The sequence below is a fragment of the Cupressus sempervirens genome, chromosome 3, assembly GCF_028749045.1.
Source record: "Cupressus sempervirens isolate cs-2001-9-10 chromosome 3, ASM2874904v1, whole genome shotgun sequence".
Taxonomy (NCBI): domain Eukaryota; kingdom Viridiplantae; phylum Streptophyta; class Pinopsida; order Cupressales; family Cupressaceae; genus Cupressus; species Cupressus sempervirens.
The window spans coordinates 543,861-615,949 of NC_143120.1; the positions used below are offsets into that span (position 1 = coordinate 543,861).

At 35.7% G+C, this 72,089-nt stretch overlaps 1 pseudogene; it reads right to left on the minus strand.

Annotated features, from left to right (window-relative positions):
* Window positions 1-13,496: 13,496 nt before the first annotated feature.
* LOC149564409 (PI-PLC X domain-containing protein At5g67130-like) lies at window positions 13,497-40,250 on the minus strand (annotated as a pseudogene).
* Window positions 40,251-72,089: the final 31,839 nt, after the last annotated feature.

Genomic DNA, 72,089 nt, shown 5'->3' on the forward strand with positions numbered 1-72,089 from the left:
GTTATGCTTTAAGTTTCACCTCATGAAAAATCCATTTGATTAGTTTTCAAACGCGATTCCAAATGCAATTTTTGAAGTTCTACTGGTGTCAGCATTTGTAGATTGATTAGTACCCCTGTTCGTGATGTCATAATTCAAAATATATGATTGGCTAGACTGAATGGATTATACCACTGTGTTGTCCTCTAAAAATACTTTAGGTGTACTAGTTTTCAAGTCATGAAGAATCCATTTGCACACTTTTCCAGGTCAATTTTATTTGCAAAAAATCACTTTCTGCCATTTGTTTCAATCTGCAAAATCCAAGTAGCCCACTTTGACTGATCGCCATTTTCTCCCTATTATTCATCATGAGCCCAAATTCCAGATTTACATTCTCCTCATAATTGAGAACCAACGCCTCGAGTTTCGTTCTCCCAAGTGTCCATTTGCCCAGTTTTCAAGGCCAAATTTGAACCCAGTTTATTGCTTTTTAACGTGTTTGCTTGCAGGTAGTTCTGAGAGGTCAACTTTGATAGTGAATATCTTTTGACCTCGAATTCTTCATGAGATGAGATTCAACATGGTACAAGTATGCAGAGCAGAGAATTAGTGTGCTAGATTTCAGAGCTCGGTCAAGTGTTTGGATCAGTTTTTAAGGCTAGTCAAAGGACCTCCTGGCACCAAATTCACAGTTTGCAAAAAGTGGGTAAATGAATTATTAATGATCAAATTAATGCTCGAAATCATTTTCAATTAGTTCGAGATGATTGATGGGACAGTTTGAGGATTTATTTGTCTAGGAATGAAATTTTTTTTAGCCAAACCCATTTTGGGGTCCAACTGATTCCATTAGGCAGAGTGATTCAAACCAGCTAAAGTGAATGCCTTTGTGTTTAAGGGTGATATTTTTCAATAAAGAAATTACATGGGATGGATGCGAAAAGCCTCATCTTTTGATAGTAACTATGATGGAAGTGATTCCTAGCTACAATGATCCTAAAAACTTTAAGCCGACAGAGAAGCCTAATGGATATGAAGCTTGAGGAGTTTATTTCTATTTTCAAGGATAGGCATGAACATCTTAGAGTAAAACCATCCTCATCATCTTACAACAAGTTTATTGAGCATTATTGTGTGACTTTCAAGGTTCACATGGCTTTTGATTTAATTGGTGAAATGTGTGAAGCAGGCCTAAATATTTGTGCATAAACTTTCTATGTAATCATGCAAGCATGTGAAAGGATAAATAAACTTGAACTGGTGCCCCTTTAATATAAATTGATGTGCAACTACACCAACTAGGGAGCACGGTATTGCTAAGAAAGCTGTGTGTGCAAAATGGCAAGTTGTGGCATAAAGGAAAGCATTTTTCTGTTTGAATAAAGCTTTTTGTCAAACAGATCTGCATAAAACTTAAAATGAGGAGACGTTTTGTAGATAACAGCCAATAACAAATCCATAGACAAATGAAAGGTCTCTCACACTAGGGCACTCATAGAAAGATCCATGCAGTAACATAAGAACCCCACGTGCAGAGGAATGCATTAGCAAATAAAAAAGGTTGTGAGCAGCAAAGGAAAGTGGCAGAGGCAATATATAATAATGAATTTACTTGTGCTATTTTTTTATCATTATATCCATGTCATTAACATTCTCTACATCATACAAGCACTCCAGATGCACATGAGGCCACCATTGTAAGTCAACACCATAAAGAAGCTGCCAACTTTTGAATTTGCTCCATGCAAGGAAAGGAAAACCTCATATTAGAGGGAGAAATCAAAATGTGAATGAGAGCGTGGGTACTATGCATTTGAAGAAATTAAAAAACAAACAATAATCCACCATTCATTCAGTCAAGACGTGAGTAGGGAAGGCGGCGACAGATTGGAGACATTCCAGTGTAGTGAAACTGGCTCCAAGAACAACAAGAGAACTTTATAAGCTGCTAAGTACCAAACATATGATTGCAATTCAAGAATTGGCAATCTAGAAATGCAACAGAGTGATGAGATTTTGCAGACAGTACTATCTAATCATAATCATGATATTCTCGACGTCAATAGGGTTGTGACTATTTTTACCGTTAAGAAATAGGGAGCAGCTATCAATGCATGAACAAAGAATTTGTTTGCAGGGGAGATCATTATGACTTATTAATGCATTCGTTCTATGAAGAAACATTAAAAGAGCTAGCGATAGATATGGAAAAGTCACCAGTAGGCAAATCTTTAAATGTGGAGGAGTAACAAGGAGATTTTCACATTAGAGGCAGACCTTGCAAGAAGGAATAAGATGTGGCAGGCTGTGTAAAGAGGAAGGATGCCACGTAGTTAATCAAACATGTTCTAGCGGCTAAGATGGAGGCAAAAATAGTAAAAATTACAGCAAAGTAGTGGGAAATAAAAAATTAGGGAGATGACTATATTGTGAAGTGAGTCTTTTAAGCCGCATGAGCAAAAGATCATTGTAGTAGTGAAAGCGTAGAATAGAGCAAAAGGCCACAAAACCATATTTATCCCACATTCGCTAGGAGTAGGCTTACTTAAGGGTTTAAATACTACTTTTCTCACCAAACATAATGTCCTAGGACTTGTACCTTCTGTAAAGGCAAAGTTGTGTTGTGTAGAGTCCATAGCCAGGTCGGCCGACCAGTTGGAGGTGACGACTACAATAAATTTTGAATTAACATGCAACAATAAATTTTGAATTAACATGAAACAAAAAGGAGGATGATGTCAATGCAATCAAACTCGCCGAAAAAGTTGAAAGTTTGGTGATTCACTATCTTGCCATCAAAAAATGGGGAGGTTTTTTGATAGCAACATAGCAAGTTGCCGAGAAACCTCAAAAATCTGGTGAGAGTCAAAATGCTACATGGGTCCCGCCTACAGTGTGAGAAATGAATTAGGTAATGCCAAGTGGTAGCGAGCAGGATGATGTGGCGAGGTCATAGACAAAGGAAGGAGATCATGCCACATGGCACATTCGGTGGTCCTCGCTATCTGGCTAAGGAGAAGTTGTTCACACGATAACATGGCGACATAGCGAGCGTTAAGGTGGTGATGATACATGGTGCTGATGTGGATGGCTAGTCAAAATGTGACACATGGCACTTACCTGGGTCTGAGCCACTCAGAAGATGACACATGGCAATGGTGGTCAAACCCTATTTAACCCAGAATGAAACCTATGGGGAAAATTTCAAAGGGTTTTAAAAAGTTATTTTTTAAAGATTTTTCTAATAATCACATGTAGTCATGACATTTTAAATAAATGTCTGAACTTTAATATAGTTTGAAACTATAGAAAGATGAATTAATTTTTGCAATTTTAAATGGAAGCCATGAATGGAGACCTGATCTTCAAAGGGCTATATCTGGGGCGATTTTTGTCGAAAATGGGCACTTCAATATACCACCAGAATAAGAACGAGATGAAATTTCCAAATTTTAGGTCAATTTTTGCACAGGTCTTCACCAATTCGTGTTATAAGCCATTTTTTGATTCTGAGGGCCTTCTTAGTGGAATGAGCAGATTTGATCATTGATAATAAGAATTGGTTAGAGGGCAATTTTAAAGGCTTTCTGGGATCTGAATGTTTAGAAAATCATCCTTAAGACATTTTCTTGCATTTTTTAAGTCACTTTGTAACTGGTTTTTCACTTTTACTATGGTTTCATTTTAACACCAAAATCAGTTATATTCTTTCATCATGAAATTTCTCAGATATTTTTGTCTGGTAGAGGCCAAATGATGGGATTTGATATGCAGTCGAAGAGAGAGGGTAGAAAGAGGTTTTTTCATCTTCTTGGGAAGGAATTCTGAGTGGACAATTGTCATCTCCTGATCAGATTTGGGATTTTCTTCTTCCTATATCTATCTCTTTCTTTCTCATTGTTTTGGTTCCAATTTTTTGGAAAAAAAACCACTCACTACTATGATACCAAGTTTTGGTTCCAGTTTTTGATGTGTTCCCATGACTGTGAAACCATTCTTTTAGCACTTTCTCTCTCATGTGAATAGCAGTAGGAAGGAATATACAGATAGTTCAAATCTATTAGGTTGTTTCATGTTTTTCATTTCATGCATATGACTATATAATTTCAAGGAAATAATACAAAGAGCAGCAGCAGTTTGAGTTTCATCTTGAATCTTGTCTCCTATCTCAGTGAGCTTCAATATTTTATGATCTTTGAACAAAGAGCCTGGATTGTAGTTGTAGTCCCTTAAGGATGTATGTTGTCTTATTGTTGCTTGTAACTCAAGGGGTTATGTAAATGCTTCAGTGAATCAATAGGGTTGTAGGTTTATTGAGAAGGATATAATGTAAGAATGAGGTTTAGATTGAGCATAGGTGTCTATTTACAAGTTAAATAGATAGATCAGATATCTGAAGATGCAAATATGTCTTAGATATTCATATGTTTGTAATTAATTCATGGAATTTCCCAATAGATAAGGCACTGATCAGTTATAGGATCATTAGGTCTTATTGCTGCATATTAGGGGTTTGCTGAAATCAACATTATTAATCAAACATGTTATACCCTTTCATGTTGAAAGACCTAAATGTAATGCCCTCACTCAGCTTCTAAGATTCATAGATCTGCATTTAGCTATTGTAGATCAATGTCATTTCATAAGTCATTAGGAGTTATAAGGGTTTTCATCTACTTAACAGATTCGGGGATATGTTTTTGCATTGGTATAGTATCAATTGAATCTGAGGTCTACCCGCCTATGTTTAGCAGAGCCTAAAGTAGAAGAAGGAGTTATGCCTTAAAGTTGGCCTAAGACTGCAGTCAGGTGCATTCATCATAGGAATTTGCTAGCCTTAGATGCATTTGTCTAGTTTCTTGGTTGTTTGTAAAACTGTTAAATCAGGAGCCAACAAGGCCCAAGGTTAATAATTGTTAAAATTGTTTTCAAAGACTTTGCTTGTCTAGATAATGTATTAAAGACTCAACACCTATGGGTTGAAGCTTGTATCACTCAAGACCATAATGCATTTTATCTTCTTTTATACATTTTCATGAGATAATTGAAAGACTTTAAGGAGTGAAGCACTAAATGTGAATGGTGCATTTGGGAGCAGTCAAAGTCAAAAGCTCGAGGCATTTGAGATGAGAAAGAGGTCATCAAGATCCTTGCATGAGTTAGAGGCAACAGATATTGTACTAGAAAATCTCAATAGTCTTCTCAACTCCCACTCTAAGTCTATATCATACATCTCTCCCTCCACCTTGGTTATCAATGAATTAGAGACCATAAGCCTATGATAAAGGAGAGAAACAACAAGGTTATGCTTGAATAGAGAAGTGGAGTTAGCTAGCATACAAGTGCCCAATCCCAAGTGGTGGTAGGGTAGATATGTTTATCAGTTCCAAGGTGTTTCCACTTCACCAGACATGTTGACCAACACATAAGTTAACTTTCTTTGAAAATAGAGCACCCACGATAGATGCAAAATTAGAGAAAACTTGACATGGGGAGTAGTCAAAGTCATAGTTTCAAGGAGTAGATCATGGAATCAAGAAAATTAGATCACCCATGCATTAGATTTGAGGAGAACAAGGGGGTGATGTTTTGATGTAGTGCAAGTTAGGAGAGTCCCCAAAGAGGATATGTCCTAACCCCCAACAAATAATTACACAATAGAAACACAATAGCAAGAAGCAAAATGCAAGATCTAATACCAAATCACAACTCTTCATTTGTTCATAAGATATAAGTGATTACATGTAATATTCCTGACTGTAAGGCCTTCTAGGTTAGGGCCAAATACAAACAACAATTACAAAACAATTAGTTCTGCAAGATCCACCAAGATCCAACTTACAACCCAATCCCAACTAGTCCAAATACACAACTGGATAAGAACACCAAGAAGAATCCACACTTGTACCCTTAGATCCACCAAGCTATTCTCTAGTTCTCCATTCATAGCCCTAGCTTTGCTCACAACTCATTCTACAAGATTCCTCAAGATCCAACTCAATCCCAGCTAGCCCAAATCTGTAACACAACAACAATCTAGTAGAAACCTCTAAGATCTCAACTTGTGCTTGCTAGCCACCAAGCAACCTCCTTGTTTCTAAACCACATCCACTAGCTCTTCTCCAAAATCAAAATTCCACCACAATCCTACTATAAATTGCCTCACATTTGGCACTCTATTCATATCCTAAGGAAAATTTACCTTTCAGCTACTCCCAAATTTGTTGCTCCAATATCCTCCTTCCAAAAGATTTCTTAACTCTAAGACAAAATGCCCTATTTATACTTTCAAAAATGGATTAAATAACCTTCTAGAACATTACAAAATAAGAAGGTCTACCCAAAAATAGTTAGGACACATCCCAAGGGAAGATCTTATCATAAATAATGTGATTAAAATAAATCCTACAAGTCAGCTCACACCAAAAATGTAGAAATCACATCCAAAATGCTGACACTTGGCATAAATAGGAAAACTCAGCACATGAAGAGTCACTCAACACATGAAGAGTCACTCAACACATGAAGAAAAACTCAGCACACACTATGGAACTTAGCACACACTGCAGTGGTGAGATGGGATAACACACAAACTCAAGTGTTAACATGACATGGGATAACCTGAACTCTGCTTAAGCTACAAAATTATTGGCACTCAACAATTTTTGTAACTTGACAACAACCAACATAATTAGGGGGATAACGTGACGACCAAGATGCTCCTGCATTAGGCTCCCCAAGTAAGTAGAAAAGTGTGTCCCACACTTTGATGCCCAAAGAAAGAACAAAAACCATCTTCATCTTCACAAAAGGCTTCGACTCCAATAGGGACAAGAAAACCAATACATCATCCAGATCTACATCACTTTGTCAAACACCAGAATCTCAACCATCCAATTAGCATGCTCACTCCCAAGAAAAAACTAAACATAATACTTCATCAGCAAACCCTCATCCACATCAGCAACTAGTGAATCCACACTAGTAGCAACAAACTCCATATCATTAGTAATATGAAGATCACCATCAACACATGCCAAACTCACAACACCAGCAACCTCATTGCTCACAACAAGATGCTCCTCAATACACAACTCATCACCAACAACAATCAAATCATCCATGTTAGATCTAATAGACTGATCATGAAAACTAACCTCTATCCCAACATTAACAAGGTCAGCAATAACCTCCAGTTGTTTTGCAAGTTCTATATCAAACTTCACAAAAGGATCAACAAAACCAACCTCTTCCACCTTTATCTTGTCATGCCATCTTCTTTTACTAAAAAGTCTCTTAAATGGTCAAACAATTCTCTTCTAGATCAGTAGACTCCAACTCCACAAACATCTACAAAATTCCTTCCTCATCCTGTCCTTATCTCAATCATTTGAACTAGTTTCAAACTAAGCAACCACCTTCTTAGCTCGATCAACCAAACTAGCTTCAAACTGAGTAGATATCTTAGAAAACCTCCTCTCCACCACATCATGGAGTTTCACAATCATCTTAGGGTCTAATCCTCTTAGATCCATCTCCCAAGATCTTTGTAAACCCTCTACAACAAATCCTTCCTATGCTCCTTGTGATGAAACCAAATTGTTTGAAAGTCAAATCACAACCTACCACCTCACATGAATAATCAAGAACCATATCACAAGTCTAGGACCATGGATTTGTAGTCCACAAACTCTCTACAATCATGACTCAACAAGATCAAACTTCCATCTTTGCATCCATCGATCCATCTAAAAGCCCTCTGCAATTTCCAGTTAGAACCACAATCTACCACCTCACAATCAAGATATCTAGGACTCTAGAAAGAAAATCCCCACCAGATCAATATCAACTCATATCTACTTCTCCAACCCAAGTCTTGGTGCAAATTACCAAAACATTGGCAATGTATCTACACACTTAGGAACAACCTTCACTTTGATACCACCTAACACAATGCAAGGCAAGTGAATCCTCAAAGAGGAGATGTCCTAGCCCCCAGCAAATAACCACACAGTGGAAACACAACAACAAGAAGCAAAATGCAAGATCTAATACCAAATCATAACTCTTTATTTGGTCATAAGAAATAATTGATTACATGAAATATGCCCAACTATAAGGCCTTTGAGGTTAGTGTCAAATACAAACAATCAATAAAAAATAATTAGTTATGCAAGATCCAGCAAGATCCAACTTACAAACCCAATCCCAACTAGTCTAGATACACAACTAGATAAGAACACCAAGAAGAATCTACACTTGTACCCTTAGGTCCACCAAGCTATTATATGGTTCTCAAGCCATAGCCCTATCTCTACTTACAACTCATTCTACAATATCCCTCAAGATCCAACTCAATCCTAGCTAGCCTAGATTTGTAACACAACAACAATCTGGTAGAAACCTCCAAAATCTCAACTTATACTCACAAGCCACCAAGAAACCTCCTTGTTTATAAAGCATAACTAGTAGCTCTTCTCCAAACTCACAATTCCACAACAATCCTATTGTAAACTACCTCACATTTGATGCTCTATTCAAAGCCTCAAGAAAATTTGCCCTTCAGTTACTCCCAAATTTGCTTCTCCAAAATCCTCCTCCGAAAAGCTTGCTTAACTCTAAGCCCAAACACCCTATTTGTACTTTTCAAAATGGATTAAAGAACCTTCTAGAGCATTAAAAAATAGGAAGGTCGATCCAACAATGGTCAGGACACATCCCAAGGCAAGATCTTATCATAAGTACCATGATTGAAATAAATCCCACAACTTGGATTGCACCAAAAACACATAAATCATGTCCAAAATGTTGACACTCGACATAAATAGGAAAAATTGGCACATGAAGAGTCACTTGGCATAAACAGGAAAACTCAGCACATGAAGAGTTACTGGGCACATGAAGAGTCACTCAACACATGAAGAACAACTCAACACACGCTATGGAACTTGACACACATTGCAATGGTGAGATGGGATAACACACGAGCTTGATTATTAACATGATGTGGTATAACCTAAACTTAGCTTAAGCTACAAAATTATTGCTACTTGATAATTGTTGTAACTCGATAGCAACCAATAGAATTAGGGGGATAATGCGATGGCTAGGATGCTCCTACATCATGTTTAGTTTTCACAAAAGAGGAAGAGAAGCTCCATGGCTAAGAAGGAAGCAAGAGCATTGTGTGAAGATAGGTTGAACTCTTTTATAACTAGAGAATGAGGGATGTGACTGGTAAAGTGATGTCTATGGTAGAGAAAGAAAAGACACATAAGCAGTAGGGTTTTGTCTTAGTGACAGTCAAAGGGAGGCATAAGCAGGGTTTTATTTTATTTTATAGAAGAATAAATTGTAGCCATCAACATACAGAATTTGGATTATGCCATGTTTTCTCTCCACTTGTGAAAACAAGAGGCTTCATCAATGGATGGAAACAAAGAAAGTTAATCCCACATTCGCAAGGTGAAAGAACTTTTTGTTTTTTAAATATCCTAAGGCAATATCAGTAAGTGTCTTAAAGTTAAGAGCTTTTTGACAAGCTAGCTCAAATGCATGTGGGACCCATGACCAAATGGAAATAGTTACAAGCATAATTTTGAATGACATGCACCACTGATGTGGGCATCCAGACCAACCAAAAATTGAGAAGTTGCACTCAAGAGTGAATCAAAACATGACACGTGGAAAATAAAATGAGGAGCAATGATGTGGTGGGTCCAAATTTGAAGGCTTCAGATTATGACACATGTCAAATTTGATAGTCATCACTTCCATACTTTTCAAAGATGAAAGCTCATTAAAGAATGTTGGGGAGTGACATGTCACCATGTGGCGGTCAACAGTGATGTGGTTGATTATGGGAGCAATGCAAAAGTTGCTCCCATGTGTTAGATCTAATGGACATCTGTGGAAATTGAAGTTGCTCGATCATTAGAGAATGTGGGGAAGCAACATGCCGCCACATATAAGTGGGCTTGGGTGTCAATGATAGAGCACATCAATCATAGCAATGACATGGCAGGGTGCTCAACAAGCAGGTGATGTGGCAGTGACTGTAGAAGAGGGGGTCCAATGGGAAGCTACCACATGGTAGCATGTCAAGCAACAAGTGGAAGATTGTTGTATGAATCAAAGGGTTCCACATGGCATCCAAGTGGTGGTGATGATGCAAAAAATTGACAAATCACATCATGCCACATGTTAGGTCAATCAACCTAAGTTTGACCCAAATGGAAATCTAGAGGGAAAATTTCAAAGTGAATAAAGTTTAATTTTTTAATATTTACCTCTAAAAATACGTACAGAAGGCCATTTTAAATCAAATAGGTTATATTCTAAAATTTTAACTTTAGAAAAGGTTTTAATTTTTTGCAAACTATAATGCAGACCTGAGAGCCATATCTAAGCCTAAACTTCAACTGGACATTTTAGGCATCTTTGATAAGCAAATATATGACTATCATATATCATCAAAAAGGTCATTTCTAGATTTGGATTTTGTTTTCATGTTGGAGTTATTTAGGGTTTTATCCTAGGTACTCATTTTTCAACCACATTCAGTTAAGGCAGTTCAAATTTGATTTTTGGTAGGTGGTGAACTAGGTGTGCACCTAAGGTAGTAAGGATGCATTTAGTGATAGTTTTTTCAGTCTCACATCAATTTAATAGAATATTTTATCAGCATTTCAGATGCATATCTGATATTTTATTAGAGAAAGGGTTTTTCATCATTAGGAAGAGATATTTCAAGTTTGTTATACTCAATGATGAGATTCCTTTTAGATGTCGATTGTAGAGAGAAGAGAGATACTTTGCAGTAGATGGGATGGAGATTCAAGTGGAAATGTGTTACTTCTAGATTAGATCTAGGATTTCATTCCTCTCCTATATCCTTCTCTTTTCTTTCTTTTGTAAGGGTTGGTTCTAGTTAGTCTATGATACCACAAGGTTGGATCCAAAGCTGTGATTCCACCATTCTTCAGCTTTCTCTCTTGTATGAACAATAGTAATGAAGCTAATATAGATTGTTTTGATCTATTTAGTGGTTCTATGAGTTATTTACATGCATCTTGAATTTATACTTTCAAAGAAATGAATACAATGAACATCAAACTCCTTATTTTCATTCTAATTCTCATCTCCTATCTCTATAATTTGCAATTTTTTGTGGTTTAGAGACAAAGAACTTAAACTCTTTTGAATCCCCTTAAGGTCATAGGTCTTGTATATTTTGTTGTTGGAACAAAGAGCCAAGTAAATGCTTGATGTATTTGATATGGTTGTTAGTTATTTGAGAAGGATATTGCATGAGTATGAGGTCTTTATGAACATTGATGTTTGATTCACAAAGTGATAGGATAGATATGATATCTTGATGTATGGAATATGTCACTAGTATCATATATGTATGTGTGTGATTTATAGAACTACCCAATAGATAAGGCACTAATCAGCTACAAGATCAACATGTTTCTTATTATTACATATTTGGGATCTGGTGAAATCAAATTTATAATCATCCATTTCCCTTTCTGTTTAAGAGCTAAAAGGATGCCTACACTTAGGTTATGGATTTCATAAGATTTTCAATTTGCTACTGCACATCTTTGTTATTTTATAAGTATAGGAGAAATAAGGGTTTTATTTGCTTTGTCTAGATTCAATTGTATGCTTTTGACACCTGTACCATATGAAGAATCTATAGTTTCACCCATCTTAGTTTTGCAGAGCCTAAAGAAGAAGAAGAAGTATAGACTTATAGTTTTCCCTAGTGTCTAAATAGGTATGTTGTAGATGGGAATTAGCTACCCCTAGATGTATTTTTTCCTGTCACTAGGTTATTCAAAAGCTATTAATTTAGGAGCCAACACACACAACCTCCTTTTCATTAGTAATCCTACTAGCAACATAAACTTTCAATAGATAGAGAATAACATAATAATAAATCAGATCTTGTAAGGGATATGTTACCTCCTATCTCATGGGCAACATTGGCTAAGAAGACAATGATTTCCCTCTTGTTAACATCAAAAGACCTAGATGTGCCAAAGGTGTTGAAAGCATTAGCAACATTAATGAAGGAATAATAGGTATAAAACCTATTTCCTATACACCCACTTGTAGCTTCTCCAACTATGGAGTTGAAGACATCAGATGAAATGATGGAAGACACTCGTAAGAACAATAGCCTTCTTTATAGCCAGCCCCATAGAAGGCATCTCCACTTCCATAGTATCTATATTGACTATAGCAGAGTTCATTACTACATCTACAATTTTCACCCTTCATTGAACTAACTTACTCTTTATGGTTCATTGGAGGAAACACCTTTTGGTGATTGTAGATGAGCATTCTAATAATATGATCTTTTACAAAATATTTTCAAATATTTGAGTTTTTCAATATCTTCTTGGATAAGATTAAGGAAGTGTGGCATGCATGGACTATAGACTAGAGATATACTTGTGCATTAGGAGTTCCCTTATAGAAATACAAGTAACAATAGTGTTTGTAATAAATTGAATGATGCAATGTCTGACATCCATATTATGGTGTAGTAGTGGCATACATAACAAATGCATATGTTTGGTAGGTAATAATATGAATGAAAATAAAAATGAGAGATGGAGATAAGATAAAAGTGAGAAAGAGAGTGGTAAGGGTTACATTTAGATGTGTTACAAAGAGAAGGATCAAGATAGAGATAGGAAGTGATATATAAAGATATAGAGAGGGGGATTTTCTCCAAGAAGCTTACCCACAATTTGTCAATAATCCAGTAGTGCACATGCTATAAAATTCCCCACTGGAGTTTTGAGATTTCTTACCTTTCTTTGGAGAGTGAGGAAATTATTGAAACTCTAGGGAATGGTGCAAGAATCAACATGAATTTTGTGTATTGATGTTTAGATTGAGCCCTTCTCTCATTTACTAAAGTGACATTCCAAAAATTATAAATGATTTCACACATTATATTTTTCAAAATAAAAATGATTATTGATATACTAGGGTCTTTTTGTTTCAAGCATAATAGTTTTTACCTTGATTTTAAATAATACCCAAATTCATGGTCAGATATTTTGCACAAAAACTCATAATACCCATGCTCATGCACCCATATTTGTGCTTTTTATATAGAGACATAGAATAAGATATTGATTTTTTTTCTTAAACTACAAATCAATAAATTATATATTACTATTCAAAGAATGGCTACCATACAAGAAACATACCAAGCATGTGATCATAAAAAATAACTTGGCAATCAATTTCTAAAGTGAAAAACTTCCCAACTTAGTTTATTGATTCACAATACTGACAAGGTCTATAGGATAATTGCAATAGTATCTAGGGTTGAATGATATATGTCCTATTTTGTAAATGAAACTAAAAATTGGCAATTTCCTTGTATACAATACTTAATTAAAAAATTGGTCTTAAGGTCACAAAATCCATTATATGTGAGCATTGGATTCACATATACATTATGAAAAAACCCATCTTCTTTATGCCTAGAGAGTATAGGGAAGATGCATTAGGTGAAGCAAGAAGAGAAACATAGTAAGAGGAATGAAGTATTCAACATAAGTAGCCATAGAGGCATCAATTTTCTAGATTGACCAAAGGTAAATCTATTTGGACTCCCATGTGTGTTTGATTTTTTATTATTTGATGCCATACATACACCAAACATTCCATTCACCTAGAATTCTATAACATCACTATAGCCATAGATCAGTTGTCCATTCAACTTATCGATAGCTTGAAATGCATCTCGCTCATTGCTTCTCTTGTAGAAATCTACTACTAGGAAGTTAGTTGATATTTTTCTACATTCTCATTACACACAATGTATATGTTTTTAAGCTAGTCAGAGTTAATAGTGTAGGCTTATGTGACACTAGATTGTTAGGGAAAAATCTCCAAGAAGAGGGATTGGCTTGTTGAAGTCAAACTTTTTGATTTAACCCAGTTTGTGCAGCTTTCATTTGATAAACCAGCATTACCATATTGATTCTCAACTACATAATTTTATTGGTAATAAATTCCTTCAAAGGCCTCTTTTGATTATTGAGAAGCGAAAACAATAAAGCACTAATTTTTGGCAACCATGTCATTCATGGTAGGACAATCTCCACCATTTTTTGGCATTCTTGAGATTGGAAACAAGTATTTCATGAACCCAATTGTAGTGAAGACTTTGGTTAGCCCTTTGGATGATTTGACATAGTTTTCAATGAATACTGTAATGATTTCAGATGGGTTGGCTACTAGAAATGATGCAATCTCTTTTAATGTATTGATAGTGGGCATAAAAGTTGTGATGCTGAGGCAGGTGCCTTTAAAGGAATGGTAAAGCCAAATATCATTCTTGAAATCATACATGTCCAACACAAGATCCATCACACAATTATTCAGATGAATAGTCACACTATCCTCTTGGTTGGAGAATGTTATACGAGGGGTACCTGTGTAGGACTTCTCTCCCTAGGGAATGTGTTGGCAATATTATATATCTTCTCTTTCTTTCTTTTTTAGCCTCATCAAACTTACTTTCATAGTAACCAAGTTTCTTCCATTTACCTTTTCAATGTGAACTTTCTACTTTATGTTGATTTGTCCATGAACCTACAAGATATGGTTCATTATATCACTAAATCAAGAGATAGTACTTTTAGATCACATATTCACTAGAGCCTCGACTCAATTCAATTATAAGCATCATGCAAAAATAATGAAAAATACAACTAAAAAATTCAAGAGTAACTTTCCAAGTTTGATCATTTAGTATCTCTATAGCATTAACAAAAATAAAGAACAAGGAGTTAACAAAGAGAGTGATGAAATTAATTCACAATTGTTCATATTGTGAGATCTTTGTTCTACCCTCTTAGATAATGGATTGATAACCAAAATATCTATTTTGAGGATATGTTTATTAATTTTTTGCACAAAGTCAAAATAAGCACGAGTCTTAACTTTGAGTTCATATAGACAACATTTTGATTAGTTTGCATTTTCAAGATTTTAATATTTTATAACTTGATACCATAGAAGATCTACAAAAAATAAAGAAAAGACCCAATGCCTTCACAATTTTTTTTTTAACTTCAAACTATCTTGAATACATGTGAGATGTAAAAGAAAATGTTAACCTTCAACTAAAAATAACAAATATACAAAACAAAAAGATAATTTACATTGACATTTTTCTTAATGTTGAAATAAAACAACTTAGTGATAGGAAAGAACATTACAATTTTTTTTAGCTCTCCTAATCATCCAAAAATCTGTTGGAGTATGTATATGAGGAATTTTAGATCTCACTTCTATGGGCATGAAAAAATTAAGAAAATGTGTTTTCTAACTTGCTGATAGAAATTTAAAGCCTCTAAACTTGTAGTACTCAACTTTTGGAGCACAAGAAATCATGGCCTGATATCCTCTATTTTTTTGGTGGGAATCATGCTATCCAATAGAGATCCAAAATTAATTAATACAAGGTCAACCTCTAATTAATACAAGGTTGAACATTGCCCAAAATATACATCTTTTTGAAGGGTAGGTTACTTAACTTGGAGATATTAATGTTCACAGTTTTAGATTTGAATTTTTTTCTAAAAATCTCGACAAGGAGGTTCTGTAAAATCTTCTATGTTAAGAACATGTTTCCACAAGAGTCTCTCTACTTGAGAACCAAATATATTGTCTAATTAATGTTGCAAAGTAGCAAAGAAAAATAAAAAACATTTATGACAAATAGTTGCAAAATTTGTAGTTGTTAAAGAAAAAGAAAGTTAACAAATTTATCACTCTGCTAAATAAGAGACTACCTTTCAGCTCTATGTCCTTTCTTTTAGAGTGAATGCCTTGAAATTATAACTATTTTATAGGTGGTTATATATTGTTTAAGTTGATCTATCAAAATTTAACAAGTAGTCATTCTTATTTTTTCTAAAGTCAAATGATTCCTAGTTTTTAAAGAATATTTTCATCTCTAGTATCCTCTTTCTGGTGTTTATCAAATATCAACATGTTGATGTCATATAATGTTGTACTACTCATTAAGATGCCCCTTCCAATTATTTAGCTTGTTAACAGTAAGGTAAAAAGATAATTAGGTAATTTCTAGTTTGACCTTAGCTGGGATACCAATGGATGAGATTGTTCTATGAATTATCTATATTGGATAGGATTGATATATTTTTGTATAATAATAATGATATTTCTAACCAACTATGACTTAACTTGTATTTGGTAGTCTAATGATTGTAGCATGCCAACTTTTTTCTATTTAGTTTTGTATTATGAACAAGTTGTACAATGTATTAAATAAGATGAAGACATCTTGGACATGGTCTATGTAGTTTGCATATTTTGCAAGCATGAGTAATGATTGGTCTATTGCCACATATACCTTCCTGGCAACCACCATTTTCATAACATTTTTGTAAATCTTATGTGTGCATGTCCTAACCAAACATACACTCAACTAAGGAAGAGTAACTAAAATGTGCATAGGTATGTTACTCCTAGAGACAATTGGAATTACTAGTCACCCCCTAATGTACCTAGGAAGCCCCTAAATAAAATGAGGATATTGAGGATGTTCCAATTTTTTTGTAAAATAAGGATGGGATGGGGACATTTCCTACCCATTCCCACATTTTTTGAAGAAAATTTTCACTTCACATATGATTGAAGATAATTGATACTGATAAAATAATATAGGAGAAACAATGCTAAGAGAATCTTAATATCAATAGAGAGAAAACAATTGCAGATTCATAATTTAACACAATTGTTTATTTTGGGTTGCCTTTTAGGGAAAAATCCCAGAAGAAAAAAAAAGCACTCACTATTTAAACTCAATTGTTATTATACAATTAGATTGTTTCACTTCTACATAACCCTAAATAATTTGTTTTCTATTAGCACAAGCACATCAGTATGGAAAGTGAAACCATCAAGTGCTTTTATAATACAAATGGCCAAAAAAGTGCTTGTAAAAGGTGTTCCTATTGGTGTAATTAAATATTCACTAATTGCACTTACTTAAGCTTACTTAGGATAATGCATTGCATAGTAGTTTGTGATTGAGACACTTAGGAGTTTGCACCTCAATTAAACACATGGTGTAGGAGAATTCCACTCTAGGTGGTCATAGTTGTTATCTCATTCCACCTTTAGTGTACTTATCACATTATCATCCCCATCATCGCACATACTTCATTGCATAATGGAGGATAATCCACTTTTGGTGGACATGTGATTCCACCTTGTGTGGGTGATAGCTTAGCTTCTTCTTATCATTGTCTCTTATCACCTCTCCTATATAAGGAGGCCTATTATGTACATTTTAAATCAATCTATTGGATGCCAATTAAGTCCATTATCAATAATAGCATTATTGCATCTTAATGCAATTTTCTTGCCAATCTCTTGTGGAAGTTATCTTGGTCTTTAATTTGATCCTAGGGGTGTTGTAGAGTCACCTAAAACTCTAACATGGTATTAGAGCTCTCAGGTGTGAAGACTTCTTCTCAAGAAGTGTAATCTTAGCTTGACTCATTGTTGGTGCAGCATTTGGCAATGTGGACATCACAATTTGGAGGAGATTTCGAGAGTCATATTTTGTGACCTTCTATTGTAGGCAAAAATTGGAACTTGTTGGTGCAAATCAGAGGTTTAGATCATATAGAGGAGGTCCAAAAACCCCTAAATCAAATTTTGTTTCATCCAAATCAAACATCTGAGGCCAAATCTAGAGCCATTTGATTTTTGAAGGTGCGACAACGACAATTCAAAAAAAATAATTTTAGAAGCAATTTTCAAACAATGATATCTCCCTCATACAGACTCCTTTTTCTAAGCAATGTTTTTCGTTTTGTGGTAGAATTTCACAATCTACACAGTGGTGCAAGTGATTTTGGATCTCTGTCTCTAAATTTTTTTGAAAATTGCAAATCCCATTTTTTGCAACTTTTAAGGTTCTATTTAGACACATTTGGTAACATTTTCAAGTGCAATTTTTTTTGAAAGTGCATAATTTTTCCTCTACTTTCCAAACCTGTAATCAGATTTACCGCTTTCATAAATAGGTCTTTTTTGGTTATATTTGCACTTGGTGAATACTTGGTTTTTAATTTTCTTAATTGAATTAGTAATTTGAAGGAGTTATCAGTTTATTTCAGTCATTATTTGATTTCATTATGGATTTTTCAAAAGTTCTATTACTCACTCCATATAGCTATCATGAATGGAAACAAGTAGTTTCTAATCAATTGATGAGTTTTGGATTGCTTAGAATGATTCTTGGATAGGATCTAGAACCAACTATAGGTGTTGCAGAAGGAAGGAAATGGTTTGATAGAAGGGATAAAGCACTTGGCTCTCATAGATTTACCATCTCCAATGATTTTCTATATCATATTGTATCCTACACACATCCTCATGATGTCTAGACTACATTGGAAGGAATCTTTGGTAAACCTGATAGAATAAGAAAATTCAAATTGGAGAATGAGCTTATAGGTCTAAGTCCATGTGATTTTGACAATATTCAAGACTTTTTCTCTAAGTTCAATTCCATTAGATTGGAGCTTTCTAATTGTGGTATTACTAAAGACATTGAGCAATTGATATTATCTATTCTTTCCAAAATAGGTCTTGAATATTCAATCTTTGTTTCCACATTCTATGCTACTATGGATGCTCTTGGTAGTGCATATAAAATGACTTCTCTTGATGAATTTTTAGCTTAACTCACAAGGGAACAAGCAAAGTTAAAACACATTGATGTAGGAGAATCTTGGGTTGCCTTGTTATCTTGCTCATTTTGTTCATTTTGCATGTTGATGCTGAGTTACTATAGCTCCAGTGTACGCCAAGTGACTCTTCATTCACCAACTTACTCGGTATATGCCAAGTGATTCTTCATTTGCCAAGTTACCTAATGTATGCCAAGTGACCCTTCATTAACTGTGTTACCTAGTGTATGCCAAGTGACTCTTCATTAACCAAGTTACCCAGTGTATGCCAAGTGACTCTTCATTCACCAAGTTACCTAGTGTATGCCAAGTGACTCTTCATTTGCCAAGTTACTTAGTGTATGCCAAGTGATTCTTCATTTGCCAAGTTACCCAGTGTATGCCAAGTGATTCTTCATTCGCCAAGTTACCCATTGTATGCCAAGTGACACTTCATTAACTAAGTTACCCTGTGTACACCAAGTGACTCTTCATTAACTGAGTTACCCAGTGCATGCCAAGTGACTCTTCATTCACCAAGTTACCCAGTGTACACCAAGTGACCCTTCATTAACCAAGTTACCTCGTGTATGCCAAGTGACTCTTCATTAATCAAGTTACCTAGTGTACACCAAGTGACCCTTCATTAATCGAGTTACCCAGTGTACACCAAGTGACCCTTCATTAACTGAGTTACCCAATGTATGCCAAGTGACCCTTCATTAATCGAGTTACCCAGTGTGTTGTACCTACTATATTAGCACCTAAAAAGAATGGAGAATGGATAATGGAGAATGTGTACCAATTCCAGAGCCATTAACAAGATAATAGTGAAATATAGGTATCCTATGTCAAGGATGGATGACATAATGGATTGTTTGAGTGGAGCAAAGTATTTTACCAAGATTGATCTGAAGAGTGGCTATCATCAGATTAGAATCAGAGAAGGTGATGAATGGAAGATTGCTTTTAAGACAAAAGATGGTTTGTATGAATGGTTGGTTATGCCTTTTGGTTTGACTAATGCACCTAGTACTTTCATGAGGTTGATGAATGAAGTTCTGAAAAGATTCTTGGGTAAGTTTGTGATTATTTATTTGGATGATATTCTAATATTCAGCAAGACTAAGGAATAAAATCTTGAGCATATTAGACAAGTATTGCAAAGGTTGAAAGAGGAAAAGTTGCTGATTAATCTGAAAAAGTGTTCTTTTATGCAAGAGGAGATTGTGTATTTGGGATTTGTGATTTCAGCTAATGGATTGAAGATGGATCTTGAGAAGGTTAAAGAAATTTTGGAATGGCCTACACCTAAGAATGTGGGTGAGGTAAGATCAATTCATGGTTTGGCTAGTTTTTACAGAAAGTTTATAAAGAATTTCAATGTTGTTTGTAATGCTATGACTGAAACAATGAGGGGAGATAAAAAGGAATTTAAGTGGACACATGGGGCTAATAAGAGTTTTGAGACTTTGAAACAAAAGGTTGTTGAATTACCTATATTGGCTTTGCCTAATTTCCAAAAAGTATTTCAAGTTGAATGTGATGCAAGTGGTAATGCAATAGGAGCTATATTAAGTCAAGAAGGTAAGCGTATTGCTTTCTTTAGTGAAAAGTTGAATGATGCTAAAAGGAAATATTTTGTGTATGATCAAGAGTTTTATGCTATTGTTCAAGCCTTGAAGAAGTGGAGACATTATTTGATTCCTAAAGAGTTTGTGTTGTATACTGATCATAAAGCTTTACAATACTTGGGAAGTCAACATAAATTGAATCAAAGACATATGAAGTGGGTTGAGTACTTGTAGAGTTTTACATTTGTGATCAAGTATAAGAGTGGAGTTACTAATAGAGTTGCTGATGCATTGAGTAGAAGATGTTTTTTGTTGACTAAAATGAAGGTTGAAGTTCTTGGTTTTGATGAAATGAAGGAATTGTATGATGCTGATCCTGATTTTTCTAAGGCATGGAGAGAGTGTAGAGCACCAAATCTGACAGACCACATAAGTAAGTATGATGAATATTTCATTCAAGAAGGTACGTTGTTCAAGGGTATTCAGATGTATATTCCTAGAAGTCCTATGAGGTTAAATTTGATTGAGGAAAAGCATAGTGGTGGATTAGCTGGACATTTTGGAATTGATAAGACATTGAGTTTTTTGAAAGAGAAGTATTATTGGCCATAAATGTATAAGGATGTTTAGAAATTTGTAAAGAGTTGTGAAGTTTGTCAAGTTGCAAAGGGAGTGAGTCAAAATACTAGTTTGTATACACCTATTACTATTCTTGAGAAACCTTGAACTGACATTAGTATGGATTTTGTTCTTGGATTGCCTAAGATAATGAAAGGGTATGATTCTATATTTGTTGTAGTAGACAGATTTTCTAAGATGGCTCATTTCATACCATGTAAGAAGACATCAAATGCTGAGCATGTTGCTGAACTTTTCTTTAAAGAGATTGTAAGATTGCATGGATTACCAAGAAGTATTATTTCAGATAGAGATAGTAAGTTTGTTGGCTATTTTTGGAGGACTTTGTGGAAGAAGATGGGTACTGAGATGAAGTTTAGTTCTACATTCCATCCACAAACAGATGGATAGATAGAGGTGGTGAATAGAAGCTTAGGAAATTTGCTAAGATGTTTGGGTGGGAATAAGCCAAGTAATTGGGAGATGGTATTGGCACAAGTTGAATTTGCATATAATAATTCTGTGAATAGGAGTACAGGAAAGACATCTTTTGATATTGTTACTAGAATGAGATGTTGCTAGTGAAGAAAAAAAAAGTGCTACAAGATAAGAATTTGCTGATTTTATGGAGTCTTTGCATAAGGAAGTGAAGTTGAGGTTGGAACAAAGTAATCAAAAGTATAAGGAGAATGCTGATCAGTCTACAAGACACCATGATTTTCAAGTTGGTGATGAGGTGATGGTTCATCTAAAGAAAGGAAGACTCCCAGTTGGAACATATAGTAAGCTGAAGATGAAGAAATTTGGACCTTGTAAGATCTTGAAGAAGTTTAATAGTGGTAATGCTTATGAAGTTGAGTTACCTGATGACATGGATATATCTCCTATATTCAATATTGCTGATTTGTATGAGTATTGTGAGTCAGATAATGAACTTGTTGTATTAGAAGATTATCCTAAGAAGTAGATTGAAGAAGTTGAACATATATTGGATTAGAGAGTTGGCAGGAGCACAAGAGGAAAAGATTACTATGAATATTTGGTAAAGTGGAAGAATAGGCCTATTGAAGATGCTTCATGGATTTTTCAATTTGAGTTGGATTCCACTCAGATTGTGACCTCTCAATGTTTCAGGAGAATCATTCCTTTTCAACCCTGGTTGTCTGATGCAGGAGCATCTTGGGTTGCCTTGTTATCTTGCTCATTTTGTTCATTCTATATGTAGATGTCGAGTTACTATAGCTCCAGTGTACGCCAAGTGACTCTTCATTCACCAAGTTACTTAGTATACACCAAGTGACTCTTCATTCGCCAAGTTACCCAGTGTATGCCAAGTGACCCTTCATTAACCGAGTTACCCAGTGTATGCCAAGTGACTCTTCATTAACCAAGTTACCCAGTGTATGCCAAGTGACTCTTCATTCACTAAGTTACTCAGTGTATGCCAAGTGATTCTTCATTTGCCAAGTTATCCAATGTACACCAAGTGATTCTTCATTTGCCAAGTTACCCAATGTACACCAAGTGATTCTTCATTTTCCAAGTTACCCAATGTATTCCAAGTGACCCTTCATTAATTGAGTTACCCAGTGTACACCAAGTGACTCTTCATTAACCAAGTTACCCTATGTATGCCAAGTGACTCTTCATTAACTGAGTTACCCAGTGTATGCCAAGTGACCCTTCATTAACCAAGTTACCCAATGTATGCCAAGTGACCCTTCATTAACCGAGTTACCCAGTGTATGCCAAGTGACTCTTCATTCATCGAGTTACACATCGAGTGTTAGCATTTGGATGTGAATTCTGCAAGCTAACTTGTGAGATTTATTTTTCTCATGACATTTATGTTAAGATATTTTCTTAGGATGTGTCCAAACAACTTTTGGGTCGGCCTTCCTCTTATGTAATGTTCTAGAATAGTCTGTAAGCCATTTTGGCAAGTATATATAGAGTGTAGGCTTAGAGTTAGGCAAGTTTAAGAGAAGAAGATTGGAGAGCAGAACAAAAGGTGTGAATTTGTTGTTGGATCTTTGTAAGTGAATGTATTGTAATTGATTGTAACCCAGAAGGCCTTGAAACTGGGCATGTATGTTGAATATTTGAAGAATCAATAAAAATTATTTCATTCTTCTTCCTCCTTTGGTTGGTGTTCCTTGTGTTGCTTCCATTATGTTAACTCTTGTAGGGTGGTTTGGATAGCTGGGTGAGCCCTTGGCCCTAGTTATTCACTCTTTCCCTGCATCACTCATGGGTCAATTGAAGCCTTTAAAGCATCAAGCATTGGTTGCAAATGACTCCTCTCCAAAGGCTCCCAAAGAAAAGGGAAACAAACAACACAAGGATCTTAAGCAACATGAAAAAGGTAATGACTCTCCTTCAAAACATAATATTGAGTCTAAGTCTTCTTCAAGAGAGGAAACAACTAGAAGAAAGTGAGATAAATGTGCTTATTGCAAAAAGCTAGGACATGATGAGCATAAATGTTTCCATAAGAAGATTGATGAACTCACTCACATTCTTCAAAAGAACAATATCCAGTTGCCCTCATCAATTTCTTCTCCTTCTTCTCAATATTAGGCAGTTGCTACATCTACATCTACATTATCATCCAGAGGCAAAGGACAAGCACTCATTGCTTCCACATATCCTAAGCAAGGTAAATGACTTCTTGATTCAAGTGCATCACATCATATGACATCTTCTATGGATATGTTTTCTTCTATTAAGCCTTGTACTTCTCCACCTATATTGATGGGTAATAATACATACATGAAGGTTTGTGAGAAAGGTTCTATTCCTATGGGATAGGGTACATTTAATGATGTTCATTGTGTACCATCCTTGACCACTAATATCCTTTCCATTTACCAAATTACTCATGGCACCCAAGCTAAAATTGTTGAGTTCACTCCTAATTATGTCAATATTATGGACATGGAGACTAGAGATGTCATAGGTATGGGAGTTGTTGATCATACATCACACTTGTATTCTTTTGCACATTTTGTTGATATCATGATGATATTCATGATGTACCTAACCCTTTATCAAGGGCAAATAATTCATGGGAGGAGAACATTGGACACTTGAATCATTTTGTTCTTGAGACAAGTGTTGAACTTCCTACTCCTCCACCTCCCACTTCTTTGGACATGAGATCTACAATTCAGCAAGATGATCTTTATGCTTCAGATCTTGTAGTGTGGGATGAATTCCTAGATTCTTTACAAATGAATCTCATAATGCAGATTTGGTTAAGACATCTGAGGAGGTTTCTCTTGAAGATAATTCTTCAACTTTTTTGGAGATTTAATTTCCCAACTCTTCATGTTCTCTTGTTTTTTGACATCTCATAGGTCAGCTTGATGGTGTGGCAGAATCTTTGAGCTTAGAGACACCTATTCAGTCTTTAGAGATGCATACATGGAGAACTTCTTCCTCCTTCCTCGCTTTTTACATGGAGTGGCTTCTTCATCTTTTGATGTATTTATTTCTTCCTAAGGAGAGACATGTTTCTTGTAGGCATTGGATTATATTTTTCTTGTAGGTACTCTTCATATACATTGAAGCTTGTTCATTGTGGTGTGGATATCATGTCTCCTTATTTCCTTCTTATGGAGGGTATAATTATTTGTATATACATGATGTATGCAATTTTTGGGGGGTCTTGAGTACTCCATCCATCCATGCATCTTGTTTTCATCTCTCTTCTTGGAGGAGGGTTTTTCCCATGAGGTTTTCTTTCTCCACTTTATGAGAGATTGCATTTCATATATTGCATTGCATATTGTACATGGGTACCTAAAATGGCCTAGTAGCTAGGACCCATCTTGCATTGTGAGTTTAAGTGCATTTCCCTAAGTTACACTTATGAGGGGTGTTGGTGTAGTTAAATATTCACTAATTACACTTACTTAGTATAATGCATTGCATAGTAGTTTGTGATTGAGATACTTAGGAGTTTGCACCTCAATTAAACACATGGTGTAGGAGAATTCCACTCTAGGTGGTCATAGTTGTTATCTCATTCCACCTTTAGTGCACATATCACATTATCATCCTCATCATCGCACATACTTCATTGCATAATGGTGGATGATCCACCTTTGGTGGACATGTGATTCTACCTTGTGTGGCTGATAGGTTATCTTCTTCATATCATTGTCTCTTATTGCCTCTCCTATATAAGGAGGCCTATTATGTACATTTTAAATCAATCCATTGGATGGCAATCAAGTCCATTATCAATAATAGCATTCTTGCATCTTCATGCAATTTTCTTGCCAATCTCTTGTGCAAGTTATCTTGGTCTTTCATTTGATCCTAGGGGTGTTGAAGAGTCACCTAAAACTCTAATAGTCTCACTAGTGGTGGATGAGTACATAGTCTAAATAGAACTTGTCAAACACATATCCAACAATGCTATTGCATATATGCAGCAAATGAAATTATTTATATCATTTTTGGTCAAGTATACAATAATATTTGGCTGTATTTTTGTTCTAGTCTTTTCAGTATTGAATCTTATCAATATTTATTATGTCTACAATTCTATGTTTGTCATTTTTGACAATGACATGCTCTTCAGAGTTTAATAAATGATTCAATTTTAAACACCAGCCTAAAGTAAATTACTTTTTTGTTTAGCAATGTTTTAGATGTTTTGGTTTTGTCCTTTGTTTTTATTTATGGTTTCAGTAGGGTAGAATTATATGGATAAATGACTTTAAGACCAATTTTGTATAGGTCGAGGGCCAAGGAAAAGAAGTTTATTTCCCTATCAACTTACTAAAAAATTGAGGAAGGAATTTTGGATTTGTTAGAGCCTTAAGAGCCCTTATTTTTTGGTTGTTCTTTTGGCTCAAACACTTTCTAAAATGATTTCCCTATATACTTGAGCTTTTTCTTTAATTTAGCTTAAACACTTTGTCAAATGAGTGTCTCAAATTGATGTTGTAAAATTCATTTTTTGAATTCTTGCTTAATTTTTTTCTTCAATATGTAAAATATTTTCAAGCCTGGAAACCCTATTATTTTAGATCTTCCTACACAAATTCAGTACCTACTTACTCATGTTGTTAGTATTTTACATAGCAAACTCTAGAACCTAGTAGTAACCCATTCCCTTTCTATCCTCCCATCTATCAAAACTATTCACAGGCTTTCAAACATAAAATAGAGTGTGTTCAAGAGTGTGCAAGAATTCTACATCATCATCATCTTGACAGAACCAACAATGGAATATGAGAATAATAATTAAATTCACAAAAATATCTTTCAAGATAAATGCTTAAACAAGGAAAATAATATTCATAACCATGCCATATCTTGTTGTTCATACTCACATAAGTGTGACCCATGATTTAAGGGTAGTGTTGTCCTATTTGTGTCCACCATTCAAATAATGATGGTGATCCATGTATCTTTAGGAACAAAAAACTTTTGATCTCTGCTAAGATGTCCATTGCCTCTTCATTTAATGATTTGCAATATTATGCATCTAGTTCAATGGGAAAATTTAAGTCCTCAAAACCACCATTGAGCATCCTCAAATTTTGGCAACCACCAACATCGAGATATTTCAAAGACTTGAGTTGACCAAATGACTCTAGAAGACTCTCTAAGTTGGCATAGCCACTCAAATCCTATAATTTTAGAGTAGATAGAGCTGGAAATGTTTTTGGTAATTCAACCAGTTTATCACATCCCTTTAGAATAAGCATTTACATAGTGGACAAATTACCCAAGTTTACTAGGAAAGAGGTAAACTCAGTGCAATTGCTTATATCTAGTTATAATAAAGATTTGAGTTGGTCGAAGGTGGGTGAAAGGTTGGCCAATTTAGCACAACTAGATAAATCCAAGACTTGCAAAGAAGATAGGTTTTGAATACTCTCTAGAAGTGTATTAATAACAACAATCACAAGCTAGCTGTTGATAAGAGAAGAAAAACCTTTTCACTTACTGAGAAGAGAATAAAAACCTTATCACTATAGCTAATGAACTTTTCCATGATGATGAGCATCTGGGATGTCTTTATTTGAGTGAAACAACTACATAATTACATTAACTTCTTAGTTAAATATTCTTGCATGCATCATTGGCATTACTAAGCAATAGAAATAATCTAAATTATCCAATAATATTTGGATGATCTTTATAAGAAATTTCGTAATCCTCTCAACTATCCAACATTCTTCGGATATTCTCTCTAAATGTTCATGGTTTGTACTTTCATGAACTATGATCAATAATATCCAAGGCTCAAAGACCAATAGTTTTCTTTGGTTAGCACAAACCAAGTACCTTTTTAAAGTGCATAGATTTCACATGTAAAATTTTTAACACCACCAAGCAGTTTTTCTTACCGATCCTCATAAATGACTTGATCTAGAATGCACATACATTTTATTATAAATTCAATGGCTCGGTCTAGGTTTTCAGCATCAAGGTTGGAAGTATGATGTGAATTATATTTTCTATGTGTTTTATGTAGACTATTTCATATGTGTTTTGAAAAACAACTATATAGATTTCTTGAAGGAATACACAAACCATGGCTTGCGAACCTTGTCAAATTCAAGAATAGCCTTGCTTGACAAACTGGGGGCTATGAAACAATATTTAGTAAGCTCTAACATGAAACAAAAGGAAAATCCATATACTAGTCTTCAATTGCCATATTTATATATTATAAAACATAAATGATCTCAAATCTATATACTAATGTGGAATAGCCAAATTTACTTATAGAAGGTTAACATCACAAGCAATGGGCTAAAGGAAGTGGGAAAAAAAGTGCAATTCTTATTCACATAAGTTTTTGTTTTTGGCACAGTGTGAAAGTTGAAGGAGTAGCTTCTATAGTCATTCTTTCATAATAAATCAAGTGAAATCACCAAACAAAACATCCATTTTATGCCCTATTATGTTTTTCATAACCAAAATAACTTGAGGAGAAATGATCACAAAATAAACAAACAAAACTCGTCAACCACCAAGTGAAAGTAAGAGCTCTATGCTGGAATTACAAGTAGGAAAGGTAAACAACTGGGAGGGGGGTTGGGGTGGCGGTGGGTGAATCAGCAATTAAAACATGAACCCATAAAACTTTTTACCACTCATCCATCTCATGCATTCAATAGAAAAACTTGAAATAACATGTAAAGTACATACATCTAAAACATATGAACACATAAGAAATCACACATTTGACACCTGATATGATTACCTAGAAACCCTCCAAAGAGAAGGTAAAACTAGGGTGTGGATGAAACCCACAATTCTTCACTACTACAACAATAAAGTGTAGCCAATTAAGGTTACAATGATTTGACCATGAGACATGATTTGCAAAAGGCCTACCCTTTTAAAGGCTTAAAAGGACTGTTAAGTCACACCTTGTTAGAGGATTTCAACACCCTGTTAGAAGTGTGTCTGGCTAAAGGACTTTAGAATATTCACTTGGAATTTCAACCTATTAAAGGATTTACAGCAGTCTGTTAGGACTACTCCACCCAGGAGATTTAACTAAAATCACCTGTTAGGATGTTTCAACATAGATCTTGTGATTAGCTCTAGTAGCTTGATTAAAGATCAAATCTGTATAGTGTCTTCTTGATCCTCTCTGATCTGGTATGTCAATGTTGTATCCTCTGTCCTTGTTTTTCTCAAACTAATTCTACAATTCACTCTCTAAATCTTATAAATCTCCATGAATGCTCTGCTTTTTGCATGCAAACTTCACTATTCTCCTCCTTCAATTCCTTACATGCTGGTTATAAAATTTAAGGTTTCATCCTCCTTAAAAAGACTAGAAGACTTAGGGTTAGGTATGAATCTACGGTTGAGATTCATCCTTTTTGCCACTTAATCCTTCCCTTTTTCTAATTGGCTACATGTAATTGCATAGGGAATCTACATACAAATTTTTCCTTATCTTCAAAGATTGCATTCTATCCTTAGGTTGACTGAAAAATGGTTTACATAGTTGTTTGTACAATCACAAACAAATATGTCCAATCTATGATGCTTGGCACTTGAAGTTATTGATGCTCGGCACATACTATAATTTTGTTTCTAACTCGACACCTGAAATGCTCAACATCTATTGTTTGCTTGACACTTGAATCACTCAGCATGTATTGTCTACTTGGCACTTGAGTGACTCGGCACTCATTCTAACTCAACACAATCTTGTATATACATATCACACTTAGCATGTATTACAAGTTTGACATGAACTTAGTAAATGACTTAAGTGTGTTGACACTCAATTGTCAAAACCAATCTAAGATCAACAATCTCCCCCTTTGACTTGAGTGCCAAAAAAACTTAATTTTACATAATCAATCTAACCTTCACAAGTATAATATATTCACAACTTGGCTTATATACAAAACTTCAAAATTTTCAAAATTTTGCAATAGACTATATACCTCAAAATTTATATCTCCCCCTAAGTTAATGTGCCTAATCTATATCAAAAATCTATTCTCCATTATGAGTAGATTTCTCTCTTGCTAATACTCTTTGTCTTCAATGTTTTGATACTCTTTATCTGATATGCTTTATTTTCTCTTTGTTCAGTTTGCTCCTCCTTTTTTATTCACTTGTATCTCCTTGTTAATATTTGATCATTTCCCCCTTGCTTATTTACTCCCCCTTTCTTATTTATGTCTGCCTTTTTGACACTTATGTCAAAGGGTCTATACATTGATGGTGTATTTGTCCAAAAAGGATTTGTGGACCTCCATGATTATTTTTAGAGCAACATCCAATGACTTTATTTGGATTGCTATCTCTACTGCAAGGTGAACTAGTCTATCAAATGTAGAAAGATTAGAATCTTTCTTCAACAATTTTTCTACAAATCCTAGTTCTTTATAGAGTATCTCCATATGAGGGGTAAGGGAGGCTTGGATATTAATCAACTTGGCTCTTATATTAGCCTCTTTTGTTGTTAACATAGCTAGTTGACTATGTGATTGAAGTAATGAATGAAAGTGCTTCTCACTCTGAGCTGGGTTCTAAGGTAGTTTCATACCAGATACTTTTAAATTTCTCTCCAAACTCAGAATTCTATGGCTTGTTTCTTGTGTGAAGAGTTGGGATCACACAATTTAGTGTACAATGAGAAAATGTTCTCAAGTACCTTCTTCACTTTCTCAATTTTTATAGCCAATTCAACTTGTTGCAATGTTATGTCACCAGATATCTTTTCATTCACTTTTCCTTGAAATTTCCTTTCAGACCATTCCAATAGTTTTGCATTGGTGTCCTAGTCTTCATTGTTCACTTGTTCCACAATTTTTGATAACTATTCCAATAATGGTTTTGACTCTTTAGGTGTTTGCAAGTTGAATTCATCTAAGAAGATGTCTTTGATTTCTTGTAATGCTTGCCTCTATCTATACTCCTTCTTGAGTATTTCTTGATTTTTCTTCTTTTCCAAGGATTGAGTGCATTATGCATATCTGCTCTAATGTTATGGTTGCATAATCATATTTAGGGTTCACTATTTCTTCATCTAAAGGTACATCTCCATAGTGAATTACCTTAGCAACCTTTGAGGAACTTGAGCCTGGTGCTAATATTTGCAATGGTACAGCTTCAATGCTTAGCTCCTAAAGAACTTTTCTAGGAGTGCCTAATATTGGTAATGTTACCAATGCTTGAGCGGCTTCTTGCTTCTACTCCTTTGGTATGTCCTTAATTTCTTCAGATCTACTTCCATCAAACACAATGATCTATCTTGCACATTGTGTTTGTGTTGTAGGTATAGAAGTGTCTTTCTGTCCTATTTGCTCTATTGTAGTTTCTTCTTCTCTTGTAGTATGTTGTTGTTCAACCAAATCAACTTTATCAGTTGTGTCAACCTTTGTTGATGTGCCTATTAATGTTTGTGTTAAAGGTTAAGCACTAGTAGCTGAATGGATTGCAAATGATGGTTCTTGTGTGTTCACCTTATCCCTTGTAATGTTAGCTACTACCTTCTAAAGTTCATCAACACTGACCAATACTAGATTCTCACACAATCTAGCTTTTAGTGTGGATTGGTCAAGAATCTTCTTGAGATCTTCCACAATTAAAGGGTTGATGTTTTGAGTTGAACTATTAGAAACATCATTTATAGTTATAGTATCTGCAGGCATGCTTGCATCATTTGGAGTGCTCATGCTCAGCATTTGTGTGTCTTGCACACTCTGTTCTTCCTACTGCTCTTTAGCTATAGCCATCTCATATATCTTCTTTTGTGTCTCCTCCATAGTAGTATCATCTTTTCCTTTTACTATTTCATCTTCCTTTTCTTCCTCTTAATCTCCATTGTTTTCTCTCTCAAAGGGATCCTCTTCTCCTTCTTTAACTATTGTTAGACCATATATTAATTTCCACATTTTAGTGGACTTGTTCACAACATCTTCAATATTGTTCTGAAGTATGTTGAATGGCCTATATTTAGGTGCAAATTTGCTACTATACCTCTTATTTGCCTTGACAATTTGCCCTTTTATCATTATGGCATCACCTGGGCTAGTGTTGATTCCCTTATTTATTTCTCTAGGTTTAGACAGTAATGCCACTTATTTTCTACAATTTTATACAAATCCTTTGGCATTGTATTATCTAATTCAAGTGGAGTGTTCTTGAACTTGGACATCATTGCATAAACTAACTCTTCTACTTGGTTCTTCTCTTCTCTACCAAGCTTTTCAAAGTTAATACTTTTTAATCCTGTCAAGTCTGCATATTCTTAACATTATCATAGATATTCTCAAGATCAGATTTAGGTGCATTACTTACCACTCTAAACTGACTTGTATCTTCATACTCTATTCTTTCATCATCTATTTTTCATTGTGCAATGTATTTTCTCCTATGTTTCTTCTACACTAGGCCCTTCTATTCAGTAGCCTTTCTTCTCTCTTTGGCTTGCTCTTTGGCCTTTTGAGTAGTAGCCCTTGTACTTGGCATGGTTATTAGTGTTGTTGGCTTTTCTAGGTTGGGCTTGAGAATCTTCTTTGCTTTTGGTTTAGACATAGGTTGTGCCTTGGCTTTTCTCTTCTTAGGTGTTGATTGGGCTGGTGCCTCTTTGATTTCCATTTCCTCAGCACCTTCTTCTTCTTGGTCCTCACCCATGCCTTGGGTTAAAGCTAGAGGTTCTTGTGCTTGTACCTCTTCATCCTCTTCATCATTTTCTTCTTCATCATCTCCTACACTTTCTCCAAATTTTGCCTTCAATTTCCTCACTAATTTGTATTTCTTCTTAAGTGTGGAGGTTGTCTTCAACTCCATCTCAACTTTGGACTTGATTACATCATAGTTACAAAATATTTTAGCACCTTTATCAATCTCCTCTAGTAGAAGTGTAGTAATGGTAGCTGAGGCTTCATCAACATTGATCACATAACCTAGGGGTCTTAACCATCTTACCCTAGGTACTGCTACCTAAATTTATGTGTAATCAATGTCGACAAGAAAACATGTCATTGTAGTGTTATTCTACTAAGGAGAAAGGTATCCTCAACCTCTACTTCATAAACTTCTTGGAGTCTTCAAAATAGCTTGTCATAATTGTCTCAAAGTACTCTCCCATTTGCTCAATATACTCAATAATTTGGATTGCCACTGATCTATTTTTCTTCCATCCAACTTTACAAAAAGATGGGAATTCATTTTATACGTAGAAGAATATAAAAATTATAATTGATCCAAATTTGTATTGAGCACTTTTTATTTTCCTAATTGCTTCAAGATTCTCCATTATTTGTTGTAGTTGAAGCTCTGCAAGATCATAAGTATGATCTTTCTTGACAATTTTGTAACCAACATCGACTGTTATGTAGGGTACACTATTTAACCTGCTTGACTGATAGAACTTGTGGGAAATAACCCTTATTAAAAAGTCAAGTAAAGGATCTATAATGGTATCTATGGTCATTCCACGCTTGTTCCATTTAGCACCTGTGTTTTTCTCAATTACCTCTTTGGAGTCACTACGTAAGGTCTTTGGTTGATCTAGGGTTGGATAACCAGTCACCCTATGAACTATTCTTTTTGAAATCTTGATAGTTCCACGCTCTAACCACAGACATATAGCATGAATTATACTTAGAACTATTATTATCCATTTAGTTTTGAAAACCATAGGAAAATCTAGGGCATGGGTCAAACCCTTTCTCTCCACAATCTTAAATTCTTCCTTCAAGACTCCATTTTTGCAAAATATATCATATGCTTGTCTTATCTCCATGTCACCTATCCTCCTACTTTACAATTATAGCGTTTTCTCACATCTTGTATCATTATGACTTTAGGCAGAATCATGGATAATGTGCCTGATGAATCTTGTTTATAGGAAAAGTCTAGGATGACCTTGAAATTGGGTTGTTCGACCTCATTGCTAACTAATTGAACCTCAAAAGCTTCTTTCTCCTTTGCATTCTTTGAACTAGAGGCCATTTTTTCAAACTAGGGTTTATCAAATTTAAATTGCGCAACTCAACTTATGAAGAATACCTTTAAATTTTGATAAACTGGTGCTTGACCATCACTAGAATCTTTGTAAATTCTTTGAACTAGTTTTTGAATCACTTCTTTGCTCTACTCATTCTTGCTTTTGAATTTGTAATGATGAAAAATAGGTGAAAATCAACCTTATACCCTTCAAAATGTTTCATTTAATGCTTGGTACTTGTAATAGTTGTAAACTTGGCATCAACATGATTTTAGATTCACTCAGCATCTATAAAGACTTCCTTCACTTAGCAGCTACTACAAACTTGGCTTTAACTGTCTTTGACTAGCATCTCGACATTAACTAGTTTTTCACTCGGCATACTTAGAAGACTTTTCATGCTTGACAACACTATGAAAACTTGAAGATTTAACCTTGAATTTTCTACAACTTTTTGCATCTTAATTCATGCCAATTTAATGATTTTAATGCTAATTTCTTTTGGAACTAATGTATAATGCAACACTTTAAGTATCAATATCACATAACTCTTATTTGCTTAGTTTGATGAGGTGTGACCACTTGACCCATTGGGTGAAGTGCTCCTTTCTCCATTTGATGTACTACCAACATCTTTCTTCTTCCATGTCTTGTTCATCTCACTCCTAATGTGTTCAACATCTACCTTGCCTTTACCTTTATCAAATTCACAACTTGGTGCCTTGGACCTAGTTGGATAATTCTTACTAATGTGACTAGTCTTGTGACCACTAAAGTGAGTCCTAATGAAATTTTTAGGTACATGTCCATATTCCTGGCAATAGTGACAACTATATCTTGTATTGTAATCCCAGTTATAGGAGTTTTCATAGCTTCTCACCTTTTTTGGCTTGCTTGATGACCATGTGGACTTGGATCTACATTCAAAGGCTCTATGTCCATACTTCTAATAGTTTTAGCAGTGTCCCTCAAATTTTGGTGCATGCATGGTTCTAGTTCTACATTCATGTGCCTAATGACTTTGTTAGTTGCACTTGTGGCAATGAGTCATGTTCTTTGGCTTAGCATTCTAATTTGTATTCTTGCTACTGCACACATTAGTTGTATTTCCTTTCTTACCACAATTATGACAAGTAGGTTTGGAGTTCTTACCTTTATTGTTCCTTTCCTTAGTGGTTTTGGATGATTCTCCTTCTTCAGTGCTTTTGTAGCCCAATCCTAATGTATCTCTACTAAATCTAGGGGATTTTAATAGTTACTCAAAGTACTTGATGGCTTCATTTGGCTTGTTGAAACTTTGATCAAATTCCTTTTCTCTTTTCAAGTCATTCTATAGTTGTTCATTATGCAACTTCAAAGTGGTTATTCCAATGTCCTTGACATTCAACTCATGATGAGCATTCATCATTTGGCTTATGGTATTCAATTGCATGTTTGAGATCCTGGATAGCTCTGTTGATTTTTCTTCCAATCTATTTTCCAAAATTCTTGTGTCTTCTTCAATCATGGCCTTGTCTTTTATAGCTTTCTTCTTTTGTTTAGTCACCTCACACAGTAGTATAGCTTGTGATTCTTGCTCAAATTTGAGATTTCTAATCTCTTCAGCTTGTGCTCTATTCTTTTCCTTTAGATTTGCAATTATTACATTGAATTCATTGGAGTTACCATCTACAAATAGCATTGTGGTGTCAATCTCTTTGTATTGTGTGTCATTTTTTGCTATAGCAATCTCTTTCCTTCTCTTTAGGGAACTATTCAAAGCATTTTGGCTTCATTCAGTTGATGTAGTATGAGATGTATTTCAATCTCCTAGTTTTCAATGGTCTTTCCCAACTTGTAGACTTCTATTTCAAGATCTTTCCTCTAGGCTACAAAGCTTCTTCTTCTAAGAACTTAGCTCTGATACCAATTGTTGGAATTACAAGTAGGAAATGTGAACTACTAGGGGGGGTGAATTAGTAGTTAAAACATGAACTCATAAAACTTTTCACCACTCATCCATCTCATGCATTCAATAGATAAACTTGAAATAACATGTAATGTACATACATCTAAAACATATGAACACATAAGAAATCACACATTTGACACTTGATATGATTACCTAGAAACCCTCCAAAGAGAAGGTAAAAATGGGGTGGGGATGACATGCACAATTCTTCACTACTGCAGCAATAAAGTGTAGCCAATCAAGGTTACAATGATTTGACCATGAGACATGATCTGCCCTATAAAAGGCATGCCTTGTTAAAGGCTTACAAGGACTATTAATTCCCACCTTGTTTGAGGATTTCAACACCCTATTAGAAGTGTGCCTAGCTAAAGAATTTTAGAGCATTCACTTGGAATGTCACCCTATTAAAATATTTATAGCAATGTGTTAGGACTATTCTACCTAGGAGATTTAACTAAAATCAACTATTAGGATGTTTTAGCATACATCTTGTGATTAGCTCGGGTAGCATGATCAAAGGTCAAATATGTACAGTGTCCTTCTTGATCCTCTTTAATCTGGTATGTCAATGTTGTATCCTCTATCCTTGTTCTTCTCAAATTGATTCTGCAATTTGCTCTCTATATCTTCTAAATCTCCATGAATGCTCTTCTTTTCACATGTAAACTTCACTATTCTCCTCCTTCAATTCCTTAAACATTGGCTATGAAGTTTAGGGTTTTGTCCTCCTTAAGAAGACTAGAAGACTTAGGGTTAGGTATGAATCTATGGCTAAGATTTATCCTTTTTGCCACTTAATCCTTCCCTTTCTCTGATTGGCTACATGTAATTACATAGGGAATCCACATAAAAATTCGTCTTTATCTTCAAAAGATCATATTCTATCCTTAGCTCAGCTGAAAAATGGTTTACATAGTTGTTTGTGCAATCACAAACAAATATGTCCAATCTATGATGCTCGGCACTTGAAGTTACTGATGCTCAACACATACTGTAATTTTGTTTCTAACTCAATGCTTGAACTGCCTGGCATCTACTATTTTCTTAGCACTTGAATCACTTGGCATGTATTGTTTTCTTGGCACTTGAGTGACTCAGCACTCATTGGAACTTGACATAGTCTTGTATATACATATAACACTCAACATGTATTACTAATTTGACATGAACTTAGTAAATGACTTAAGTGTGTTGACACTCAATTGTCAAAACCAATCTAAGATCAACACTCTATACAAATATAGATCTAATACCAGGTATGCAATTTTATGTTTTTTAAATAGCATAGGTACTCTATATACCAAAAACCAATGATAGTAAGATAATTTTAAAAACCTTATATACCTAGTGTAGACACCTAAAATCCATTAGAAAATAAAGTATTTTTATTTTCTGAAAAGTCTCTGATGACATCATCATTTATTAATTATTTATTTATTTAATTTATTTATTTATTTTTATGCCATTAAATCCCCTTGTCTTAATTAAAAATATTTAATTAAGGAATCCCTCCCAAAAATGTTTAAATCTTATTTAAACATTATTTTCCTTATTTATTAATTATTTAATTAATAAATTGACCAAAAATTTCAAAATAAATATTTAATTTATTTTTTTCCCAAAACTTGGCCAATCTCCTTAAGACCACTAACCTCTTCCAAAATCTTCTAATCCTTCTTTAATTTCGATTAAAGGCTAATCCCATCATTTTTACCCCTAATCCCAACTCAAAATATTTAACTAAGGTTAAATATCAAGCCTCATGTTTATTAAAAATGTTTTAATAAATATTTCCTCAACCCAAACCCTTGAGATAAATAAACTTTATTTATCCTCAAAACCTTATGAAGTTCTAGACTCTTCTAGAAGGACTTTATCCTCTTCCTAAGCCTATCTCTAAACCCCCTTTTTAGCTTAATCCACCCCATCCACCCATACTAACCAAGCTTAGCTACTAACTCACCCACCCTCATTGAATGCCATCCACTTGCACATCTCTAACATCCCTAATCTAATCCTAAACCCAAGCCTAATCCCCCCCTAACCTTGTCACATTTTCTAAGCAAGCTTAAGACTTTTCTAAGCCAAGCAAAGTCAACAATCTCAACTCCCTCCAAAATATCCCAACCACTCAGCCATAAAGACTCTTACAAGCCCATTCATTGCTCTTACAAGCCATTTATGAGGGTCTTTAAGGGCCTGAGCCTCTTTTGTTCACTCATCCTTGCCCTTTCCTCCATCCACTCACCCTGTGACATGTGTCACTCCCTGATTGGCTGTAAGGAAGCACAATCCATGTGCTCTCCTCTCATGCAATCTAAGTCCTCCATAAGCTTTTTCCTTTCCTTCCATCTTAGCCCTCCATCCCTCAAGCCTCTTGCCTATAAATTGGATCCCCTCCCAAGCCATATCATCACAATCCTTAAGCTAAAGTTATAATGCCCTTTTGAGAAGCCTAAATTCGTACTTTTCCATACACCCACACCCAAATACCAAGAATCCATTGAAGCTAGTTTGAGAACCTTGAGCACACTTCCTAAATCCATATCCAAATTAGACTCATCCCCAAATCAAGAGAACGAACTCATTGAGAGAGCCCCTTAATGGCTCACATTCTCATTTGAGTGGCTTCTCTTTGTCTATCTTATATGTTATGTTGATTTAGTTAATGTTAATACTTTTGTTTTCATTATATTAGTGTTTCTAGCATACTAAAGTAGCAACCAAGATGGGAAATTGCAACCAAAATTGTCAAAGATATCTTTGAACAAACCCTAAAAAATCTCCTGCCGAGTCTCACTGATGTAGAAGTAAAGAAATCACTGAAAGATCATGAAGGTAATATGATGATTAGATTTCACACTTGTTTGATACTTATCAAAGACATTGAGCATGTTGTCAATGATGCAACAAACATGTGGAAACATATCTATCATCTACATAAACCCAGTGAGGATATTGTTGAAATCAAGGACAATGACAGCAGTGATGATGATATTGAAGATATTCCAGGGGATCTGCACTCAATGATGATAAATGTTGAGGAAGAATTCAAGGAAGATGAAATGGAGGAAGAAGAAAAGGAAGATGAGGAAGAAGAAGCTGATCAAGCTAAGGAGGAAGATGATCCTGTAAAAATTGCAGCCAAAGTCATTGCATCTCTTCCTCACTCTCCACCTAAAGCAGCTACATCAACTGCGAAGACAGCCTCTACTAGTGAGATTATGTGCACAACAGCTTCATCAATTGCCCAATCTTCACCTATCTCCTCTCAGCTCTAGACACCACCTATGCAAGTGTCTACCACTTCATTAACCAAGCTGTAGCCATCTTCATTGACCGAGGCATCATCAGCTACAACAGTAAGTTCATCAGGCATATCAACTTCTGTTGCAGCGTGTACAGTTAGTGTACCCACTAGTACTCCAATTTTTGCATCTATTAGTTCTCCCATACCAACCTGTACATCAATCTTGGGAAGAACATCAATTTTTGATACTGTTAGCACTTCTCTCAGTTTTCCTCTAGCTAGTCCTATTCCAGTTTTGTCAGCCAGTCCAGCCTCATCAACTATTGTTTCAGATTCAAAAGGAAAAGGTGAAGTCACTGCAAGAAAAGAAAAAAGATACATGATTTCCAGCAAGGCAGTGGATGAGGAAATAGACTTGGATAAGGACATTATCATTCCTAAGATAGATCTGGATAATGCATCACTTGATGAAATGAGAATGGTCAGTCAACTATTAGATCAGAAGGAAAGACAAAAACAACTGAGGCATGAGAGAGACCAGGAATATAGTATTATTGAAAGTGCTAAGAATATTCTAACAGAGGCTATAGGTGTTGAAGTAGATTCTACTCAACACATTTTGATTCAAGTCTGTCTGAAGAACCCGAGTTTATTTTACCATTTGGCCGACTCAGTTATATTTTGTTTACTTGTGTTTGGCCGACCTTGCATAAATAATTATTGAAATGGTATATATATGTAATTTATTATAAACATTCAAGGGATATAGAATATTGCACAAAGGAGGGACATAAGATATGATATGCGAATTCATTAACAGAAAAGAATACTCAACAAGATCTACCAGGAGCGGAAATGATTTCATCAATCATAGAAGGTGATCTACAATAAAGAACTCAGTCAAATTGTAAGTTGATCTGTTGGTTCATCCTAACAGGTGAATCATTTTTTTTGTAAATCCTTTAATAGGGTAGACTTAACCATCTTTATACAAATCTCCTAAAAGAGTGTATACTTATAAAGTATGTTTGTAAATCCTCTAACAAGGTGGATCTAGCAATCCTCTGTGCTCCTAACAGGGCAGATCACTAGAAGTGATCATTGTAAGCCTTAACCGGCCAACTTCATACTGCAATAACGAAGCTTTGTGGGTATCATCCCCACCCCAGTTTTACTTTCCACTTTGGAAGGTTTCTGGGTCACCAAATCTCTATGCATATTTGATTTAAATGTTTAATAATTTTTATGTAGCAGGATAGATGAGTAAATGTTGTGTATGGTTGACTTAAAAGTTTTATTGTTACTGATTCACCCCTCCCCTCTCAGTAACCTATTACATCTTGAATATTTCCAACATATGGGTCATTCATTCATCTATTTCACTCTATGTTTTGTTCTTATAAGCTAACAATCTAACATTTGTTTTTGTTTGAGTGGGTTGTAGGGTGTTTTTCTTGTTTTTACAGGTTGAAAGACGCACTTGGGAGAAAGACATACCCTCTGAAACTCGAAAATAATCAAAAATATAATTTTTTTTTGAAAAAACTCACGCATTTAAGTTTTGTTCACACACAGTGTCATCTTCACAAATTGGCATCTGTGCCTGGTGAACTGTCGTCTCCGCCTGGTAAACTGTCATCTTCGCAACCTCAACTGTCATCTCCGAAGTTTGGCATCTCCGCCTGGTCTAGTGTTGGCTATGTCACCACCAAACTATCATCTCCAAAACCTCAACCATCGTCTCTGAAGTTTGGCATCTTCACCTGCTTTTTGTTTGTGTGTGCCGCCAACCTAAACTATCATCTTCGCAGATTAGCGTCTCTGCAATTCAGCATCTTCACAATTTGGCGTCTCCGCCTATTTTTGTTGCCTATCTGCACCATCATCATTTTTGTTTTAGCATCTCTGTTCTTGCAGCATCATCAAATTTTAACTTTTGGTGGTTCCATAGAGTAGAGGTTTTTCTAAGCTTTTTTACGCCTAGAAAAAAGAACAAAAAAAGTTGATTTTATTTTTCCCATAGTTAAGCTTCAATTTTTGAAATTTTGGGTGACTAATCAAATTGGCTTTTGTAGATTTGCAGGTTGGAGCATCTATGAAACCACTAACCATGTTTCTTGCAGGTTCTCCTTACATGGTTTAATGCTCCTAAGAAATGAACTTGAATGTTTAAACACTTGTTTTTTAATGCATGTTGCTAAAATGAACTTGAATGTTTAAGTGTATGTCGCTTAAATCAATCTTGAATGCCATGGATTAAAATTAAATTTTTTTTGAATGCATGATTAAAACAAAAAATCCAAGCTTGAATGCAAAGGGTCAATTAATCATTACAATACATCACCCTACATCTTTTGGGGAATAAAAAGAATCCACATTTTAAAAATTTCCTAAGTTACAAAAACTAATTAAAGACGCTTTGAGTGAGTTTGTAGTTGGACTCACCCTCTTTAATCACCCATCAATTTAACCATTGGTTGCAATCTCAGCACCATCTATGGGGATGGGTCTACCTAAGAGGGTGTTAAGTGCTCCACGCAAATCAAACTCCACTCACTTGGATTTTTAGTGGTTTTTCTAAGTTAGAAAATCTCTTGAATGAGCATTAATCTAGCTAACACTTCATTTGGGAATAATAATTGAACAAATCTTTATGTGGAGGGCCTCTGGGCATGCGCTTGAAATCGAGTTTTACACATCTTTCTTTTTAGGCTTAAAACAAAATCACACCAACTCTTGAATGCCTTAAAGAAAATTAATCGATACTTGATGTGGAGGGCCTCCGGGCGCACGGGTTTACTTTCTTGTTGACCCTAACTCTTCTTCTTGTTTGCATTCTTTGATCAATTTTACTTTTGTTAACGCTTCAAGTTAGAATTGAACATTTGCATCCTAAACATGTGTGGTTGCAAGGTCTAGATCAGAAAACTTAAGTGTCAGTTGGAAAAGAATTTTGTCTTTTAGCCCAAGATCATCCAAGTCTTCTCTCCCCTTGTCGTCTTTCGAGGCCATCTTGGGTGCATAAGATTAGGATCCAAAATCTTGTTTAAGTTTTAGGAGGCTTGCTTGGGGATTTTATCACCCCTTGGGACGACCTCAACTCCAGCATTCCGGTGGAGTATAAAGATCAGGAGGTGAATCCAAAGACACCTCTCTTAGAATCAAGATTTTGTCACTCGGGCTAAGCCTCAAGGAACTTTATACCCTTGAGAAGTGAAAGAGGAGAAGTGGGTTACCGCTCCTCTCAACTATGTGACATATTTTTGGTTTCATCTACGGACTTGGGCTTCACGTACCTTGGGTATATCAAGGACTCCCTAGCTAAACCAACTGTCAGCCTTGTAGACAACCATCTAGGATGTTAATGTATTTGAAGTGACTGATCGAAACATTTGTAAAACATACACATTCCTTGGCACAAGTATCACATTCTAAGAATCACAAACTTCTATATGGTTGTTCCTATCTATTGCTTGATCTTTTACTTGTTGAATGAATGTTTGTCAAACTTGGTCAATCCTAGCTTAGGGCATACTTAGCATAGTCACTGCTTGTTTTAAAAGTTGAACAAGTCGAAGCAAAACAATTGAGATCTCTCAAAGCCAAGCAGATTCGAGAATTCATGTCAGAACAACCCAAACCCAAATAGAAGTTTCACAAAGCCAAACTCAAGCCATCTCAGGCATACCAAGAACTTTCAGCCAAGAGAAAGGAAATAACACCAAGCCCTCGAATTTCCAAACTCCCTAAAGTAGAGGACAAAGCTGCTGATGAAGCCCTTCAAGATGCCTGGTTAGATCACACTATCCAACTTAACCAACATGCAGGAGTTAACCCTGCTTATGCCTTACCAACTAGGCATGATTTCTATCATTAGACCCCCTTGTTTCTCCACATCTTCTTGCATAAGCTTCACTTTAGATTCATCCTTGTAGGTAATCCAACCATCCTTGGTCATCCCCTTAAGAATTTTAGCTCATCCATCTCATTTAGTTCTAAACCATCTAGCCAGCAATCCAAAAACTTTGCATCCAAGCTTTCAAAATTGTTGTCACATTGCCAAAATTTTTCCATTCCTAACATCTTCCAAATCCACCAGCCTCACCAAGGTTATCCCTTTGACAAAGCTTTGTCTAGGGTAATCTAGCTTTGTCACTTTTTATCCCTTATCACCTTGAGCTAAAGGTTGGGATCCACAAGTGGTCAATCTTGTGTTCTTCCTAAAGGATCATCAGTCTATCCTTAAGTTGACACAATCACCACCAAGCTTGCACATAGGCAAGCAGACCTTTCATGATTTGGTAACATATCTTTGAAGTTAGAATCCCCAACCCAATCCTCCTTAGGTTTTTTCATATAGCTTTGCCTCAACTTAGGAAATCATTTGCATAGAAAAGCCTTCCTCTTTTGCATCCATCAATATTTTTGCATCTCATCCCTAGGAAACATTCTGCATTTTCATGCCACCCGTCACTTGCTTAGGCAAGAAGAAGAAGGAAACAATGGAGCCCTATCATTTGGATCAAACAGCTTCACTCCCCTTGAGTAGTCAACCATCCTTCAGCCTAGAGAACACTATACCATCACCTATTGACATCAAAGCTTTCATGAACCAACCAGGAAATGCAATATTGGTGAACGCCATTATAGACAAAAATAAAGAAACAATCATGGCTAACTTTTGAAGGGACAACATAGGAGTCTTCGACTTTGGAAGACCTCCTCCCTTATCAGAACCATCTCATCTATTGTTTGGGCAACTACCACTCCCAATAGGCTCTTATGATTCAAATTATCCTCAACATGAGCCAAAAGAAGAGCCTCAAACTAGTCCTTATGATCCAACAGACCCAAACATACCAGCCTCCACTCAAGTTGAAATCTCCCTTTCACAAGCCAATCCAGCCACCACCACTCCATCCCAAACCCCCTTTGCCCAAAACACATCACCATTAACTCCCTTCACTATTGCTGCTGCTACTCCCCAACCCAGCCTTCCAAATCCACCCATCTCCCAAATTAGTGCTAGCATCTTTGGCCAACCTCAGCAATATACAATAGGGATACCACCCATGGGGCCAAGTAATCAACCCTTCATCACCCCCAGCTTGTTTACCTTAGCTCAAAACACAATTGCATCATTTCCACTAGGTCCTTGGAGCTCAGTGCCATCAACCACAAATCCACAAGCTACTACATTCACTCCACAAAGTTATCAAACCCCACAAGCTACCACCAATGTTTTGCCAAGCTCTCAAGTGACCCAAGCTCCTTCCACCACTCTACCAAGCTTTCAAATCTAGCCACCAAGCTATCAAACCCCATCAGTTCCATTCCCAAGCTTTCAATTCCCACCACCTCCACCACCAACTAATCCATTACCTCCTATCACCAACTATTTTTCTATGCCACTTCTAGGAGGAAATCCACCACCACCAACCACCAATTACTTGGCCTCCTTTTCCATGCAGATACCTTCCCAAATGGGGGCACAACCCACATATATTGGTCAAACTCCTCAAATCCAAAGTCAAGTTCCACAAGCTCCCTAATCCTTCCCCCAAGCTTCATAACCATCTTATACCTTACCTCCACAAAGAAATCCATTTATCCCACAGCCAGCTTATGTTCCTCAATCCCTATCCCAAATCCCATACCAACAGCAAGCCTCACAACACATGCAGAAATATGTGCCACCTCCGCCTCAGCAACCCATCATCCACCATTCAGTTGCCTAAGCAATGTATAATCCCTACCAACCCATACCTCAAAGCCATTCATATTCCATTGCCCCATCTAGCACATACCTACCTCAGGGCACTCCTACATTGAGGGCACCCCAACCATCACCCATTAATTTAGAATGGGAAGCCATGAAGACAGGTTTGAAGAACATCCAGGAGGAAAATGATCCAAAAACCTTCAAATTTGAGAATGTGTTTCCTTACCCATTTGATAGAGCCATTACCATGACACCATTTCCCAAGCATTTTGAGACACCCAAATTTGACAAATTTAGAGGAAAAGGAGACCCTGTCACACATATCAAAGAATTTTACATGCACTGCCAAGAAGTGGCATATGATGACATCTTCCTCTTGCATCTCTTTCCCAAAAGCTTGGCTAGACCAGCTCTTGAATGGTTTTATAGAATCCCCTATGGCACAATTAAAAATTTTGCTGAATTATCTGAGTCATTTGTAGCCCAATATGCCCATCTTGTTGAAACCGAGCTATCAGTAGTTGATCTTGTCCGCACTAAGCAAAAAGGTGGAGAAAGCCTTCTCGAATATTTGCAAAGATGGCAAACCCTTACCAGCTGCATATCTTGCACCTTGCTAGAGCGCCATTTGGTGAAAATGTTTATTGATAATACCCATCCTAGCTTGGCTCACCACATGACCATGAAATGTTTGCAGACCTACAAAGATATCAAAGAGAAAGGAATCATCCTTGAGCAAGGACTCATTAAAGATGGTGTGGTCAAGATTTGCAAGGAAGCAAACCAAAATCAATCATAGTCCAATCACAAGTCTAGGTATTGGAATAAAAATAAGCACGTTGCAACAGATGGCGTCATTGACACCAGACATGTGAATATTGTTGGTCCTTCCCAAAACTAGTCTAACCCACCATATCAACCAAACAATCAACAAGCTATCAACTACCAACAACAGAATAACCAAATCTATCAAAACCAAAATCCAAGACCCAACTTCCAAGGATCTAGCAATCAAGCTAATGCCATCAATGTAGTTGCAGGGCAAAAGCCCAGATTCCAACCTGCACCTAGAAATTATACACCCCTTGGTGAGCCATTGGATGTCAATTTTGAGAAATTGACTAAGGAAAACCTCATCAAATTTCCTCCTACCCAGCAAATTGACCCAGGCCAATCCAAAGCTGAATGGTACAAAGACAGTGAGTACTACAAATTTCATAGGGTAAAAGGTTACACTACCCTCAGATGCATGAAACTGAAAGATTATGTGTAGGACCTCATTGATCGAAAAGAAATCACTGTTGGTGCCCAAACCTCTACCAATGTAGGCTTACAGATCTATCAAAATGCTTTTCCTCCTCACAACAACCAAAATCCTAGAAAATCACCTATCCAAACCAACAACAACACCAACAACCGCCAGCCAAACCAACAACATGGGAAGAACAATGACCACACTTCATCCTACATAGACTATGGTAGCCTTATCGGTTGTATATCTGAGAAGGAGCCTTCTATCAATGTTATCAATATCCAAGGCCCAAACAATGAGTGTACAGTCACCACTCAAAGAGCACGATTTAACATCGTAGGCCCACCAGTTTCACTAGCACCATCAGCTCTATCAAAAAGCCAATACAATATCTTTGAACACCTTGAGAACACGCCAACCCAAATCTCCATTTTAGACCTTCTCCGCACTAGTCTTATGTACAAAAGAATCCTTGACTGTGCTCTCATAGAATCTCGTGTCCCTTCAGATATCAACGCTACTGATTTTTGTAATCTCATTGGACACCTATCCTCCTCATGTGCCCTATCATTCAAACCCACCAACATACCCATGGTCGAGCCAGATCACACCCTTCTACTTCGCATAGACATCATGGTATCCAATTTTGTTGTAAAAAGAGTAATGATAGATAATGGATCAGCCTTGAATATTTGTACCCTAAAATTTATAAAACAAGCTGGGTATACTGAGGCAGATATCATCAGTGAGGTTATCACCGTCAAATCTTATGACAACTTGGAAAGAACCACAGAAGGAACTATTTTGCTGCTAATCAAGGTTGGGCTAGTCATCTAAGAAACACTTTGCCATGTTATTGATCTAAACCTACCATTTAACATCCTCCTCGATCACCCATGGATTCATGCCATAAAAGTCGTTCCATCCACTTACCATCAGTGTGTCAAATTTCTGCATCAGGGCACTAAGGTAACCATCCATGCCGATCCAGAACCCTTTGCTTACTGCAATGTGGTTGAAGCTTCATATACAAAACATTACCCTAGAATTGATATCGGCACAACCATCGCTAGCTCATCCCACACTTGTAATGACCTAGAAACTATCCTCGCCTCCACCCTATCTACCATGAAGATCAATAACAAAGGCTGTAGAGAGTATAGTCTATCAGACGCATTTGCTGTCAGGGCACTCCCACTTGATCCACATGCCCATGGATGACTGAAATATCACAAAGCTAAGGAGATTCCACCTCCTCGATACAAACATTTTGGCTCAACAACCTTTGTATCCTCAAAATCCCTCTTCATGAGGAGCTCACTCCAAATATCAACAATTGGTTACATAAGGATGCACCTCCAAGAAAGCAAGCACGCCTTGATCACTTTAGCCAAAAGTATCCCTAAGAACATAATCTCATCACTAACAAATGGAACTATCAAGGTGGTGGTCTAGGACTAGAAGAAAGAGGCATGCAGTGCCCCATCGATGCACACAAGTAGGAATCGAAGTCAGGTCTTGGCTTTGGCATACCCACAACTAGTGGCACCAATGAGAACGGTCACACTTTTTCAAACATTCACTATGACCTTGTCAAAATAGAAGAAATTCCTAAGGAAGTTGAAAAGAGAGTCTACGATGATATCCCAAACCAAATCTCCCTAGGAGACTCTATTCTCCAAGAACTATCCATCCATTTCATTGACCTACCACTCGCCCATCCACAACTCATAGATTGGGACCAACCAAGCGTCATACACATTGATGAGTTCACATCAAAGGAAGCCCTTTTGAGATTCATGGGAGCTAAAACACCTCACAAGAAAATAAAGCCAAATTTTTCCTATATCTATAAGCTAGATCCCAAGGGGTATTTTGAAGAAAATCCCCAACCTAGTTTCGATACACCCAAAACTAGAACTAAGGTGAATCCAGGACTCGCTAAGGTAGCGAAGAGAAACCTTCAGCAAGAAAATCTAGAGTCACAAGTATAACATGAGGATTTAGCATTGCCTCCTCAATATAATTGACCAGAGGTGTCTTCTATTCTAATTGAGGATACTAGAGAAGTCACCATCGGTTCTTTAGAGATCCCCAGACTTGTTCACATTGCTGCATCCCTATCACAAGACCAAGTTGATCTCCTCTTTGAGGTCTTAAGAGAGAAAATTGGCTAATTTTCATGGTCATATCAAGACATGCCAGGGCTGGATCCAAAGCTTGTAGTTCGTCATCTTGTAGTCGATCCAAAGATCAAGCCCATCAGACAAAAGCTTAGAAAAATGCACCCCAAGGTGGCATTACTGGTCAAAGCTGAATTAGAAAGAATGTTAGCTGCTAAGGTTATCTGACCTATCAGCTACTCAGAGTGGATCTCCAACATGGTCCCCATCACTAAACCTTTTGGTGACATCAGAACCTACACTGATTTCAAAGATCTTAACAAAGCTTGTCCAAAAGATGACTTTCGCTTGCCCAACATAGATATGATTGTAGATCTTACAGCTGGACATGAAATTTTGTCCCTCATGGATGGATTTTTTGGGTACAATCAAATCAAGATTGCAGAAGAGCATTAGCATAAGACAACATTCACTACCCCTTGGGGAACCTTTTGTTACAACATGATGTCTTTTGGCCTAAAGAATGCTGGGGCTACCTATCAAAGAGCTATGACAACCATTTTCCATGATCTTATCCATAGCATTTTGTAGGATTATGTGGATGATATCTTGGTTAAATCTCACACCTTCATGGATCATCTTGCTGACCTAGAGAAAGTCTTTGATAGGTCAGCCAAATATCATCTCATGTTGAATCCCAAAAAATGTGTTTTTGGGGTCACATCTGGCAAGCTTCTAGGCTTTATAGTTTCTAAACGAGGTATAGAGATCGACCCCAAGAAGGTCAAGGCTATCTTAGACATGCCTCCTCCCCAAACACTGCAACAGCTTTTCTCTCTTTAGGGAAAGCTTCAATCCATTCGGTGCTTCATCTCCCAACTTGCAAATAAGTGTATGTCATTGACATATTTACTGAAGAAGGATGAAAATTTCAAGTGGGATCCTTTATGTCAATGCAGCTTCGATCAACTCAAGCATTATCTTGCCAATCCCCCTATCTTGGTTCCACCAGTTCTTGATCATCCCTTAATCTTGTACATTACATTCCAAAAGCCTTCAAGCTACAATTCTGTAGCATCGACAATATAGCTGAATATCAGGCTCTTATAGTAGGATTAAAGATAGCCGCAAAATGGGATATCATTGAGTTACAAATCTTTGGCGATTCTGAGCTCATCATCAAGAAAGTCCTCAATGAATATCAAACCAAAGATGAAAAGCTATTAACCTACAAAGAGCTAGTTGATCAGCTAACCCAACATTTTACAAAGCTTCAGTTTACACAAGTGCCTTGAATGCAGAACAAAGCAACAGATGCTATGGCTACTATCGGCTTGCTCTTGGAAATTCTCGAAGTAACTACATAGTATGAGTTCTTAGTCAATTAGCTCCTCATGCTTGCCTATGTGAATGAGGATTCAAACCATGTTTGTATCTTGGTTGGTCCCCAATCCCCTTGGTACCATGAGATTCACGCTTACCTTAACAATGGTATCATATCCCCTCACCTCACACGTACCCAACGCCAAAACCTCATCCAAAAATCATCCCGCTATGTCATCATAGCCAATACCCTATATCATTGGGGTTATCACGATACTCTCTCTAGGTGTTTAGACCAAAATGAGGTCATGATGGTGTTAAAAGAAGTACACTCCAGACTTTGCGGTGCCCACATGAGTGGTATTGTCCTAGGGCAAAAAATCCTTAGAGCAAGCTACTATTGGCCTACCATTGAAGAAGACTCCTATGACTTTGTTAGAAAATGTCTCCCATGTCAGCAGCATGCAAATCTTGTGCACACTCCAGCACAGGATCTACAGCCTATTGCACCACCTTGGCCTTTCACTTGTTGGGGCCTTGATCTAGTTGGAACTATCACACATCTCTCATCTGATGGACATAAATGGACAATAATAGCTACATACTACTTCACTAAGTGGGTGGAAGCAGTCCCCCTAGTCTCAGCTACAGGAGTTCAGGTCTCCAAGTTCATCTTGTACCACATTGTTTGCCGCTTCAGCATCCCATCCACCATCTTCACCGACCACGGAGGTAACTTTGAAAATCTCAACATGGAAGAATTATGCACTTCCCTCTGCATCCATCATCACTTTTTTAGCCCATATTTCCCACAAGGTAATGGCTAGGCAGAGGCAACTGACAAAACTCTCCTCAAAATCCTAAAGAAAGTTGTCAATGATTCCAACCGCAATTGGCACCTACAAATAAATCCATCCCTATGGGCCTATTGAACCTCCTTCCGTACATCCATAGGCACAACTCCATACTCCCTAGTCTATGGTGCTGAAGTGGTACTACCCATCGAGGTTGAACTTCCCTCCTTGCGCATATCTTTGCAAGGGCAAATATTAGATGACGAATATAGAGTAGCTCGACTCACCCAGCTAGATCTCTTAGACGAGAAGCAACAACAAGCCTATGATCATCTCACAGTCTATCAAACTTGTCTCAAAAAGAATTTCAACAAGAAGGTGTTTCGACAACACTTTCAACCGGGTGACATGGTCCTCAAAGAAAACATGAAAGTCCAAGCAGATCGAGAAAAGAAAGGCAAGTTTGAACCTACCTGGCTTGGTCCTTATGTTGTCACTACATCCTTTGGCTCCAGAGTCTATCAGCTATCTACACCAAAAGGAGAAATCTTGAATGATCCTATTAACATCATTCATCTCAAGAATTTTTATGCTTGAAGATCATTGGTATACCCAGCTTTTGAAAAATACAAAAAAAAATAGTAAAGAGAAATAAGCATCCAATGGTGAAAACTTGGAAATTCAAGCGCCTTGGATAGGTACCTTGGTGAAAACTTGGTAATTCAGGTATTTTTTGTACTAAGACTAATCCATTATCTATCACTATCCTATCCCTCATCCATTCACCCACCATCCCATAAAACACCAGCTTGTTCCCTTGGTGTTCCAACCAAATATCCAACATCTAATGAAGCCTGTAAATACCTCCTATACAGCTTGTAAATCTTGTACCTCAGCTTGTAAATCTTGTACCAAAGCTTGTATTATACCTTGTAAATCTTGTACCATACCTTGTATATCCAAATCTTGTCCAAAGCTTGTACCATATTTCAGCTTGTATTATATACCAAAGCTTGTATCCTAGTTTGTATCCTATCACATGCACACAAAGAATCCCATTTTCACTTAAGCTTTTCACAAACCATCTACCTATCCGCCTATCAACTATTACAAAAATCCCACCCCTCACAAACATTTCCATCTCACAAAACCAAAACATGAACAACCTTGTACATTTGTAACATATCTTGGTCTGTCAGCTTGTACATCCTCTTTAGCTTAGTACCATTGTATCTATCCATCTTTCATGTCAGTTCTTCCTTGATCAACATCTTGCACACATCATACAACCCTTTGTTAGCTATTCCAATGCATCCTTTAGCTAGATCTCCTATCACCAAAGTGTTATCCTTCTTAGTTTAGCTTGCCAAATGCATCACTCATGCATATCCATTAGCTTAGGTGCTCTCTGATAGATCCTTGTAGGATATAGCTTTCCTCATGTCTGATCTTGATCCGTTAGTACCTCGTCCTACCCATCTCGTTGGCAAATGGTCCTCTTTTGGATTTTCACTTTCTTTTGATTTGGAATATTCCCTTTTGGGTCTTGAAATCTTTTCCAAGCAATCTTTTTGTTCCCTCCTCAAGGTTTCCATGATCTTCCATATCATGGTCTACTGCGAATGGGGAAATCTAAGCATAAGGTCTTGATCAGGTCTTTTGTTTGTTTTTCTTTTCTACTTGTGGGCTACCGAGTATCGGTTCCACATTGCTTCCTCCAAGATTCATGTGTGATGCTGGGGAAATCCTTGCATGTTTGTTTTGAGTCAATTCATCAGTCCTCTGGACAGTTGGTGAAAAGGCCTTGATGTTCTTGGTAACCTTGGCAATTAACCAACAGTCCTATAGAAAATCTAGTGTTCAACTACATGGTGGTACTTCTCTTTGAAGTATCCCCCTACTCAAAAAGCTTCAATGGATTGCCTTCATCTCCATTATCCCCCATCCATATCTAGCATCTGTCTCTCCTACCCCAGCTTATACATCAGTATCTCTTTGAATCAGTCTTCACTTTTAGCTTTAGGGATCCACAATCTTAGTCATAGGGATCGACCAATCCAATCAATCCACCAAGCCTCATCTTTTGATATCCACAATCCTAGTCCTAGGGATCTCCAAAACCCATCTTCCACCAGTCTAACTCTTTGAAATCCTATTGCATCAACTTTATAATCCCCTCATCCTTTTCACTTATCCTGGTTTCCTTTTTATAGCGCTCTGCTCCTTCATCCTCCATTTCCCCTGATGTCTTAAGCTTGCTTCCTCTTGTGCCTCTGACCTCCTTTTATCATTCTCCCGTAGTGAGAGTTTGCGCTAATTCAGCTCCTTCTTGTTGCCAATCTGAGTTTCCTTGCTCATCCCAGATTCTTGATTTTTTCAAGAAGTCGTCGAGCCTTGCTTTCTCTTCCTACCGTCTTCTTGAGGGGGCATCTTGCAATCCATTCTCTCCTCATCTGCTCTAGCCTTGGGCATCTTATTTTCTTATCTTTGATGCCATGCCACTTGCGACATCACATCAAAGAGGGGCAAAATGTAGACACCTAAATCCCTTAGAAAATAAAGTATTTTTATTTTCTAAAAAGTCCCTGATGACATCATCATTAATTAATTAATTAATTATTTTATTTATTTATTTATTTTTATCCATTAAATCCCCTTGTCTTAATTAAAAATATTTAATTAAGGAATCCCTCCAAAAAATGTTTAAATCTTATTTAAACATTATTTTCCTTATTTATTAATTATTTAATTAATAAATTGACCAAAAATTCCAAAATAAATATTTAATTTATTTTTTGCCCAAAACTTGGCCAATCTCCTTAAGACCACTAACCTCTTCCAAAATCTTCTAATCCTTCTTTAATTTCGATTAAAGGCTAATCCCATCATTTTCTACCCCTAAAGACTCTTCTAGAAGGACTTTATCCTCTTCCTAAGCCTATCTCTAAACCCCCTTTTTAGCTTAATCCACCCCATCCACCCATACTAACCAAGCTTAGCTACTAACTCACCCACCCTCATTGAATGTCATCCACTTGCACATCTCTAACATCTCTAATCTAATGCTAAACCCAAGCCTAATCCCCCCCTAACCTTGTCACATTCTCTAAGCAAGCTTAAGACTTTCCTAAGCCAAGCAAAGTCAACAATCTCAACTCCCTCCAAAATATCCCAACCACTCAGCCATAAAGACTCTTACAAGCCCATTCATTGCTCTTACAAGCCATTTATGAGGGTTTGTAAGGCCTTGAGCCTCCTTTGTTCACGCATCCTTGCCCTTTCCTCCATCCACTCACCCTGTGACATGTGTCACTCTCTGATTGGTTGTAAGGAAGCACAATCCATGTGCTCTCCTCTCATGCAATCTAAGCCCTCCATAAGCTTTTTCCTTTCCTTTCATCTTAGCCCTCCATCCCTCAAGCCTCTTGCCTATAAATTGGATCCCCTCCCAAGCCATATCATCACAATCCTTAAGCTAAAGTTATAATGCCCTTTTGAGAAGCCTAAATTCGTACTTTTCCATACACTCACACCCAAATACCAAGAATCCATTGAAGCTAGTTTGAGAACCTTGAGCACACATCCTAAATCCATATCCAAATTAGACTCATCCCCAAATCAACAGAACAAACTCATTGAGAGAGCCCCTTAATGGCTCACATTCTCATTTGAGTGGCTTCTCTTTGTCTATCTTAAATGTTATGTTGATTTAGTTAATGCTAATGCTTTTGTTTTCATTAAATTAGTGTTTCTAGCATACTAAAGTAGCATATACACCTAGAACAAACCCAATACATTTCATGCATTAGACATTCACAAACTTCAAAGCCAAATTTGTGATAATTGCATTCACACTTGTGATGTCCAACTTTCAAAATTCAACATAATATAAGAAAGAGTTTTATTTTTTGGTCAAAGGATGATCTAATCAAATTGATACATATATACCTACATCATCTCTATTGAAGATTAAGGTACTTGAAAATCATTTTTTTATTATTTTTTCAATTTGTTCTATGAAAATTGCACTTACAATCTTTTCAAACTGGTTTTATTTATTTGATGACGGATCTTATAGGAATAATGGCTAATATATGTAACATTATATTTGTTGGAAGTTGGACAAGGTGGGGGTGTAATAACTCTAGACTTATTTGTTGATTACTTCTTCATTAGCCTGAAGTCACTGTATTCTAAGTTCTCAATTCTTTTCCTTTTTCTAAAAATGAAATATTTTATTTAAGATTCCTTATAAGTTTAAGATAGAGCAACATATTCTAGAAGTCAACTTCCCCCTATTTCACTTGCCTTTTAGAACTAGTCTTCAAGTCCTTGTATCATTTTTGTTTGGGTAGTATGTAGTAGTGAGTAGATATTTGACGTGTATATGAACAAGAGTAGAATAATAGTAAATAAGTTTTTTTTTGTACAATTTATGTCTTTGTGTTAACAAATCAAATAGGGGATGACACAACTAGATTAGGGAAAAGGTGTTTTGTGATGGATTTTGAATTGGATATGGAAGTTATAGCCATAGGAGGACTTGTGAATTTGTTTTAGGTCTACAAATGCATGACCCCGAAAAGTACTATTGTTTGAGTATCTTCAAATTAAAACATCTAAAATTGGAATAGTTAATCTATGGAACAACTAAAACTAAATCTCCATTTTCTCCTTGAAGTGAGAAGGACCATTAGATCAATAAAAACTAAGGTGTCTTCTGGTATCAATTTTGACAAGGAAGAAATCATAGAAGTTTGAACAAAATCAATATCAAAATGTGGTCTATGATATTGTGCTAAAACGTTAAAAGAATCTTTCCATCATAAGATTTAAACAAAAAGAGAGATATCTAGCTTTCCTTAAGAGATTCAGTGACAAGGATTTCCTTAAGAGCTCTAATCTTTACTCCTATTGCTTGGATTTTTGAGGAGTAGGTTAATGCAAGGTAGATTTGTAGATATACATATTAATTAGACCAACTTTTTCTTTCAAAACCATGTGTGCAGATATAAACATTAAGTAAAACACGTCCAATATTTTTGTAGATATACACATTAATTACACCAAAATTTTCTCTCAAAATCATATGTGCAAATATAAACATTAAGTACAGCATGTCCAATAATTATGTAGATATATTTTTTTTGTAAAGAAAGACCACGCTATATATTTTCAGACAATACATGCATGTCCCAATGATCACATTCTATATCATAAACAACATAAATTTGCAATAGAATGCCCTAATTTTTCATATTAGTAGGTATTAGTTAGATCAAATAACAAAAAAGGTACCTCACAATGTTCCTCGGTACATTCCCATTATTCCATGTCTTCAACTATTATTCAGGTGCACTAGCTTGGCACAATTTATGGATTATCATGAATGCAATAGAAGTCAAGATAACATTATGCGAATAATTGTGGATGGTTTTGTATTTAAAGAGATAGGAGAAATATGGCCACACTTTAAATAAGAACCTCATAATCTCAAGCTTTCATTGGTAGCAAACGATGTCAATCCATTTGGAAATATGAGATCTATTTGTTGGGATTAAAGATAGTGTCACTAAGAGGGGGGGGTAAATCAGTTACACAAAAAAATTAATCCACAAATCCCTTAGATGTCTTAATGATCTAGTTACTGCTTATACTCGGTAAACAAATGCTGAAACTGCTGTAGTAGCAGAGCGGGAAATAGAATAAGAAAGGTTTATGTTTTGTGTATTTTAAATTTAATGTTTTCAATAAATGTCCTACATGTGGTGGCATACCTAGAGTAGCAGTTCGATGAGCTCTCTAGATATAGCCACCTAGGACCGGGTGTAGATTCTTTAAATTAGAATAGTTTTAATGATTGTCAGATTCCAATAATAGGTAGTAGGCAGTTTCAGATTCTTATCCTTTTCTTGGATAGAAGACGGAAAAAAAAACATGTGGCCTACTGCATGATTGTCAGATTCCAATAATAGGTAGTAGGCGGTTTTCAAATTCTTATCCTATGGCTATAACTTCCATATCCAATTCAAAATCCATCATAAAACACCTTTTCTAGGAAAGATGGACGCTGAATTAGTGTTGGAATGGATTGAAGCCTTAGAGAATCATTTTGAATGTGAGAAAGTTTCAGAGTCGCAACAAGTTAAGTTGGCTAAGTCCAGAATGAAGGGAGCAACCCTTACATGGTGGAATTTTGTGCAAGAAGAAAGGGTAAAGGAGGATAAAAGAAAAATTTGTTCGTGGAAGAAGATGGTGTCAATGATAAGAGAGACGTATCTCCCTGAAGACTATGAGGTACAGTTGCATCAGAAAAGGTAGAATCTTAGACAAAGGGATATGGATGTCTGTACTTATACAGAAGAATTTCAGAAGTTAAGTCTAAGGTCAAAATTTGTAGAACCTGAGAGTATCAAGGTAGCAAGATACCTAAATGGTTTGAGGATGAACATACAAGAAGAGTTGCAGTTGCTAAGTCCTAACACGGTAGCTAAATGCTATCAGCTGGCTTTGAAGGTGGAAGAGAAAATCAAAAGGAGACAAGAAAATAATAACAGAGGCAAAGGAAGACAACCATTCAGAAGAAGAGGTACATTTCCAGGAAGGAGTTCAAATTTTCAGCCACAACCAAAGATGCATAATGAAGTTAATAAGTTTGATAATTTCAGAGGAAGTTTCAGAGGTAGAAGGCCAAATTTTAGGGGAAGATCACCAGGAAGGATGAATGGACCAATAAGATGTTACAATTGTAATCAAGAAGGTCATATGGCACACAAATGTCCAGCAAAAGAAAGCTCTAGTACTCATGGTGAAAGAAGAATACATCTGGCACAAGAAGCGGATTTACAAGAAGATTCAAATAATCATGGTTATCCAAAAAAAGGGGAAGCACTTATGATGAGAAGAACACTGTTGAGAAGGCCTGTCAGAGAAGAACCACCACAAAGGAAGTCCATTTTTAGAACTACCTGTAAATCTGGAGGAAAAATTTGTAAGGTACTAGTGGACTCTGGTTCTACAGAAAATTTTGTGTCTCTTGAAATGGTGGAAAAGTTGAAGCTACCAAGAATACAACACCCGTATCCTTACAAAATATCTTGGTTGAATAAAGGGCAGCAAACTATAGTGGAAGAGCAAGCTTGGGTGGAATTTCAGATTGGAGCCTATAAGGACAGATTATTGTTTGATATTGTTAACATGGATGCATGCCATTTACTTTTCGGTAGACCCTAGAAATATGATCTCAAGGCACATCATGATGGAGTGAATAATACATATACCATTACAAAGAATGGAAAGGTCATTGAACTGATACCTTTAGTTGAGCCAAGTCAAGAAGAAGCAAAAGCCGCAGAAGCCAAAGTTATGGTGATGGGTAAGAAAGAATTCTTGAAAGAAGTGAAAGGAAAGAAGAGCCCACTCTTTGCACTGATTCCTGTACTCAAGGACAAATTGCAAAATGATGCTGAAAATCAGACTGAGGAAGAAAATTCAGAGTTGGAGTCTTCAAACTTAAAGGTGGAAGTGATAGAAAAGAACAAGGAAAAGGTACTTGACGAAGTGGAACCAATTTTGGACAAGTACAAAGAAATTATAGCTGATGGAATACCAAAAAGTCTCCCACCAGTGTGAGAAATCAGTCATTGTATTGATCTCATACCAGGAGCAACATTACCCAACAAGGCAGCATATAAACTAACACCACAACAAAATGAAGAAATGGCAAGACAAATTGGAGAATTGCTCGAGACTGGTTTGATTGGTAAAAGTCTAAGCCCATGCGCAGTACCTGTAGTCCTAGCACCAAAGAAAGAAGGAACATGGAGATTATGCACAGATTCAAGAGCACTGAACAAGATCACTATAAGGTACAGATTTCCAATGCCTAGAATAGAAGATTTACTGGATTGTTTAGGGAAAGCAAGATATTTTTCAAAGATTGATTTGAAAAGCGGGTATCATCAGATAAGAATTAGGCCAGGAGATGAATGGAAAACAGCATTTAAGACAAATGAGGGATTGTATGAATGGAAGGTAATGCCATTTGGATTGTCTAACACTCCTAGTACGTTTATGAGGCTTATGAATGAAGTTTTGAAGGATTTTACAGGGAAGTTTGTGATCGTATATCTAGATGACATTTTGGTTTTCAGCGAAATAAAAGAGGAGCATCTGAAACACATAGATTTGGTGTTGAGAAGGTTACAAGAGGAAAAGTTAATGATCAATATGGAGAAATGTAGTTTTATGCGAGAGGAACTGACATACCTTGGCTTTGTGATCTCAAAGGGAACACTCAAGATGGATCAAGATAAGGTAAGTGCAATTCTTTCTTAACCAACTCCCAGAACTATTGCAGCAGTTAGAAGTTTTCATGGTTTAGCCACTTTCTACAAAAATTTTATCAAAAATTTCAGCTTGATTTGTGCACCTATTTTGAACACCATAAAAGGAGGCCAAAAGTGTAAATTTGTTTAGATAGAAGAAGCCAATAAAGCCTTTGAACTTCTTAAGCAAAAAGTGGCCCGACAACCAGTCCTGGCATTTCCTGATTTCAATAAAGTCTTTCAGATAGAATGTGATGCAAGAAACATAGCCATAGGAGGTGTTCTTAGTCAAGAGGACAGACCAGTAGCCTTTTTCAGTGAGAAGCTCAATGAAGCCAAACAGAGATATTCATCATACGATTTGGAAATGTATGCACTTGTTCAATCCTTGAAGAAATGGAGGCACCATTTGCTACCCAAGGAATTCAATGTATACACAGATAACCAGGCACTTAGTTTCATAAACAGTCAAGAGAAATTGAATCATAGGCACATGAAATGGGTGGAGGCATTACAAGCATTCACATTTTCTATCAAGCATAAGAAGGGAGTAACAAATAAGGTTGCTGATGCATTAAGTAGGAGAACTTTGACTACGTCACAAATTCAGTTGGAAACTACAGTTATTTCAAATCTGAAAGGTATGTATGTTGATGATGCTGATTTCAAAGACATTTATCAGGCATGTATTAATCTGGATGAAAGGTACAATAGGGAATATTCTGATTTTCTGGTTCAAGAAGGATTATTGTTCAAGGGAGGACAACTTTGCATCCCAAACTGTTCAATGAGAGATAATATCATACAAGAGAAACATAGTGGGGCATTATCTGGTCATTTTGGACTGGATAAGACTTTAGAGTTGGTTCGTAGACACTATTTTTGGCCAAAGTTACAAAAGGATGTGCGGAAGTTTGTGGAAGAATGCACCATTTTTCAGAAAGGTAAAGGTAAAAGTACCAATGCAGGATTGTATTAGCCCTTACCTATTCCTTCACGACCATGGGAAAGTATTAGTATGGATTTTGTTATGGGATTACCAAGAACTCAGAAGGGGTATGATAGCATTTTTGTTGTTGTGGATAGGTTCAGTAAAATGTCACATTTCTTACCATGTAAATCCACCAAAGATGCATCATACATTGCAGATTTATTTTTCAAGGAGATAGTGCGAATTCATGGACTACCACTAAATATTGTTTCAGACAAAGATGGCAGATTTGTGGGTCATTTTTGGAGGACTCTTTGGAAGAAACTGGGCACAAAATTATCATTTTCATCTGGATATCATCCACAGACCAATGGCCAAACAAAAGTTGTCAATAGATCTTTGGGAAATCTATTGAGATGCCTTACAAAACAACATGGAGAAAAGTGGGATTCCATACTTGCTCAAGCTGAATTCTCATGCAATGATACAGTGAATAGAAGCACAGGGAAATCTCCATTTCAGATTGTGTATGGTACACATCCAAGAGGAATTCTCAAGCTGAGGGAACTTCCAAATACTTTTCCAAGTAGTTCACATGCTGAAGAATTTGCTGAAGCTATTAAAGAGGTCCAAGATCAAGTCAAGTTGCAGCTACAGAATTCAAATCAAAAGTACAAAGAAGTTTCTGATCAGAAAAGAAGAGAAGTACAATTCGAAGTTGGTGATTTAGTATGGGCGTATCTGAAGAAAGAGAGGTTACCTCAAAGGAAGAATACAAAGTTACTACCTAAGAAGGTTGGTCCTTGTCAAATTCTGGAAAAATATGGACATAATGCTTACAAAATTCAGTTACCCACAGACATTGGTATTTCACCCATATTCAATGTTTGTGATCTCACACAATACAGAGGTTCTGAAACACAAGTCGTACATGAAGATTCGGTAACAAAAGATCTACAACAACTACCTAAACCAACACCACCTCAGTTGGAGAAAATCCTATATACAAAAATAAAGAAAACTTGCAGATGACAATACACTCAGTATCTATTCAAATGGAAGAACAAACCAGTGACAGAGGCTATTTGGATGGATGAGCAACAAATTAGCAAACATGGTTCATCAATTCACGATCTCATCTCAAGCAGACTTGAGATTCTTTCTACAGGGGAGTATGGTGCAGTAGCAGAGCGAGAAATAGAATAAGAAAGGTTTATGTTTTGTGTATTTTAAATTTAATGTTTTCAATAAGCGTCCTACATGTGGTGGCATACCTAGAGTAGCAGTTCGATGAGCTCTCCAGATATAGCCACCTAGGACCGGGTGTAGATTCTTTAAATTAGAATAGTTTTAATGATTGTCAAATTCCAATAATAGGTAGTAGGCAGTTTCGGATTCTTATCCTTTTCTTGGATAGAAGACGGAAAAAAAAACATGTGGCCTACTGCATGATTGTCAGATTCCAATAATAGGTAGTAGGCGGTTTTGAGATTCTTATCCTTTTCATGGGGTAGAAGACGAAAAAATGTTTCTCATCCTTTTATTAGAAAAGGAGAGTCAGTTTTAAATAAGCCAGTTGGCTATGTAAGAAAACATTCGAATTTGAGTAAGATAGAAAGTTGCAGTTTTATTGTGTTTTTTCAGTTTTGGAAGATTCAACTTTGGAGAGAAAAGAATGCATTTTGATTTTATTGTGCAAGTTTCAGTGGTTTGAGGGTTGGTACGGATTTTCATTGGAAACAAATTTCAGTTTTCTTGTGGTGTTCTTCTATGTTTTGCAGCAGAGAATATGAAGATTCAAATTTTTATATATATCCTGGTGTCAACATGGCGTTTCTTGAAGAACCATTTTTTATGAATGTCTAGTGTTAAATCCTGTATCTATCAATTCATGCAATCAAATTATTAGAAAGGATATAGATAATTGACTATTGAGTTTGGCGGCAGTTTGATCTTGGGTGATGTACGTGCCCCTTGAAGTAACTCAGTTGAGTGATTATTCCTCCTAAGCTTTCCAAGGTGTGGCTCTGCATCAGAAACTTGGTAAATTAAACTATTACTTTCTTTTCAAGAATTCATGCATGTAACTAAAAATAAAGTGAACACAAGAGATGCCAGATTTAACGTGGAAACCCAATATGGAAAAAACCACCAAGTAACTAGTCACCAATTTTTCACTCTTCTGAAGTGAGCCCTGTTAGGAGCCAACCCTATTAAAGGTTACAATACACACTATTAGGTGTGACCCTGTTAGAGGATTTAATCACCCTGTTAGGAGTGGTCTTGCTAGAGGTCTTTAGAACAATTCAACTGAACTGTCACCTTGTTAGAGGATTTACAAAATGGTTGTTAAACCAACTCTGCTAAGAGATTTGAAATCACTGGTACAATGGTTAGAAAGCAACAATGCATTGACCTGAACAAGATGCAACTGAATTTGCTGGTTCCAAGTCTCTATTCAGCATCATTAGATCCTCCTTGATCAAATATGACTCTGCTACTCCTCAATGATCTCTTATCATCCTTCAAATTTGCTTCCACAATAATCAGTCTTCATATCACATTAACTTTTCATACCTCTCACATTATACTACTTTGAATTCACAACTTGACCTCTTACTTATACTATTTAGATTGTCAATTTGGCTCATTTACATGTTACATTTATCAATAATCCATTTATCAGTCGGCTACAAATATTACTCTTAAACAAATAAACATTATTTCATAAGACAATGAAATCCTCTACTAGTTGACCCTGCTCAGTAAATATTGCTTCCAAGAATTTCCAGAGTTAACCTTCTTGACTCGGTGAACATTACAATATCCTTAAAATCCTTTAGCTGTCGAGTTCGCTCAGTAAGCACTAAATCTTCCAAATTACCTTTGATGACCAAGTGAACTCGGTAAGAACTATTTTTTCAAATTACCTTTGATGATCGAGTGAACTTGGTAAGAACTGTTTCTGTCATATTTTCTTCAATTAGCGAGTGAGCTTGATAAGAACCAAAATTTTTTATTACCTTGAAAGCTCGGTAAACACTGTCCTTTGCCTTGCTGACCTTCTAAGTTCGGTAGACACTATCTTTTTCCTTGCTGACCTTCTGAGTTTGGTAGACACTATCCTTTGCCTTGCTGACCTTTTGAGCTCAGTAGACACTATCTGATGATTGATGTGTCATTTGTGTGACATCAAAGACAACACACAATTAAACAATTTTATCCAACACTATTTACTCAATGTGGCATGTTTTTGTTATTAACAATAATGTTCCTTCTTTGATATCGATAAAGAGGGAGCACATAATGTTGTCAATGATTGTACTAGGTATTTTTTTATTTAATATTTATCTAAATTAATTTATAAATAGTGCATGAAAATGGTCATAATAATTATGTAATATTTCAGTTCATTCATTTAGTAGGTAAGTACCAAGTTAAAGATACGAACATGTATATTGAGCCCCTTATTGATAAGTTGTTGAAGTTATAGAATGGGGTCACTGTTTATGACATCTCTAGATGAACATGAAAAAGACAATTATAATTATGTGCAATGCTTGTATAGATAATATATATTGCCCTTGGGCTAAGTCATTTTTGTGGTATGTTATATTATTAAGGTCACATTTTTTTGTCTGTTACAGTGCTTACACATTATTGTTGTATTCTTAAATTGTGCATCATAATTGTACATGATCTTTTAGGTCTTCAAACAAAGGAAAAATTTGTATGTCTAGTTTGTGGTCCAAAGATGAAATCCCACCATTAAAGAAGTTTAGGAAAATAGGTATTCAATGAATTTAAGCACTTTATCCACAATAATCATAAGTATTGAATTACTAAAAAACATCTTTTTAATGGGAAAGAAGAGACAACATCCATGCCAACAAGAATGACACCTCATCTATGAAGTTGGAATATGATCGACTAAATCATAGAGGTAATGTCCAATTTGTGGTCTAAAGTTTGAAATTTATATTTTGATATTTTATTTAGTAATGATGCAACTGATGCTCGTGAAGGTTGTCAAAGCATCAATGACCAACTTTCTAGAGGAATAAAAAGTTATCCTACTCAAATTAGTAGGTTACCGTACTACAAGGATCTCCCAATCGTGCATTTGTTTGATGTTATGCATATTGGAAAGAATGTAACAGAGACATTATGAAAAATAATGGATGAAAGTTATTTTACAAGCTAGAGTTGTCATTGCACCAAAAGATTGACCTATCAATGTTCGATACAACCACTAGACTTATAGAACATAGGAGGTGGTTAAGCCATGTCATGAATATTGAAGGGGAACATTGGTGGTTAGTCCAACAATTGCCCCCTGAGTGTTAATAGAGGAGATTTGAACCTGTGAGCAAGCTCTGATACCACTTGTTACAAGCTAGAGTTGTCATTGCACCAAAAGATCAACCTATCAATGCCTGATACAACCACTAGACTTATAGAACACAGGAGGTGGTTAAACCATGTCATGAATCATGAAGAGGAATGTTGGTGGTTAGTCCAACAAGATGTTATAGAGAAAAAATTGCCAAAATTTTGTACTGGCATTCATGAATCCAATCATGCATTGAAAGATTTTATTGAATCAAATAGCAATGGAAACTGCATAAATATAGGGGCCCTTCGTTGGTTATTAATGGACCAACAAAGTGATATATTAAAAGAAGTCATAAAATAAATAAAAAATTCCTGTAGGATTTTCTGCAAATATAAGAACTCTTGCATCAAAGAATGGTGATTTTGGGCTAGGGTTGAAAATACATGATTGGCATACCTTCATCAAGGTAAGTCATGTTCTCTATTTGCAATATATTTTTAAAATTACATTTACTACCTATTGTATTATTTCATAATATATTGAAATGGTCATTTTTTAATGATTATAATATGTCCTACATATATCCCTCCCACACTAGTTTGACAATAGTATTAAACAAGTTATATATGATCTTGAAAAATACATGAGGTTAGAAGTGATATTTCTTAGATTTGTTGCACATATATTATATTTATGACTTGCTAAATACTTTTTATGTACTCTTTTGTATAATTTTATCTGAAATTTCATTTATATGTTCTTGCATGTTGAATCTCTTTTAGGTGGTTATCATCTAAAGAAATTGATAAAAAAGATATAAAATATTGGAAGAGAAAAATTCCACAACTTATGTGTGAAATTTAAAATTGTAAACCTTCAATTTTTTTCAATTCTTAAGAACACTACCTCATAAATCAAGTTAAGGAGATTGAATTGTGTGAACCTGTACAAACTAGGTCAATGTGGATGGTTGAGAGGCACTTGAAATTCATGAAGCTCCTAGTTTGACAAAGAGCACATTTTGAGGGTTCAATGGTAGAGGGATATATGGTATACCAAACCATGGTGTACATTAGTAAATATCTTCTAAAGTTTGTAACAAATATCCATGTAGATCACATTTGAGATCCCAACTCTATTAAGAAATTTGAAGGGGAGTACTTGACGGGGAAAGGTGGATTGAGGAGAGTGAGAGGTAATTATAAGATGTTTATTATAGTTAATTAATTCTTATCCATCATCAATATAATTTTTTTCTAACTGATCTAGTTGTTTTCTTTATAGTTGGTCATGAGAATGATGCACTATATTTGTATATTGCAAACAATCTTGATTGGATGATAGTGTGAATTCAACAGTCTCAAGAAAATGGTCACTTATTAACATGGAACTATGTTGCATCATTGGTTAAAGAAGCTTATCATAATGGAGATCCCAATGTTACGCCAATGGTATTTGATCTAGCATGTGGCTTAAGAGATAGAAAGGTACACAAAAGATTACTAATCATAACCCATAAGTTTAATATCAACTCATAGATTGATGCAAATAATCTTGACATGTTTGAATAATTAAAGATCAAACACCACAAAGCTATGTACTACCATGACCACAAATCTCTCATAAAAAAGTCAGATAAAACAAAGAAAACTTGTCATTCTAGGATAAGTGCAGTCTTTGAGATCACCAATATTTTGTCTAGAAATGACATACATCCTCAACAATCTAAAAATTGATACTATGAAATTTTGGATGATATATTTGAGTGCAAGTTTAATTTATTCAAATTAGTTCTATTTATCATCAAATGGTGTAGGATACACTTGAATCAAAATGATCTTGATAGGACTGTTATTAAACATGATAGTGGATGTACAATGATTAAGACAAGGTCATTTGAGCTAGTTGGAGATGAGAGCTATGTTCTTCCAAACCAATGTGAGCAAGTTTTTTACTTTGGCATTCTACACAAATCAAGTTGGTCATTTTTTGTTAGATGTGATCCAAGAGGAAGGCTAGTAAAGTATAATGTGATGGAAGAAGAAGATACTAAAGAATCAAAAGATAAAGTATATGATGATCACAAATGATTGTAACACAATGATGATGAAGAAGAAGAAGATGATGATTCTAGTAATGTTGATGATGATGGTGATGATCATGATCATGCTAATGAAGATGGTGATGATCAAGGTGATGATGGTCATGATAATGGTAATGAAGATGATGACAATGGCAATGAAGATGGTGGTGGTGATGACAATGATCAAAGTGACAAGTATGATGATGGTGATGATGACAATGACAACTCTTCTTATAAATACATTGTATTACTATTTGTAGTAATTTAATATTGGGGAATTAAATATTGTAACAGCTTCATACCCAATATTAAATAAGGGGTCAGTGGTTTTGTATTCACATGGTTTTGTGGTACATGGTTTTACCTTACCACCAGTTGTATTTGTGTGAGCTTGTGTCTATAAAAGCAAACACAATGTAGCGGTTTCTTTAAGGTGGGAAGGAGGTGAACAGGCTGAGCAGGTTGGTTGATTGAGTCTTTCTGAAAAGTGCATTTGTGAAGCATGGCATGGGATGTGTGGATTCATGCTTGGACACATGAAAGTGCATTGGAGGGTTTGATGTTTCAGAGGTATTCATTGTAACTCTTGGTTGATTAATATGATGGAGTATGGATGCTTTTGGAGGCTGGGTTTTTCCCTCAATGAGGGTTTCCCAGGGTAAATCTTGTGTTATCTTGTGACTTGCCTATTTGATCTTTGCATTTGGAAAAATTGTATGCATGTTAATCTCTTGTGGGTTATGTGGGAAATGATTCTGGGTTTGAATGCAATATTTATAACTATTCTTATAACTGGAGAACCCAAACAAAATTGAAAATAAAGAATATTAATCTATTAAAAAACCAATATTTAATATGCCTTGAATTAGAAAATATGTCATGGCACACCATAGAGAAGATATTGAAGACCAAGTGAATCATCTTGGTCATAAGAATTAATAATTTTCTAAAGAAAGACTAATATTATAAGATAGACAAGACAATAATTAACTAAGGATAATAAAGAACACTGATGATACAAAGGACAACAATTAAAGTGTGGCAATATATTATAAACGATGATTCTAATTGTAGCCATGATTGGTATAAAGGCAAAGAAACAACATTTAAATTATACTAAACATCAATTAATGAATAATATTAAGGCACCTGAAGCAGTAATTAGTAAATAAATAAGAATTTTTTTTAAAACCCTAGAAAACAACAAACTTCATGATGCTCTGCACAAGAAGTCACTGAATCACTTCACCCTTGATGGTAAAACCTCTTTCCTTAACCTGCAAGTTGGATGCACTAACATTTTTGCACAAAATTAGACATTCTATGGGTTTATGACTGCAACTTTGTTTGCTCAATTAACCACTTTTGAAGAGGTCATCTAAAGGAAGACTTTTGAAGCTTTTACTTGATTTGGGCCATTTTCTCAACCCACAAGTAAGCCATTTGTAAGTGAACTTTACCTATTTATCATTACACTATGTTTAGGAGCTTACTTGTGAATGTAATTTGCAAAAATGATAAAATATTGCATTTCTTGTACCTAGCATAACTATAGTTGTTTCTCTTTTAAACACCTTACACATACTGGGAAACCAAACCTTCGAGCCCAAAATGATTTTTCCTTTTTTGTGGCAAAATGCGGCCTATATAAATCTTTGTGTATTCTTTCACATAAAATGAAGGTTGAGGCTCATCTTTGTTGTAAGTTGGAATTTTCTTACACTTCCACTCTATTGAAGAGACTTCTCAGAAAATCTAACATATGTCTTGCTAAACATGCAATTTTCCTTCATTATCTTGCCATTCTTTCATGTTCCTTGCAAATATTGGGTTGCAAATTGTGTCTTTTTTACACCTGTTGGAGCTATGAATATCATCTTGTCTTTCAATAGTCATGGGTTTGAAGATGTGAAATATTCTCCTTTTGCCAATTTTCTGCTTTGCATATGCGAATGCGAACTTGGAAAAGTTGATGATTTGTCCTCTCTATATCTATTTTCTCCCCTTTTGCTATTTGCAATCTCCATATTTTTGAAGGACCCATCCCCAACATGTATTGTTGTTACTTCTTTGTTACCAAAGCATTAAAGTTGTCTATTATCTTACCTATGTATCATATTCCCTTATATGAACCACTTCTCTTTTAAAAACCCTACCAGTTCCTTGGGAGCCACAGGCTTAACATGTTTTCTCCCTTTATATTTTACCAACTTTTGAGAGTTTTACTAGACTTTTGAGGGTTTTACTACACATAAGTTTAACCTCCAAATTTAAAATAGTGGAGTTCTCCTATAGCATATCATTGTAGCTTCATTCAAAGGGGGAGTTATTGGTGAGCCCCATTATCCAAAAGTACCTCCATTACTCAAATTCCAACTTTGGAATCCTATTTCATATGATATAGGCTGAATACAACATTGTATGCTCCAATACATTGTGATAATTAAAACCTCATGGATGTTGTAGCTATCAATCTATACACAGTCATATTGTTTTCTTAAACCTACTTAGTATTTGCACATATGACTATATTTCTTTCATGGATTTTTTTTTCCTTTTTTGTGCTACTAGTATCACTGCATATGTCCTTCTAGTGTTAATAAATCTCTATACTTGATTCTAAGAAATGACATACTTGCATTGGCTCTCTATTTGATGGCATGGTCACATTATTATGTCATTTTGAAAAAAAAATTAAAACTTCCCTTTATTGCATATCATGATATGCTTTTTCTTGTTATTGTTGGAAACTCTCTATTTTCATGTTGTCATAATGCTTGATCATGTTGAATCCTTTTCACTCAGAACTCTGCATATTTTTGAACAAAAACCTACATTATTCAGTTCCTATAGCATATGTCCATGTCATGATTTTAACACAGGTAGGACCCTTCATTTCAAAACTAAAAATTATTCATTTCTTCATGTTGAATTTTCTCAAGTTTTCTACTTATATCTATGCCTGGATTTCATACAAGACTTAGGAAAATTATATTGCAAATGGCACTAATTTACTTAGATATTCATGAAATTTTTCTCAACATTTTAATAAATGTAGCACATGTGAAGTTCTTGAAAGAAAAATTTGTAATCCTTGTCCATTTATAGAATAGATTGCTTCTTTCACATGTTGATTTTTCACATTATTCATGAAATACTTGATTGTTGCATTATTTAGTTATTTCTTTTCAAAAGTACAACTTTCTTGCTCTCTTGCTATCATGTCAAGTTAGACAAAATTTGCCCAAATACTAAATTCCTATGCTATGAGAAAACCCTACATGTATGAATTATGAAATGTGTTGTACCTCTCTATGGAAAATACCCTATCTTTCTTTATAGTAACTACCCCATATTCTGAGAAGCATGCTTTGTAGTAGTCTCACTATTGATAATTGTTTTTGCACTACTCCACCAAACCCAAGCTTCCACAACATATTACATGTACCTTAAGCTCATGTCTTTCTTAATGTTAGATCCACATAACATCTGTCATGTTATGAATGCAATGAAAATTCTTTCTTGTTTGAAAAGGAATTGTGTAATATGCTTTATTACTTTTACCAAGCTCATAATGGATGTTATTTTCTCTGTTTGGATTAGTAGTTGTCTTAATGACAAAATTTTGCATGTTTAATATGGTAGATGCTCATCTGAGTTTAGCATCAAATAGGAATTTTCTACTTCCATCCCTAATTCTATGTTCATCTTGGTCTATATTTTACTCTACCGACTTGAATTTCACCTCTGCTTGATCTTGCTCCTATTTGTTGATTGAGATATATGTTGTTCTTCAAGAAAGTAGGAAATGATTAATAAAATACTAAAATTTCATGCTTCATGAAAGTAGCAAATGAGTAAATACAATTTTCATATGTCGTGTTGTTAGATTGTGGTGACTAATTAGGAAAGTATTGTACATACTTCATAAATTCTTTGGGGTTTGGGGCATCACCCAAAAAACAAATTGGGCCATATTTTATCATGATTTTAGGCCGACATGTAATTATTAATTATAACCCTAAAGTAGTTAAAATACTTGTATAAAAGGGCTTAGGGTTAGGGATTGTTTCATAGTAGTGATGTGAAGTTGGTTCTTGCAGTAGTATTGAGCTATAAGGGATTACGGATTGTAATCAAGTTGTAATCACTAGATCATAAAAAATATTGGACTTGTTGTTTGGTGGATGTAGCCTAGAGATTGGGTGAACCACATTAAATCTTGGTGCCTTGTGTTCTTTTCTGTGTGATCTATTATTTTCTGTTATTGGTTATATTTGCATGTAATTGTTATTTATGTCTGTGGTTTAATCCTAATGTGTGCCTCATGAAAGTGGGATTCTTTTTTAATAGAATTTACATTAAACATGCATGGATTTTAAAAAGACTTCATAGATACAAAGTCGGTAATCCCATGGTGGTTAGCTTTTTTCTATATTTCATTTGATATTGACTGCTTTAATGATTATCTTCTAAATTGATGAAAATGTCCCTATCTATATGAATATGAGCAAAGTAGTAATACTAGGAGTAGAGTAGAAGGGCAGTTGGACTAGTAAAAGTAGTACTAGTCTACTCCTATATAGTTATAAATGATTGAGACTATCTACGTTGAATTAATTGAGACTATCTACCTTGAATAAATTGAGTCTACCTTGATATAACTACTAGCTATAAATGATTGAGACTATCTACCTTGAATTAATTGACCTTTTTTTCGGATCCATATAAAATTTTACTTCCCATTTTATGTACCAATTTTGTGCACATAACTAGCTAGTAGTAGCCTAATAGAGATCTTATGATGTTTTTGTTGATTTAATATTTACATATAGTCAACGATATAGGTATGATTTGTGGCCAAATTTTTTATCTTCAAAGACTCATGACAATTTCCATCTAGAAGGATTTTGTAAATTAAATATCTCATGTGGGTGTATTTACCACTACTTAAATCAGCATTTCACCCCTTTCTTCATAATGTCATTTCACATCTAGGGAGTCATTTGGTGCAGCACTAACTCTAACAAATGGCTAGCTTAAAAGTTCAACCCATAGTCTATATTGAAATGGATTTAACCCAACTTCTTCTTAACTCCATCAAGATTTTAAGCCCTAGTTTTGGGTCCATTCAATGGATAATATATGTCAACAATTCCAATGCTTGTTTATATTTTTAGAAGGAAGGTTGTCTTTGTTGGTTCCCAAAATCGCAGATTAGAAATCCAAGAGCTTGCCACTTCTCCTGTAGGACTTCTTAATTAGTTCTGGCCAACAAGCGAAAATCGCTTAGATTCCCCTGCACTTCGAGCTCCGCTACACCCAGGTGGGTTCACCTTCACCTTGAACACTAACTGCTTAGTTCAAGGTTTTTCTTATAGCGAATTTAAACTTTCCGAGTTCCTCGGCTAGCAAGGTCCTTGAACTCGATCAGAATGAAACTGAAGCTAGATGTTGAATACTTGATAATTGAATGTTTTGTATAAATTTGGTTAATAATGAATTTGATGCTTGCAAGAGGAATATATAGATTTTCTGACTTCAATAAAAAGACCAGTGCCTTCGCTTATCTGGGCGATAGAGTCAACTTTAGAGAATTTTTACATACTTCATAATGTTCAATGCATTTGTACTGCCAACAATTTTGATAATCTAGATGCGACAGACCAATTATGATGCAATCTCAAATTAGTCTCGATTGAATTTTAACTCTACTAAGACAAACTGGACACAGCTGTGGAAACAATTAAATAATTCACAACACCTGTGATGATCAAATTTAAAATGCTTAATTGACAATGTCCACTTATCTGATAACAAAATCATATACAGAATTTTAAAATATAATTATGAAGGACAATTCGCCTGTAGTTTTAAATCTCCATGCCATTAATGATAAACAAAGAACATTTTTATTTTATTATTAAAATAAAATAATTTTATAATAATAAAATAATGAAATTTTATTATAAAATCATATTGAACCCTTTTTCCTCCTTACAATAAAATATAAATATGAAATGCCTCTTCTCAATCTGAATGTTCGGATATATTAGAACGATGATTATCTTCCCTTGTATATATATCTTTCTCTTCTAAAGATGCGACCTTTCAAATAGAAAAGTTACTCTATTTCAATACTTAAGATCGCATCCTTTATTTATTAATACTTTGCTTTAGATTATTTTAATTGTACCCTTTTTAATATAATCACCTATTATGATGGGGACACAACCCAAGAACATAATGGAACCAACATAAAAGGGAAATTATATTAACTAAGAAAATAAGCTAGTACAAACAGCACAGAGAAAATAAACTTCAGAATATGCCCTAAGGGCTTACAATAGCATAAACTTAGAGATAATTTCTCCTTTCAGTACCTCCTCGCAAACTCCACTCCGAACTGCTTTTTACAATGCAAAAAATCTCCTTAAATAGACCCCGGAGGGTTAAGGACTAGGAGTACATTCTAGAAAGTGCTAGTAGGCATCCACCGACCAAATAGAAGGTTCTGAAAGCTGCGTTAGAAGTTGGTGCAAATCTAGAAGAATCCAGAAACGGTAACCAAACTTTCGGGAGGCATAACTTTTGAACCGTAGCTCCGA